The 58246-nt window shown below is 39.1% G+C and overlaps 2 protein-coding genes across 6 annotated transcripts; both read right to left on the bottom strand.

Annotated features, from left to right (window-relative positions):
• Positions 1–504: 504 nt before the first annotated feature.
• On the bottom strand, positions 505–16867 carry LOC136679408 (myelin basic protein-like). 4 transcript variants are annotated; one of them, XM_066657914.1, is made up of 7 exons: positions 16734–16867; positions 6787–6891; positions 6386–6412; positions 5823–5852; positions 3842–3928; positions 3145–3167; positions 505–1081 (listed from the first exon to the last, which is right to left on the bottom strand). In XM_066657914.1, the coding sequence occupies exons 1-6, from the start codon at positions 16851–16853 to the stop codon at positions 3165–3167; spliced, it is 372 nt and encodes a 123-aa protein (XP_066514011.1). In that variant the 5' UTR covers positions 16854–16867; the 3' UTR covers positions 505–1081; positions 3145–3164. The 4 variants fall into 4 exon arrangements, with proteins under 4 accessions (XP_066514011.1, XP_066514009.1, XP_066514012.1 ...); XM_066657912.1 differs by lacking the exon at positions 3145–3167; XM_066657915.1 differs by lacking the exon at positions 5823–5852.
• A 107-nt stretch (positions 16868–16974) lies between these two features.
• On the bottom strand, positions 16975–48588 carry LOC136679409 (myelin basic protein-like). 2 transcript variants are annotated; one of them, XM_066657916.1, is made up of 5 exons: positions 48526–48588; positions 35450–35508; positions 30567–30630; positions 22105–22122; positions 16975–17207 (listed from the first exon to the last, which is right to left on the bottom strand). In XM_066657916.1, exons 2-5 carry the CDS (start codon positions 35492–35494, stop codon positions 16975–16977), a joined length of 360 nt encoding a protein of 119 aa, XP_066514013.1. In that variant the 5' UTR covers positions 35495–35508; positions 48526–48588. The 2 variants fall into 2 exon arrangements, with proteins under 2 accessions (XP_066514013.1, XP_066514014.1); XM_066657917.1 differs by lacking the exon at positions 22105–22122.
• Positions 48589–58246: the final 9658 nt, after the last annotated feature.

Raw genomic sequence — 58246 nt, 5'->3', positions numbered from 1 at the left:
ATTTACATATTGTAACTTTCCTACTTTATGAGTGTCTTATGATGATTTATAAGGAGTTATAAGATGTTTTAATGGACAGGACACATCTCAGTCAGTTTTGGGAGGTAATACATGTCTTTTATAAAGCAAACACAGTAAAGTTTACAGCCAGTGGTGAAACATTTGAAATGCATTAAAACATTGGGGGGGAAAAGCATATTTCACACAAAACAAAGACCACAATACAGTTTTTGGGGAGAAGTATTAAAGTAATGTCTGATAACATGTATTATCATTGATTACTATGTGCAATAAGGAAGAATCTTGTGTGTGTGTGTGTGTGTGTATAAAGGCTGATTACAATAACAACAGAGGTGTACAGTAAATAACATTTCATGGGATAATAACATATTTAGCTTAGAAGGAGAGAGTGAAAAATGTCTGATGATCCTCTGTAGCAACATTTCTAAATCTGGGTTTGCATTGTGTCATAAAAATCATTGTAAGAATGACAGTGTTTTTGAATGATTAAAAAAAAAAACATATATATATCGATACAGCTTCATTGCATGAAGGCAGCTTTTATGTATTTTTTCACAACTTACACAGTGTTATGGCAAGTGATGCTCATTGGAGTAATCATTTATAGCTGTTTATGCAGGTTTACTGTTAAATGCTTGTGCATTATAACTACTGTTAATAAAAACAGACACAAATACGCAGACCACCACAGGACCTAGGCGTCCCAGACTGCACCAAAACCTTCAGACGCTTTGGGGGGCACTTCCCTCTTAAGTCTAGGAGAGTTACTGCTGAGTTATTTTAGTTAAAACACGTGGACTGAGACACAAGAGGGGCAGAGGTTAACAGATTTCACCATTCTGGCCAAACTATCTGTTTTACACAAAGCCAACATGTACGTTTCCATTAGTGCAGTAGACTTCGAAGACACACACAAAAGAAAAAAGCTTGTCCATTCTTTCTTGTTTTCTTTTCTTCTTACTCTCTTACACCTTCACTTCTTTAACTCTTCAAATGAGGAAAAATGGGAGGATAAAGTGGATGATCAGCGCTTGGCCGGTGAAGCAGTCCGGCTTCCTCCCTGAGAGAGACAGGGTTGGGCAAGAGAGAGAGAGAGAGAGAGAGAGAGAGAGAGAGAGAGAGAGAGAGAGAGAGAGAGTAGTAGAAGAAGGAGAAGAAGTTAGAAAATGAGGAGAGAAATAACAAATGAAATGAGAATAAAACAATAGAGAAATGAAATGAAAAAAAGAAAAACGAAAACATATCCTATGTCCAAAAGATTGTAGACACTCCTTATAATTGTATATATATATATATATAATTCACCCAGTGTTCACACTGTTTGTTTAATCTATAGGATCAAATCCTCACATCAGTGATCAAACATCAGTGTAAAGCTGTCTTAGAAGAAGATTGTTACTGCAATAAACAGGAAGAAGGTCCTGATTAACACTCATCATTTCAGAAAGAAATGTTAAAGGAGCTGGTGTCCACAAGCTTTTGGACAGAAGCTACCACTGTGAGTTGTGCAGAAAAGAAAGCAAAATCTGTTTAAATGTGAGCTAGAATTTGGGACTTTGGATAATCCTTGACACCCAAAGCTTTTCGTTTTTACACAAAGAAAGAAAAGCAGCCGTTAGAGCAACTCCCGTGACTGAGCTTGATGGAAACTAATCAAAATTCAGATGAAACTGCAGCAGAGAGAAGGAAGATGAAAAAAAAAACAACAGCTCAGACTAAAAGCTGATTAGCTCTTGAACAATGGAGGAGATTTACTCTGTGTAACATAAAACCACTTCAGGAGAAAAACACAGAAATGAATGAAAAACAGTTCCTTGGTTGAGTTTCCATTTTTCATCATAATGAAGTCTGCTGCCTGGGAACTTCCACTAATATCTGCTCAAGAGATATGTTCCGGTGCCACTTTGCCACAAGGGTACACTAATTAATGTCAGCATTACTGTGAAGCATGAAGTAATGTCTCAGATTATCATATAATGGTGATAGCAGTAACTAATTATATTATTATCCGTGGTAGTATTAGAATTAATGCTTCAGATTGTATTAAAGTTTTTTCATGATTGCACCCTGTACATATCATTTAACAGCTTCCAGGATCAAAAATAATGTTAAATATCATTAATATCATTGGTTTGTTAATTAACTGAGAAATTGCTTAACTGTTTAGCATGGCTTGCATTAAATGGGTGTTTTGGTTTTGTGTGTGTGTGTGTGTGTGGGGGGGGGGGGGGTATTTAATGGGGGCAGTATCCCCTCATGTAGGCTGTGCCCTGTTACACAAAAATATGTCTTTAGATTGTTCACATTTAGGCTTTAATCTTACTGAATTTCCACTTCTTATTACTGGGAAGAAACTGAGAAGTGTTTGTGGGATTTATAACTGAGCACAAAAAAAGTGTGTTCTACATAAATACGTTTCTTCTTTTTCTTCAAAAAGAGCAGAAAACTTAAGTGTGAGGTAGTGACTGAATGCACAAAAAAAGTAAGAGCGCTTTCGGCGATAAACATAATGTCTGTGACCATGGAGCCAAATCAGGGACAAAAGTTTTCCAGAACTCTTTTGAGTTATGATTTTGCACACAAGCTTCTCTGGCACCCCTCAGATGGAGCAATGCCATGGTGCCAGATGCAGCTCAGAAGTCTGAAACTGAAAAAAAATTATTTGAACCAACCCAGCAGAAAGATTTAAATAAAAAAATATTTGTATCTGAAAATGAAGCGAAAATAAAGAAAATCATCTTCATTATCAAAAGATTTATTAAAGTGAGAAATGAAAAAGTTGTTATTTAAAAATCCAGATTGTAATCAAAAGTATATATAAATGGAAAACATTAAGTTCCAAATTGAGGTTTTCTTTTACTATTCATTTATTTAAAGAACAACACGTTTAGCCTTGATGTGGCTCCACAGAGATTCAGTTTGTGAATGGGGGGTTTACACTGGGTTGATGTGATTCTAAATAATAATAATAATAATAATAATAATAATAATAATAATAATAAACAATTCCCTTCTACATGATTCTGTGGGCAATAAATAGCAAACCAGCAAAAAGCTGTTAGAAATTCTTGCTACTGCTGCTAGCATCCTGCTAACACAGCTAAGCAATATAAAATTACTCACTGAACAGGAGATGATGCATATCACTGAAGAAAAGCAGGAAGAAGTGTTTCTACACATTCTACACACTCCATAAACCACTCAAACACTATAAACATGTATCAACCAAGATAATGACTCAGCTGCACCCTTTTTGTAGTGCTATAAAATAAATGGCTTCTGTTTTTTCTATATTCTTTATCCATTTTACTTCTTTATTCCATTACTATGCATGTGCACTCCGTAGTTCCTACAGTTGCACACTTCAATCCTGTATCTGATGCAGAGCAGGAGTGGTGGATCATTTTCTGCACTACAGCGACACAGGTACGAGTGGATCAGACACAGCAGCGCTGCTGGAGTTTTTAAATACTGGGCCCAATCATTAGCCACTTTTTTAAACACAATTTGCAATTTGAGTCCAGTGGTCACACTAAAGTGTTTAAACTTCAGCAGCACTGTAGTAGAATTATAATGTGCACTTACATGAGCAGTGGAACTGATTTAAAGGAAAACAATAAAATAAAAACAATAACATATTGCACCAATCATATCCTAAATAATAAGATCAATAAGAAATCATTATGAAATGATTTGAGATTGTGTTATAAAATGATTCACTGCCATGATGTTTCATGATTCACTGAATCATTTCCTAATGAATAAATTAAAATCAGCTCAAGTCAGTCGTACACTGTTTGTATAATAAGTGTGTGTTTACCATTTTGAAGATTTTGGTGAGGGTTCCCTGGCCATCTGCTGCACGTCCTTTTTGACCCTTTGCAGAGCCATGAGCCTTATGATCTCCCTGCAGACCAGAAGACAACTTTAACATTAGCATTAGCATCCAGAGCATTTTTGTAGCCTGTAATATTTGCTCTGTGGAATTGAAAATGTATTAAATTACATTTAAATACAAAATACTAAATATAAGCAGTTAATAATTGAAGTTGAAATAAAAACAAATTATAAAACGCAACATAATGATATTTGCCTCAAAGCTGGTGCTTAAGCATTAGCTAGAAAACAATTGCTAAGTTAGCCTAATTAGATATAGTTGCTTTGAGCAAAGCTTCATTTATCTTTTTTTAACATGTTGCGATATAAATGGAGAAACTCTGGTAAATCAGCTGAACATGCTTGGAAACTTTCAACTTTCACAGCTCAACTGCTGGTTCTTGTACAACTATTCAACATGCATGGAGGAGAACACTATCTGCTAATTCTGCCACATAAGCGCTAAATGCTTGTAGGAGAATGCTAACTGATAATGCTGGCACAACAGCTCCAAGTGAATGGAGGTGAACCCTAATTTCCAGTTACATGACCCCTACAGGCTAGCTCTGTTATGAGTGACTGGGAGAGAGGAAGAGTCAAAGTTTAGGCAGCTTGAGTTGATCTTGATCCTTACAGGATTTAGCTTAAACTTTGTTCAGAAACTGATCTGCACTTTCCAAGATTAAAATCATTGCGGTTACAGAAGTTTAATTGATTTTTTAAACTTTAAGTGCACTGATGACCAATTGGCTACAGAACTCCACAGTGATTAATGATCAGGGAATAAATATCCGCTTCATTTCTCAGCAAAGTGTAACTCTGTCAGCAAAGAGCCAAAAGTTCCTTTTTGGAACATAGTTAGAGGAATAATATGAGGGATGAGGACACATTATTCAGTATTCATCGCACACTGTAAGCATTTAGGATTGAGTTCTGTCATTTTTTGAGGGATAAAAATGACTAAAAATCTCCAGATGAATCATTCATGAAGTTGAGTTCAATCCAAGAGATAATGATGTGAAAATGCATCTGTTTCCTAGGAGTTTCTGAGGAGAACATTAGCTTTTTCTGCACACTCTTCGTTCCCCAGGCTCCTCACTTCTTTTTTAATGGTTTAATTTAAATATTTTATAATGGAGTGAAGAAACAAGGGAGGGAGAGAATAGGAGGAGGAGGAAGAGGAGGGAGTTTCAATTAAAACCACAGGAAACAAATGAACAAATAAACACAGATTTAAACTGAAAATACACTAACAAAAAAAAGAACGGGTATGGATTAAAGGCCCTGAAAACAAGCAGCAGAAGAGCAGAATTGAAAACCGGTCTGGGATCAGCTTCAAAACTAAAGACAGCAGATCCGTTTGCACCAACCTTTACCAACAGAACAGAGGGGCGCTATACCTGAGACACTGGCAATGTGTATTATTGTGAAAAGAAAACAGATCCACTCTAGCACTAAAAAAATAATAGAAGTTTGCACTTTGTGAACATGTTTTCTTAATTTATAAACATGCAGAAAAAATGCAAATAGTTCCCTCAAAATAGTTTGTTATAATCTAAGCCCCATATTGCTTAATAAAAACAAATTAGTTAAAGTGGAACAGGGCCTTAAAGTTCCTGCTTTTCTTTGGAGATGTTACAAACTGATTAAGTGTCTCCAGACTTTTGAATATAAAGCATATCTTCTGAGATCTTTTTTTGTTGTTGTTGTACAACCAATTTACTTTGCAAACAATGGCCCAGGACTGGTGTATTTGCTTCAACGTAATGTGATTTATGTCATCACTTTTATCCTGAAGAGTAAATTGAATCTGACCCCAGATCAGCAGCAGCAACAAATAATAATAATAATAATAATAATAATAATAAATATAAGTTAATTTGAGCTTTCCATTCCTTTTTGTACATTTCACTATCAGCACCTACCAGGCCTAACTTTGCTGTGAGAGAATGCCACTGTACAGAGAGACAGACAGAAAGAGGGAGACAGAGAGATAAAGTAAGAGAGAGAGAGACGTGTAGAAGAGAGGAAAGTGGAGGATGAGTAAGGCATTTGCATGTGGCAGGGAGAGATGTGAAAGTCACTGACAAACACACAGTGCACACTCTATATCAGGACAAATGCATCCTTTTAATTAATAATGATAATTATTTCAATGAACGACTTTAGAAGCCCGGGTGGAATGGGAGGGCCACGTCAGGAAGGGCTTAAGGAAAAAAAAAAAACCCTGTGCCAGTTTGACTTTGTGTAACTGGTTGATGCACTTTGGCAACCCCTTACTGGAGCAGCTCAGAGTTAAACAACAACAACCAACAAAATTCTGGAAGATTTCTGTGAGGAACTGATGGCAATCAGCCACATAAATATTAGTGATGTCAGGCATAGATGAAATTGGATATAGTTGTGTATCTAAATAGTTATGGATAGTTCCCACTGCTGGGAGCTTTATGTTTAATTAATACATACATTCAGCTTAGATTGCACTTACCCTAGACTTGGGCGGAGCAGGAGACACCTGGAGGGAAACAGATACGAGAATTAAATGTATGTGTGGATTGTTTTCAGCTCTGTGGGGATTGACATATACATCGTTTACAGTCCATTCTGATTGTTTACAGTATGTGCATCTTGGAGAACAGAGAGAATATGAGAAAGGATGAGAAAGAGAGAGGGGTGGGAGAAAGAGAGGCAGAGAGAGAAAGAGATAAAGGTTCTTAAGATGAGAGAGAATGTGAAAGAAAGTGAGAAGGGAAGGAAAAGGAGGGAAATGAGGGCACTAAGAGTGAAAGAATAGGCAGAAGACAAAAAAAGACAGAGAGAGAGAGAGAGAGAGAGAGAGAGAGAGAGAGAGAGAGAGAGAGAGAGAGAGAGAGAGAGAGAGTTACTCACGATGGACCTGAAGAAGTGGACCATAGCATTCTGGTCTCCTTTGCGGCGAGGTGAGGAGTGTGTGGGCCGCTGGGGAGAGGCAGACAGGGCGCCACGGAAGGAGCCCTAAGAAAACACACACACACACACACACACACACACACACACACACACACACACACACACACACACACAAACCAGTGAAACACACACTAAATCAAATTATATCATAAACTGGAATCTGAAGCCAGGTGAGCCACAGGCTTTAATACATCAAACATTAAAGCTGAATATTTCACCCAGTGTTCCCTGGGACTTTATGCAAATTATGTTCATTGCAGTGATAACTAATGACATCATTAGAATGGCTGCTAAAGTTACTAAGACAAAGAAATGTATACTTTAATATGAGTGTTATTAGTGTGAGACGGGGGAACCACACACACACACACACACACACACGCGCACACACACGCACGCACACACGCACGCACACACGCACGCACACACACACACACACACACACACACACACACACACACAGACATTCACATACACACTGAATCACCATAATTATCAGACTCCACAATAACACACATTAAGCCTTAATCAGAAGTGGATTCTTGGAACGCTGAAAAAAGCTGTGCCAAAGCAATTTCACTTCAGGGAAATGCATAATTTTCACTGTGTGTGTGTGTGTGTGAATCCAGGGGGTTTTCAGAACCTTATTTTTCTCACTGTATATGTAATGTGCTCTGGTTTCCTCCCACGCTCCAAAAACACACGTTGGTAGGTGGATTGGAGACCCAAAAATGTCCGTAGGTGTGTGAGTGAATGTGTGAGTGTGTGTTGCCCTTTGAAGGTTTCCACCTTGCACCCAGTGATTCTGGGTAGGCTCCGGACCCACCCCCGCCCTGAACTGGATAAGGGTTACAGCCAATTAATGAATGAATAATATTTTGCTACATAAGAAAAAAGTTTACGAATACATTTGTATACATTTCTAAAAATAATCACAGTAAGTTCTACTCACTTATTATTAGGTAGTATTTATATTCCATTAACATACATTCAGTTTTGGCCAAAATATATGTGAAACCTTATTTTTAAATGTGAACAAGACATCATTTAAACTACATTGTTTAAATCCAGCAGCTTTCCTTCACACTGTGTGTAAATGTCATGATGAACTGACCAATAGAAATGTTCCAAAGTTACTCTGAATAAAATTTTTTACAATTAATTTCACTGAAGGTTAAGAAGTATTTTCCTTCTCCTGTAAAGTTACTATTATGGAAATGCTAATAGTTCATAGTATTTAACACTTTAATCATGTGAAGTAGATAGTACTGAATAGTTCACTCTGTGGAGCTCTGAATAAGCTGCCCGTGAGCCCGACCGCCATCACCACAATCAGTAACAGGACTAGGGGCTTTACGAGTGAAGAGTGAGAAGAGAGGATCTATTAGCATTGGTTTTGATATTTGACAGAGCTCAATGACCACAAAGAACAGTTTAATTCCTTTTTACCTCACCCCATGCCCAATGCCTAGAGGGGGCGAGAGAGGTATAAACATACTGTGAGCTTTGGAACTGTGGAGCTTTATTCAATCCCTTTGTATTATTCCAGATTCAGAACTAAAAACCCCAAATCAGTACCTGATATTACTAATGTTTATATGGCAGAATGCCTTAAAGGAACTCTAATATTTTTACATTTAAATTACATCTTCAAAGTCATTGTGATGCTTCACTGACCTGTAATAGAGAGAATAAATCTGCTGTTTTTTCTACTCTAGACTCAGCACTGCTGTAATTGCGCTATGTAACGTTTGGAGGAGGGCAGGACACCACTGCTTCTCCACTAGGGGGAGCCCCAGGAGCCAAAAACCCAAATCAGACATAGTGTTCCTTTAAACCCTCACAGATGTTCCAAAAACTACACTGAAAGTAAATTTATTTCACTTTATTTTTGATGTGAAAGGGTTGCATGAAATTAATTCTTTTACATTCAGATATATCAATATAATTTGAGAATGAGTACAGCTTGCTCAGTTTACATTTCTGGATGTAGATGACTTTGTTTCATGCAACCATTTGATTATTAAAATAAAGTCAATTCAAAAGAGCCATTTTTTCTGTGCAGAGGAATACCCCTCAGTTCAGTAGCAATATTGGATTAACAACTCTCCACCAACTTGTGACCATATAGTGCCCTTTTTTTTGCAGTGAATGATGCTTCAGCTCTGTACAAAACACCGCTCTCCATTCTACACTAATTTATCCTGAAGCTGGTGGAAGTTTCTAACAGACGATCTTGTTTACTGTGAAAGTATAGCTGTGTGTTTACGCCATCATCTGAGTGTTTATTTGTTTATTAACATATATTAAAGTTTGCCAGATATAGACTCCCAGACGGTTACTCAATTTCTGTAAACTCCCCTTTATCCATCAAGACAATCTTGTTTAAAAATTGGCATAAAAATCTAACCAGAGGTTCTTCTGAAAAGGAGAGCATTAATCAAAGAATTCTTCTTCTTTGCTGCAAGTAAGTCTCTGCTCCAATAGAAAGGCTTTATATAAGATTTTCGAACATTGCTTTGAGGATTTGATGGCAGTCACAAATGTGCCACCTCTCCATCACTCCAGAGAACGAGTTTCCACTGTTCCATTGTTTCACAGCCTCACGCTGGGTGCAGTGGCGGATCTAGGGGGTGGCCAAGGCCACCATGAATTAATCCCAGAGAGCGACACAGCAAAATAAAATGAATAAATACATAAATTAATTAAGAACATCTCTGAGTGCATTCAACACAAAGTGAGTTAACTCTGAATCAGCGAAAGCTCAATCACTCACTGCCAATTCCCTCTGAAATGTTCAGTTTGTGAAATAATGGATGAAATAAGCAATAACACTTGCTCTGGCAATCAGTGCAGTGACTCAGTATTCACAAATAAACTCTAGAGAAATCTGATTACACATAACTCTTTGGAAAGTCTTTACAAGGTAATTTGTACTGGTTTTTTCTCTCTGTTTTCCATCTACTACTTGCAGTGATATCAATGATATGCAAATGCTGAATGTAAATGATTCTCTTTTTCAAAGAAATATAAAGATTTGCAGTAGATATTAAATTGTTGCTGTGGAAATTTGATGGTACTGAGCCACATAAGCACCTGGACTTAGTAATATTTATATTGGATATTTAGATCAGGATCAGAAACACCAAACCAACTCAGCCTTCAGGTTTTGGCTGGAGCTACATCCTCTGGGCATGGTGCTTTAGGATATTCCAGAGTGTTCCATTTCATTTTTATGCTTTTCTATAAAATATACTCAGCCCATATCTGTGTCCACTGCTGCTTAAGTTAGTAGCAGAGTTTAAAGGTCATAAAGGGGTGTCCAAAAATTATGGACAAATCCTAAACATCCAACCAGCTTCAAATGAACAGGAAAATAGTGTTCTCTGCTGTTAGTTTTGTTAAAGAGCATTGTCTGCAATGGTTCAGAATAATCATTAATTCATTCATTCATTCTGTAACCCTTATCTAGTTCAGGGTGGCGGTGGGTCCAGATCCTACCCGAGGACACACCTTGGAGGGGGCGTCAGTCCTTCACAGGGCGACACACTCACACATTCACACCTACGGACACTTCTGAGTCTCCAATCCACCTACCAACGTGTGTTTTTGGAGCGTGGGAGGAAACCAGAGCACCCAGAGGAAACCCACGCAGACACAGAGAGAACACACCACACTCCTCACAGACAGTCACCCGGAGGAAACCCACACAGACACACAGAGAACACACCACACTCCTCACAGTCATCTGGAGAAAACCCACGCAGACACAGGGAGAACACACCACACTCCTCACAGACAGTCAGCCGGAAGAAACCCACACGGACACAGGGAGAACACACCACACTCCTCACAGACAGTTACCCTGAAGCTGTGTGACTGAGACACTACATGTACGCCCCATTGGTTCAGATTAAATGGAAATGAAATGTTACAGATGTGAACCAACTGACTGAGAGTGTTCTGGTTCTAAAGAGTTTAGAGAGCCAGAACAGTAGAGCGGTGATGTAGGGAACCAGACGTCTTCCTGTAAATGCGCCTCAAATTATTACAGTGAAAGTTTGTAAACACACTGCTCATGTCTGACACACTGTCTAACAAAGGCTTTGAGGCAAGAGGTTTACATCGTCTGTTCCATATGAGACTCTGTGGATTGGTGGAAGTCACTGATGGCTGTGAAGAGCGAACTCACATCTACAGCACAAACTCAGAATTGTGAGAAGACACCTGGTTCCATTCACCACCACTGGAAAAAAACCTGAATTTCGACAGTCAACTTCTCCACGCTTGATCACTTTATGTAGAAACGCTCAGTGGAAATTCTCCTTTGAGGACCATATCTTTCATACATTTTCTAACGGTCGTATTAAACAATCAACTTCTGTTTGGCTGAATAAATAAGCACATTATTGTGGTTATAAGGTGTGTCCAGGGACCCTAGCTCTCACTATAAATGTACAGAGTATTAAATATCCTTAGGACAACTTTCTAATGGGCAAAATGACTGACATACATATTAATATATTATTTACCTCTAAATGTATCTCTATCTTATTGAACCTTTGATTTACCTGTAGGTTTTCTTACACAGTCGCCTCTATACTCTTTTTTTTTTTACATGTTGATATAGGTCTACATTACAGTACCTGTAGATTTATGTCAACATTACTGTACTCACATTTTACCTGTTGATTTTGATCTACTGTACATGCCTCTTAACTGTCTGTTTAGGTCTACACTACTGCACCCACGTTTACCTGTAGATTTATAATACTGTACCTGCATTGTACCTGCTGATGAATGTCTATAATAAAGCACATTTAAATAAGACACTGCAATTCGAAACAAAAATCAAAGATAAAAAGCCACACACAGGTGTCAGAATCTTGTTATGCATTTTTAATCAAGCAACATAATCAAACGCTGAGTGTTTTAGAGCAATTTTAGTCAGACAAAAAGACAAAGCTCTGCATTAATATTTCACATAATTCCTTTCCGCGGTCCCGGCCTTAAATTTCTCTCAAAGACCTGAGGAGCTTGACTCTGCAATGAATTAAAGGAAAACACCAGCATTTTTCAGCTCTGTGTGTTGCTACTGGATCATTATGTTCAATTACAGCAGTTTGTTTTAAGATACTAAATATATGTCCAATTAAACTGAGCACATCACGGAAGCCAGTGAAGCTGGTAAATTCCATCAGTCCAGGAAAATCAGAAATACAAATGTAAACAAAGCTGCAAGTTGGGTATTTGAATCATGTTAAACACAGAGAGGTAAGACCTGAGGCAGTCTGCTCCCAGTGTAATTTGCTAAGTGAAAAATCTACAATAAATATCTGAATAAAAATAATGTACAATAAATATTTTCTGTTTTTTTTTTTAAATAATAATCGCTGTGAGAAAATGATGACTTTTGGCCTGAGTCAGCTACATTCAGTCTACATTTTTGGGTCTTTCTTTATTTAGAGCTAATGTTTTTACTCCATTGGAAATTTTACATTAATTTCAGAAAAATACAAGAGAAAAAAATGCTGGAGTTGTCTTTTAATCACACATTTTGAAAACAGCATATGAATTAGATTCTACTTTGGACTACTATTTAAATCAATAGTAAATATGAAATAATGCTTAACAACAAAGCACACATGGCCAAATGTATTTGGACGCCTTATCAAATGAAAGGTCTTAATCAGGAGGATTTTGTACTTTACTGCAGTAACTGTCTCTGTTCTTCTAGAAAGACTTTATATCCCTGTGGTGAACTAAGGAGGTGTGTCCAGATACTTTTGTACATGTAATGTACAAGGAATACAAACATAAAACTTGCATTAAAGGGTTATTAAAACAAAATAAACACAGAAAACATTTATGCCACTTTATTAATATATTTCCCACATTCACATCCCATGCTAATCTCGCTTTTTTTACATTCTTGTGTCATTGTTGTCATAATGAAACCTCATATCTCCAGAATGGCAACTTTGTGGGGAAAAACATTGGGGGGGGGGGCTACATTACACCTATATAAGCCTTTTACTAAACCGACATAAACCTGCCTTATTTCAGCTAAGCTTAGTTAGTCATAACCCTGCTTTAATCTCTTTCACCCTGGAAAAGTCTTATGAAAACTGATAGTAATTGAAAAATGTATTTATTTATTTTGTTTATATATGATATATAAGTTTATGTCAATTATTAAAGGCTTATGTAGGTGCTTAATAGGCTTATGAACATCTAAGAACAATTTTCATATATAATCAAATGTAAGGTAAAAAAAGGAGTTATGAGGTTTAAAGACTGCAATGATATGATGCAAAAGAAATGGACAATTGGAATACATGTAAATAGGGTGAAAAATAAACACGCTTGGCACCAAATTCCCTTTGAACAAAAAAATATTCCTTTATCTTAGAGGCATCTATGAGTGAGTACAGTTCCTGAGGTTTTGATTTTTCAATCTTTTCAATTGTTTTAGCACTTAGAAAGAATAGAACAGTGTCCAGTTAGATAAATGTGTCCATATAATACAAATACACCAGATTACACATCCACTGTCAGTTCTAAAAGCATTTAGCAGCTGATCTATCAATAGTATTCAGTAATACAGCTGTTCTGTAATGAGACCAGTGGAAAATGTGAAGCAAATAATGAGTTGCGTAGAATTCTTCTGTGTTTTAATTTCTCCCGAGAACAGAAAATAGGATAAAATTACAAATATTACATATAATAATGAGTATAAATCTGGTCTGTCCTGGAACATAAATCATACTTCCCATTCTTTTTAAATGCTTATTTCTGATATATTTCTTTTATTCTGTAATAGAAGCAAAGCTGCTTAATTTCAAGGAGAATAAAATAAAGGATTCAAATATCAGCTCATATTTCTACTGCCGTAAACTAATAATACACTTGCGATAAAAGGTTAGAATCTGCAATAAACTCTTCAATAACGCAGACATCTCTGATAAACCTGAAGGCATACGTTTGGTAATCACATGCTGATATTCATTAAAGTGTAAACGATAAACATAGTGATTTAGTGCAGAATATATATATATTCCCCCACTCTGTACTACAGCGCTTCTGTATTTAAAAGCTGTTTGTATACGGTGCCTTTTTCTTTGTACTTTGTATAGTGGATTAAATTAAATTAATTCAAGTGATTTTTCTATTAGTACATGAATACTATTATTATAATTTTATAAATGCATTTGTAAAAGTGTATAACACAATTATCTAAAAGTAATTTTCAAAACGCAAATTATAAAATATACGTATAACTTTCATAACTCTACATAACACACACATTAATATTTTATCACATTGGATAGAAACATAAACCAAAAACCCGCAAAGACCTGTGTTTGCAGGTGTTATGTAGCTTTATGAATAAGACCTATATAAGCCTTTAATTACAACTGCTGTAGACCTTCATAAACATCCACACTCTTTAAAAAGAGGCTTTTTTAAGGGTTCTTTACTAAAGACAATGGTTCTACTTAGAAACACAAGCTCCTTATAGAACCTGCTGCATGGTGAAATGGTTCTTCAGAGTCATAAGGTTCTTTACATCTTTAACTGGACTTTGTAACAAGAGTAGAACTCTTTTTGGTGCTAAACAGAACTATTTTCAAAAAGTGCTACTTAGAACCATATTAACACTTTTTTCCTCACTCTGAAGAACCATTTCAACAGGAATGGAACCTGCTCTATGTAAAACACGTGGTTCTAACTAGAATCACTGCCTTAGTTAAAGAACCATAGAAGAACCCTCTTTTTAAAGAATGTATAAAAACATTTTCCAAAAAGCATCACAGCAGCTGATTTACAGTTTTCTGACAACTGAGATGGAAACAAGGCTTAGGTCAGTGTTATGAGAGGTAGTGAGGTACGTAGTAAAGTGTTCCCTATATGTTTTCTATGTGATATTTTAGTTGTGTTCACATTTGAATCAGTTTAATTCAATCCACTATTCTTTTTTATTTTATTTTCGGATTAATACACAATCTTTCCCAAAAGTCACAGTAAAAGCCAATGCTAACCTTAGCTTTCTGCTTGGACGGAAGAGTAAGGCGAGGAAGTTGCATATTTATCAAGAAAAACATGTATCAGGAATACTGAAAAAAAAAAAAAAAAAAAAATAAGAAACTCTCTTGAAACCTAAACACATGTCCAGACCTTTTAATACTCAGTGTGGATACAGATTTACAGATTAAACTGCTAAATCTTGAAGTTTTAGAAATTAATTTGATCTTGGCTTTTAATATTGAGTTGGTGCAATATTTAAAATTAAAAGGGGGTCTAAAATTCTCTTCTGCATCTTCAGAATGAGTTTAAAGTGATAAAGCCTTTCTCTTTTAAAGGTATAACACACTGTCTGTGAGGCTCATTGTGTCTCTGAAGAATATTTTTAATCATAAATAAAAAAAAAAAAAAAAAATTGATATCAAGAGTTTTACATCTTCACACATCATCACTGTCCAGAGAAAATCATGTTTTTATTGTTACACTCCAAACATAATCTCTTATTAACCAAGATTACTTTAAATCTAGTGAATACATATTTAACATTTCCCATTATGAGTTCATTGCAATATTATTATAAGATTTTTCACCTTCTTTCAGTTTTTGACTAGTTTTAAGTGACTTTTATATCTTATTAAATTGGACTTTAATTTTACAAGGTCAAAGAAATAATGTCAATCGATTGAAAGACATCTTCTGTAAAGATAACATCCCTAAAAAAGTAAAGCTGTTAAGAGGCGTGTGAATAATCTACACACTGTGCACTTCACAGCAGGCAGAACAAGAGAAATGTTCCAAAAACGACTTGGAATAAAAAGTATTAAATAGACTTTCCTTAAAAAGTTAAGAATATTTTGGCTTTCTAACATCTAATCTTATTTGGACAGTGGCAACATGTGTTTGATTAAAACTTAATGCATTTGAACTAAAACTTTATCCTCAGTCACATAAATAAGAACAGAACAGAAACTAACCACAGCTTTGTGACAGAACAGAGAAACTCAGAAGTCTCTCTGGACTTTATGTCTGTTTTAAATCTTTTAAAGCCCATCTCTGCTCACCCTGCCCTCCCAAAAACGGCAATATGTCTTTAAACCCGATCCTTAAACCCATTCCGTCCCTAGATCTACAGGTATGTTTTCTCACTGTCAAACTGCAGAGATCAATGCAATACCTCCCATCTTTCTCATGTCTATGGCAGCTTTAGAAAAACTGTGAAAGTGTAAAGTAGCAACGCTATAAAAGCGCTCACAGAAAAAGGTAAATTCTTTACAACACAGTAACACTTTCTGAATTTAACAGCGTTTCATTTTTATACTGAAGCTATTTCATCCTTTCAAAAGTGTGGATAAAGCTGCCCTAGACACACATTCTTAGGAGTTATCGCTCCAGATTTGTTTGTTTTTAAAGATATATCATCACGGTTCAAAAAATAAAATACAGCAGAACAAAAATTAAAAACAGTAAAGAAACAAAATCAAGAAACTGAAACTTTTTTGCAACAAAAAAGAGAACAAGCCCCTTGTCTGAGACACGTACCTACGTCTTGGCAAGTGATTCATCTTAAATTTGATCTGTAGTTCTGAGGACATTGGAAGAGTATTATATGATAATTTGATTCTTTTCTAGACATGTTTTACTTGCTTTTACTAAATATATCAAGTGATAATTTAACTATCCTCTCAAAAAAACAAAAACAAAACAAAATAATAATAAAATAAAATCACCAGCAAACAGATGAAAATGAAGAAACGGAAAGATTCTTACAAGAAACATCTCAGAGACACAGAAGTTCAGAAAAAAGTGTCTCTAAAGGAGTCTTTATCTCTTTTTAAAATCTTTTAAAGCCCATCTCTCCTCACCTTGCCCTTCCTCTTCTTGTCAGCAGAAAAGAGCCGGCCGATCTGGTCGAGGACGCCAGGGTTTTTCTTGCTGCGACCGAGCCGGAAGCCAGACTGACCCGAGGAGCTTCCTGACGCCATCCTGTGTGGTTTCTCTCTGGTTTTCTCGGTGCAAAGTTTCTCTGAGAGGGTCTAGAACTGGTGTCTCGCGGCTGAGACCGGCAGGAGGGCAAGGGATTGTGGGAAATATGCAGCGGCGGGTCTACTCTGTGTCCAGTCCGGCTCCACACTCAGGGATTGTGTGCAGTTCGTCTGATTCTGAAGGCCGCTCTTTGAAGGTGTTGTCCTCTCGTCCTGGAGCATCTCGGGAGAAGAGGCGGGCTAGATGTCGGCGTGGCCCTGAGGGGTCTGCCTCATTGGCCAAATCCATGTCGGGTGTGTCCAAGGGGGCGTGGTCTCCTGACTTCTTGCTGTCTTTGTTCTGGTTCACGTCGCCTGTACAGAAACAAGGAGAGTTACACACCCCACACTTGTCAATACACACATACACACACACACACTGTTCATCCCTCTAAACCCAACTCACAAAACCCTCAACAAGCCCTCTTTGTCAGCAGCTCTGAGCCTCCTACTGCAGCATCCACACTAATGCACACTAACTTAGGCCTTTCACATGTACGGTACAGTTGATTGCAGCAGGCCTGCGTTAGTCACATTACTACAACCCCCTCATTACTAGATAATAACGGGTGTCGGATCACTAATGGCACATTAACCGAGGCCTTTCTGCAGTTTTGGATACGTTTGACTGATTTCTGCAGGTGCCTTATTTTTTTATTTTTATTTTTTTTGACTTTGTGGAGAAGCAGCAGTGTTAAGAAACTCTAGTATCCATGGTTACCACAATTTTATCTGTAAGTCTTTAACATCAATGATATCCATCCTTCAATGTGTGTTTAGAAGAATCAGATTAATTATATATATATATATATATATATATATATATATATATATATATATATATATATATATATATATATATATATATTATGTTAGATGACTACATTAAATCATTCACCTTATTCACCCTTACTGTAATTGACTTTATCAGGAGAAAGTGTTTTATTCCATTGGCAGATCAATCCTCTTGTTTTAAGCATCATTTCTTTAAAGCCACTTCATCAGACACATTCTCCGGATAAAAATCACTTTGAACAACAACAGAAAAAGCCTAGATATCACCTGAATAATCCTATAGTATTGTTATAACAATCCCACGCTCTCAGAAATAAAGATATATTAAAGGTACACTACTAAAGGTCACTGAAGCTACAAACAGTGTAGAGTATATTTAAAAAGGTACAGCAGTGGTGTTAAAGTCCAGTTGTGTTCCCTAAAGGTTCATTACATTCTCTTCTCCAGAAGGAAAGGGGGATCTCTGTAATCTTTCATTATACAACTGTGGAGAATAAAAGAACACAATAAAAGTCCTGGAGATGAAACGGGGCAAATGCCATCAACATTTAGAATAGAATACGGTTCATGTTCCCTAAAGGTACAGAATGTGCCCTCATGGGTGCCACCACAGTGACAGATTTTCTGACGATGCATAAGTAGAACTATTAGCTACATCAACTAGAATTAGCATGATTAGACTTAATAAGATTTAATTTTCTACAGTGTGTCCACTAAGGCCACTGGGTTTGCTCTCGGTGACACGGACTCGTCCAAAAACACAAAAGATGCAGTGTCCAGGGAGGAATGGTGCAGCAGAACACCAGAGAATCTGCATGCTAATAATTTCTCCACAGAGCCGCATTGTCTGGAGTGCAGCGTTATTCCAGCTGGACAAAGAGCCCAGTGTGGCCAGAATAACTCGGACACATTTAGATTTTCAACTCCTTCTATCGTGCCACTTATCTGATGTGGTGTCCACTGAAAAATGGGTGTGGCTGCAACTGCATTCAGATCAATGACTGTTACATTTATAACACGTCTAATTCAGAATATTATGGAAAAATTCAGACTGAAAACCACAGGCAGCTGAGGGAGAATTTAATAAGTCACAGGTGTAGGCTGTTCCTGTAAAGAATGCTCAGCTGTCTTCATCCTCACACACCCCTAAATATAAAGAGGATGTATAAAGAGGACATCACAACTAAATGATCACAGCCTTAAAGCTGTGGCTCTCGCTACAAATTCACAATAATATTCAATGATTTGTTCCATATCTATGAACTATGAATAATCACATTTATGTGGACACCTCTCGGCAAGATCTGAGCTTCATGTTGGATCTGCAGAAGACAGTCTGAGTAATTTCAGGTCTTTTTAGGTTTGCTACAGGTAAGTGACTGAATCCAGTTAAAAAAAAGGGCACTTTGTTAATCTCTGTCTAATAAACGCTGGTCAGATTCATTAACAGAGAAGCAACAATGAGCTTTTTTAATTCACTTATTCGTCTCACTCAGGAGAGAGAGGTCAGCCCTGAAGAAAAACTTCTTTAATTAGGGACCATCTTTTGTCTCTCTTTTTATGACTTGACAGGTCTTCTGAACTTCAACAATTAGGAAGACTTTACTCCGGCAAACACAAAGCAGACACACAGAGTCAGATCTCAAATCCCCGAAGTGCAGGTTTGACTGGTCTCGGACGTCAGATTTAATTCTGATTCACAACACTGAGGTAAGTTTGAGCTAAACCTCTAAGAGACTGAGAGGTGGGAGCATGAGGCCAGACTCTTGGGTGTGACTTGATCTTTATTCATTTTTATTAATCAAGTTGTAAACACATTAAAAATCAATAATCATTATTTATAACACAGAGATAGAAAGATAACAGTGACCTGTTATTTGCCAAATAGTGAACCCACATTCTTTTGCACAGTTAAACCTCAGATCTCGCCAAATACTCACATTACTTTATCTTTTCCATCAGTTGAAATGAACCCCGTCAGCTCCAGCACATATTTGTTACTACGTTTAATATTATACAAAGGTTTAATTATAAAATGTTTGTTTAGACACTGATGATGATGTTCTGCACCTTAACACATCACTATACGAGCAGATTCACATTCCCAGGTCATGTTTTACCTCTGATATTTCAGTAAGTTCTGAAGCTTTCAGTAGTAAACAAAAAAGGTCACTGTTGCCCCTTCTATCTGTGCAAAGAAGTTATTATTAACAGCTTTAAAGGCATTTACAACCTAATTAATAAACGTGTAATAAACAGATTTATAAGTCTTACAAAGTAGTACCGATACTAGTCTCTAATACTGGAAAAGTGCTCTGCCTAGATTTTATTTTATGAAATTCATGTCTTTAAATCTCATTTCCACACATTAACTTAATGAAATATCTGTGACATGCTTTCCTCAAAATACCAAAAGACCCACAGTCCTGTCCTCTCCCGTCCCCAGCTCATATCAGAGTGACTGGTTCCTTCGCCTGTTCCTTTAAATGTGAAGGAGCCACAGCTCCGATCAATGACTATGGGTTTTTAGTCATTTTCACTTTGTTGTCTTTCTACTCTGTACTTGTTATTGTCATTTATGATCAGTGATACATTTCCATGCATGTGTTCATTTTGCTCTGTTTAACCTTTCACGTGAAGTCAGGTTCAGTGCTGTGAGTGGAGATACTCTGAGGAGGAGGTGGGACAGCTCTAACTTAGAACAACTCGTTTTTCCCATGTTTTCTGACTTAGGGTGCCCATGGACAAATTGGATGGTCTTGTTTCACAGTGTGGGGGTTGGTAGGACTCCAGATTTTTTTTCCCCCCACTGGTTGTTTATTGAATAGTAAATCTCAATCACAATCTATTGTGAATTTGACACTGTGGCAAACCATGAAATTACTTTTCAGGGACAATATAAAACATTACTTTTAATCATAACTATAGGACATCACAGTCCTCTCAATAAAGCTATTTTTTCCAGATCACATACAGAAAAACAGCAGCCGTTAACTGCATCTCTTCGACTAGAGGAAGTTGAAAAGTGGAGATATTTGCAAGATGCCCACAGCAATGGAGCAACAACTAGGAGGGAATTCAGAGAGTGGGCTCCAGCATCTCGCTCGCTCTCTCTCTTTCCTTTTCTCTCATTCTGCAGTAACAATGCTGGTCAGTTTGGAGGGTGGTGGGCAGTAGGTATTGCAGGCATGTGTTTGAAAGGCCTGCAGATATTTGACCCCCCTCCTCCCCCCAAAGCCTCCCACCAGGTAAAGCCTTCAGCAGCTCCCACAGTTCAGAGCACAGTTCTTCTCTGTTCATCTGCCCTCAGTTGCATTCAGCAAACAACCCCCTGATAATAACCCCCCCCCCCCCACCACCACACCCCTGCAACCCCACTTCAATCAATACCCAATACAAACAAGGCTTAACCCAAATTCTGAGAGTTTTATTTTCACCACTGCCATAGAATATAAACATAATGCTTTTTTATTTAATTGTGTACACTTGTATGTGTGTGTGTGTGTGTGTGTGTACTCTTATGAATACTGCATTAAATATTGCATTCAGAAAATAACCCCCTGGTAGCCCCCACACCCCTCCAACAAAAAACACTAATAACCTCCTATCCATCAATATCCAGCACAAACCAGGCTTAGCAAACTGACTCTGAAAGACATGGACTATATTTAGTGATTTACATTAGGTGTATGTATGGTTTAAAATGTTTTATATAATGTATAATTCAATATTTCTAATATTTTAATTCTCCTTTGTCATTTTATGGTGACAGTTGTGTAATAAACATGACAATTGTTATTGCATTCAACAAAAAATTACCTAAAAATGAAGAGTGAATGAAGGAAAAAATTGCTGCAGAAACATGTGCATAGATTTGTTCAGTTCTTGGGGATAATATTGTATCCAAAAGTATATGATAGTTTTGGTTTAGAGGATGTAAAGATGGGGATTTCGATGTTAATGATCATGAACTGTAATACTTATCCATCCATCCATCCATTATCTGTAACCGCTTATCCAATTTAGGGTCGCGGGGGGTCCAGAGCCTACCTGGAATCATTGGGCGCAAGGCGGGAATACACCCTGGAGGGGACGCCAGTCCTTCACAGGGCAACACAGACACACACATTCACTCACACACTCACACCTACGGACACTTTCAAGTCGCCAATCCACCTGCAATGTGTGTTTTTGGACTGTGGGAGGAAACCGGAGCACCCGGAGGAAACCCACGCGGCCACGGGGAGAACACACCAACTCCTCACAGACAGTCACCCGGAGCGGGAATCGAACCCACAACCTCCAGGCCCCTGGAGCTGTGTGACTGCGACACTACCTGCCACCGTGCCGCCCTGTATTTTTTTAAATTGTCATTATTCAATTAAAGTATATATGAAAAAAGCGCTTTAAAACTTACCTAATATTTTTCTCTCGCCTTGGGACATGCATCCATCAGTATCCACCATAAAAAAATACAAATAAAACATTTTTTTTCAATAAAACAAATATCTAATAACCATCGCATCTGCATTTTACATTCTTTACATTATTACAACCCTATTTCAAACATTTTGTACAATGTGCAAAATACATTAAATCCAAGAATCTGGAATTTGTTAATTCACTTGTTCCATTATCCGTTCTAATTACACTTTGTGATTAATTTTTAAAGTTTTCTTGATAGAAAACCTATGTGCCCAGCACTTCAGCTTGGTCTGATACTTCTCTTCATGGTGTGCCATTCTGCACCATAGAAGTCTGATCTGGAGTGCAGGCAGACAAGTCAGTTTCTCATGCAATTCCATCTGAGGTCTGGAAGGTCACATATTCAACAGTAGTTTCTGGTTTTTGATCTGCATGGACCGTGATTTTTTCACAGTCCCTTAAACTTTCCTTAATATTATGTACAGAAGTTGATAAAGAACTAAACTCTTTTTTAACTTATTGTTGATTCAGTTTAACACAAAGTAGTGAGCTATGACCCTTTCTTGCTTGGAAACACTGAGCTGGTCGTGGATCCCCCTTTGATATATTTCGACATTCGCTATTTCATTTATTTATTCACTATCTGTAAGCACTTATCCGGTTCAGGGTGGCGGTGGGTCCAGGGCCTATCCGGAATCATTGGGCGCAAGACAGGAACACACCGTGGAGGGGGCTTCACTGGTAGTTGGTTTTTTAAATTGGTGGAGCTCAAACATTCTATACATATATGAATTTGCATATTGTTTTAAAAAATACAACCAAGTCTGTGGAGGAAACCATTGGAAATCTTTTCTTTTTTCTTTTTTCAGTTACATGATGCTTCAAGAGAATTTTTGATTTACTGCATTTCAAAAAAGCATTTGTGAAAATGGGACTGTAAAACGCTGTAATGTGTCACAGCCTCAAGACCAGAGCTTCTACCAGAGATAGTCTCATCCTGTTACAGATGAAAGTACATGTAGTGTTAAGAGTCTTACCCAAGGACTCCTACTGATATAGTATGGTGTGATTGCCTAAGCTGGGAATTGAACCGCAGTCAGAGTCACATGACGATACCCACTATTGATCTGACATTTTATTTTTTGGCATAAATACATGATTAGCCAATATTTTATAAAAAAAAAAGTATATCAAGTATATTTGATAAAAAATGTCATCATTGGTGCAGCATCTCACCCCCACCCCTTGAGTGTTATCAAGACCATTTATTAAAATTAGTAAAGATAACTATCGCAATAGCCTCCACAACGCTGATAGGAGGCTCATCGAGGGAACAAGAGTTCGCACGTTGGGTCAGAACTCACAGAATGCTTGCACTGATGCTAGCAGCTGTATCAGAACAATCACAGTTGGTGCCACAGTCACAGTTTGTGCTACAGTAGCTCTTCTGTGGAATGAGATAGCCTTAGATTGCCTCGCACATCAATGAGCCTCGGACGCCCATGACCCTGTGCTTCTCTCTATTGTAAACACAATTCATGCCTCTGCTGACTGAACTGCATGGTCCACTTTATTAAATCACATTCTTCTTTGCTTTAAATAAAAGTTCAGTTTACTTCATGACTTTTAATGTCCAGTTTTGTTCAATAAGTTTCAGATAAAATATTGAAAAAATGTTGGAGCTTTAAGAAACATCTGAAAAGGGTAGATACACACAAACACACACACACACACACGGTTGCTTGGGAAGCCATTTTAAAAAACATATTGCACAGCACTTGATGAATGCCTATTAATAAAAAGACACAGAGTATTTGTTGAAATATACTCACACTTTAAAATTTCTACATTCATCTACTTTCAAGACTGACATTTGTATTTCACATGAAACAAAAGCCTAGTACAACATAAAACAAAATGCCTTGCTCCAGAACAGCTGCATATCATCTTAAGTTCACAGTGCCCTGATTCCAAGAGTCAGGCAGAGGGTCCTTAAGCCCCCAGCACTGGGCTGTGAAGCAGGGAAACTGAATTCTCTGTGAAGAAATGAAGTGCACTCTGCTGCTTTTATTTCCTTTTCCTCTGAGAGAATGAGTGTAGCATCTTTAGTGTCTATGTGTTAGCCAACCCTGTGTGTGAGGAGTGTGTGCATGAGCTAATACACAGTGATGACACACACACACACATACACCCACAAACGTGCACATACTCTGATTGTCCTGCCAGATGGTCAACACCAGTGACGTGAGCCTAAATATTCAGTAACCTCCTAAACACACACAAGCACACACACACACACACACACACACACACACACACACACTATTTCTGTCTCTGAACAAATGAGTCCATGACACGTACTAGACCTCATTCACATTTGTAAGCTTTCAGTGTAGAGACCATGACACATGCAGCACTTAATGAACACACACACGGAGGACAACATATACACTACTAGTTGGATTTCATCAACTGGACACTACGCTTAGAGGTGAACATTTAAAGCAACAGTATTTTACAACTTAAAGTTTCAGCTTCAACATCACTTTAATGCTTCAATCACCTGTAATGGTAATTTATGGGTCAGCACTTCAGAAACTCTAATATGTAACTTTTGGAGGTGGGTAGGAAACCACACACCACCTCCTTCTCCTTCCACTTAGACTTCAGTTGAGTTCTGTAAAAATGAATTACACTCTGCAACTAAAGGGGAAGCCCAGGAGCAGAAAGACCAAATCTTACCTAGTGTTCCTTTAACTGATAGTACTTCTAGATCTTAGAGGAGTACACTAACCAAGAAACATCTCAGTACACTTCACAGATTTTATTATAACGTCCACAATCACCTCCAGAGAGAGAGAGAGAGAAAGAGCGAGAGAGAGAGAGAGCGAGTGTGTGAGAGAGAGAGAACAATAGTGTGGGAAGGAGGAGAATAGATGGGTTTACATCAACAATGGGAGCTTTACATGAGGGAGGCTATAAAAGGCTCTGTACCAGCTAGAGCCAGTCCAACACACACACACACTTACAATACATGACACCTCCTTATTATGAGTGAATTTCAAGGCGCTTCAAAGCCCCTCCACTCTTCCAACACGCTGTAACTGAGGACAGTTACTGATGTTGGATGATCATTTCTTGACCAAAGCTCCTCCCAAAGCTGTTAAGCATGACATGAAATGCTCTAGAGCAGCAGCACATGAGCCTAAGATCATCACCTTTCCAAGGGGCTGACAGAGGGTTATAAAGTCCCCTAGCAGTGAAAGTGTGTCCTCTAGAGTGATGGAGCTTGAGCTCCAAAAAATGCATTTGCAATGAGTTGGAGTGATGTTCACGATCCAGAACTAACTTTCCAACATCAGTACCTGACCGAGTGTCATCAAATCCAACATCTAGTGCAAAGCAAACCCTCACAAACCATTTTTTTTTCAGGGAGCGCAGGAGACTTTTTCTTCCAAAGACGATCACACGGTACAACTCCTCTCCAATATTTTGGGATATTATTTTGCAATGAACCACTACCGGCTCACTGAGCACCTGCTGGATATGGCCACCTCAATATGCACTGCCACTTTAAATTGACTCTTATACATTTGCACACATTGTAACAGGTTTATAACACTGTTGACAATGTACAGCAATTTTCTGCTCCAACCGAACTACTGAATAATCTATTTTTATTATTGGAATTAGTTCCTATGTAGCTTTGTATTTACTTATACTCAACCTCCCTTAAACATGTGTATTGATGCAGGCTATTTTATATTATTATCTGTGCTGCTGTAACCATAGTGTCTCTGTCACAGCTCCAGGGTCCTGGAGATTGTGGGTTCGAGTCCCGCTCAAGGTGACTGTCTGTGAGGAGTGTGGCGTGTTCTCCCTGTGTCTGCGTGGGTTTCCTCCGGGTGACTGTCTGTGAGGAGTGTGGTGTGTTCTCCCTGTGTCTGCGTGGGTTTCCTCCGGGTGACTGTCTGTGAGGAGTGTGGTGTGTTCTCCCTGTGTCTGCGTGGGTTTCCTCCGGGTGACTGTCTGTGAGGAGTGTGGTGTGTTCTCCCTGTGTCTGCGTGGGTTTCCTCCGGGTGACTGTCTGTGAGGAGTGTGGTGTGTTCTCCCTGTGTCTGTGTGGGTTTCCTCCAGGTGCTCCGGTTCCCTCCCACGGTCCAAAAACACACGTTGGTAGGTGGATTGGTGACTCAAATGTCGCTTTTCCACAGTATGTGTCTGGCTCTACACCACTCGACTCAGCTCGCTTAAAGCTTGGCGCTTTTCCATTGGCAGGGCCCCCTGGCACAACTCTATTGACGTGTCTCTCTGGCCAATCAGTGCTCTGCAGGGTTTACAGATCATCATTTATTGCCTACTCAACACGATTGGAACCCCGAGTGTGCTGGGACTGAAAACCTACCTGGTTCCAGGGAACAGGACCAGATTTGGCCAGTGGAAAAGTAAACTAGCCAGGCTTGAGTTGAGTAGAGTCATGTAGGTTCCATGCAGTGGAAAAGTGGCATAGGTGTGAGTGTGTTAGTGAATGTGTGTCGCCCTGTGAAGGACTGGCGCCCCCTCCAGGGTGTGTTCCTGCCTTGTGCCTAGTGATTCCGGGTAGGCTCCGGACACACCACCGCCCTGAACTGGATGAGGGTTAAACAACAATGAATGAATGAATGAACACTTGATTTGTTCCCTCTGTAATATATAAAATTATCTTTCTATCTATAAAGGAGTCCAAAAATGTCAACTTGCACATACAAACAACAGTGATGTTTAATTAACTACCAACAAATGATGTCCTTTCCATCCAGAAAAAAAGGAGTTTTATAAAACCTGTTTAGCACTGAGCTGGGAGCGATGGAGCAGTACATTTAGGAAGATCTGGGATCAGGAACTAATCATCCATCATTACCTGACCTCTCTAATATTCTGGCTGAATGCCATCAAGTCCCACAACAACGTTCCCACCTCTAGAATACCACACATTCCCACAAGTGTAGAATCTGTTACTGCAGTCAAAGAGAGATAACCCCCCCCCCCCCCCCCGATTAACTCTGAACTAGAGCTGTGCTTTGTTTACTTTAGTCGAGCACTAAATGAACTCTGATCCATTCAGAATCACTTTACCACTTTTTCCACTGTTTAAAAGCATTTCCAGTGTTTACTGTTCAAACCCAGAGGAGCTTGCTGCATTACACACTCAGACTTTACCTTCATCTCTCCACTCAGCCCTTATCTGCTGAAGTTTATCCACAAACAGCAGAAAAAGGACATTCTAGGAGATGGACAAGGGAACTGTGGAGTGTAAAAGCGCCCCCTAATGTTGGCCCAGTTTAACCGTCTTCGGAAAGGGATTTATTTTCATATTTCTGAAAATTTCACTCTGTTATTCAGTTACAATGCGAGTCTCGGCATCTTGTGTTTGTTTTATTAATTAAAAACATACAGTAATTAAGGGTAATTTGAACTGTATTAAATAATTTGCCTAAAAACAACAAGTGTAAAGAAGGCACTTTACTATTTTGTAAATATTATTGTAGCGTATGTATTTATTGGATATGCATGTATTTACTTCTTAATGTTTTGGAAGATAATGGAATATTTATGGAGCATTCCTGAGGTTTTTCCAAGTTATTTGGAACCATTTCTATTGGTTGCATTTATCAAAAAAAAAAAAAAAAAAAAAAATCACATAGCAACCTAAAGAGCACGTGCTGTTTTTAATGTTGTTAAAAACCGAAAAATTGGAAAGACAGGATTAATATACAAACAAAACAAAAACTGAACATAAATTCAAGTATTCTAGCATTTCAATATTTGAACGAGGTTCTTCTCTAAAATGAAAGTGCTGTTTTGGTATGAAACCTCACACCAGTTATGGATACCACATTTCTGTTTGACGTTCTTCCTTTGATTTTCCACTTTATCTTAAAATCTCTCATCTAAACTGACAAAGGAATGTACTGCACTAACAGGTCGGAGTGGAGATGAAGTAAATGAAGTGTGAGAGTACATGTATTTGATTAAATACAGAGATGAAATGCGTTAACAGTTACACAGTCAGCGTTTTCCTGATGAAACCTCCACTAGGTACGTGCTTGTTACACCAATTTAAAGCAGTTTAAACGCTTCCCTATTCTCTATGCCCGGAGACAGGTTTGTAATTGTATAAAACACACTCTCTCAGCTCCTGACGCAAACGAGGAGAGGGAACAAAGCGTGTGTTTCTCTAAAGCTCACCCACCTCTCACTCATCAGCAGAGCATGAACACACACTCTCACTGAGACAAACAAGAGAAAAGAGGATACAATGAAACACCAGAAACAAGACTAAACTTCACACACATCACACAGCAGCAAAACTCACTCTCACTTTACGATGTGAGTAACCTAAATTTTACAGAGACTTTTTACAGACACCTGCTCATTCATTTCCTTCATGTACAACACTGTTGAGGGTTAAACTGGAGTACAGCTGTATAACTGCCCCCAGTCTGAGAGAAGGTTCAGTTAAGGGTTATTAGATGGTCAGCGGTGTGGAGCTGCTTGCTGCAACCCACACCTCCCCCCACCTCTGCCCCCCCCCCCTCTCTCTAATGGGCTTTTAATAGTGTTTGAAATCAGCCTACCTGACGTCTGTGTTTGCTCTGAGCTTCCAAAACAGAAAAAAAACTGCAGGTAAAATGAAGAGGGCCTGGGCTTTTTAAGACAAATCAAACAAACCGGACACTAGCACAAAGCCCCACTTCCATTAACGCAAGCCTATATTCCACCAATTAAAATCACCTTTCAGCTACGTCAGGGTGAAGCACACAATGCAGTGTTTATGATCCCCACAGAGGGGCACCAAATTAAATAAGACATGCACATGAACCCTAGGTCACAATGCTCAATAACAAATGTGGGTTAGAGAGGCATAGAGCTCCCAGAAATGACAGTGGAGTAACAAAACTGGAGTGATGGCATTGGTTGATTTGGACGATTTGTGAGTGAGAACTTATCATCTATCATCAGCACCACACTTCTCTAATATTTATGAGGCTGATTAACTTCTAATTATTACATTGAATAATAATGCATTTTATTTGTAAGTAAGGAAGTAAGCATTTATTTATAAAGCACAATTTAACCCAAAGTGCTGTGTAAGAAAAATGCATTTTAAAGGACAATATAAAACAACATCTAATGTACAAACTGTACGTCAAATGGACAAAGCACTCACTTATAAATGTTCCAGCATCTTGTGTGTAAAGCCTTTCAGAAAAAGTAGATGTTGGACAAGTAGGTGTCTCTGTGGCTCAAGCTTAAATCTACTCAACATCTTTTTTTTATAAACATCTAACGCAAAACTTGGTTCAGCTGGTTGACATCACTAGGGTCGACTACAAAGTTCCCATCACCTCAGTGTCCACGTGTAGCACAGAAACCATTAGAAATCCCCCTGCAGGTTACTCAGACATTGTTCGCAAACCCAAGCTCAGTCTCAGCTTTGTCACATTTAATGAAGGAGCCAATCAAAATGCAGATAACAAACCATGGACTTTAAATTACGGAAAAGTAACTCTCCAAAATGAAGTGTGTCCAAAATTTTGCTCCTGTATTATCCACTGTCATTACTTCAGGCCTGGGCCTCAGAAGGGCATAGCGCCCTCATCTGCACACTCTTGGAACTGCAACATCAGTCTACAACGAATGTCTTTATATTGGAGCGTGCAGTGACTAGAAGGTGTGTAATAATATTTAAAAATATTATAATATTATGAAAACCAACATCAGTAGATAACTGACTGGTTTTAATTTGCAATATGGTAATATTTTGGCTTTTACAGTGAGGAAGGGATCTAATCTTTACTCGTATATAGTTCCTAATACATTTTTGTGTGTAATTCTATTAAACACTACATTTACCACACCATTTTCCCTGGAATCTTTGATTGTATCTTCAAGTACAGTTTGGGAAGGTAATGTTTCTTTTCCTGCAGCTTTGAGTGGGGATACTCCCACAGGAAATGTGATTAATGCAGCATAAAAACATACTGGTTTTAGTACCTAAACATATTCATAAACATTAAGGGTACTTTATTAGCTAATTATTACTAATGCCACACTAATCAGTTGGTTACTAATCAGATGTTACTAATCCAACACCAAAACCCTCCCCTCCAGGATATAAGTCTCATGTCTAAGGCCAACTGAGAGCCCTGAGCTTTCCTCCCATCTTCAGAATCTGACCAGTTTTAGTGCTGAGTGAAGAATGCAGTGTAAAAGCTTTTAAAGCAGTTGCTAGGCATCAGCTTCACTTTGTTCTCTGAGTTGAGAGTGAAGAAGGCTTTCAGATGAAATGCTGCCATTAGACATGCACTTTTCAACAACTCGCAGCTTCATAGGCAATGGATACCACCAAATGGCACAGAAATAAAGAAATATATGAATAAATATACAAAACAACTGCCAAGAGCTCTTTACCAAACACATCGTCCTGAGACTCCTGAGACTCTGCCATGGTTCTCGTGGCTGGGTCCGAGGCGTCCTGAAGGAGAAACAAAAACAAAACACAAACTTATTTAAAAAGTTAGTACTGTTTTTTAATTGTCCTCAAAGAGGGAAATCCCATTAGGAACATTGTACACACAGGTTACACACAGGGGTAAATATACCAAGATGCATTTTCCTTTGTGTTATGTTTGAGTGCCTTAAAGAAACATAAGTAAGAGTTGGTTTTTTGGATCCTGGGTCCCCCTACGTTTTCAAAATATAATTCACAAATCCAGCACACTCCTGAAATAAAAGGGAGAGTCAAGGAGGAGCCAGGACTGAACGGGCTATTTCCTATCATCCTCCAGAGGTTAAATAGTGCAGTTTCTGCAGTGCTGAGCCCGGAGGAGCAATGACTGATTCTTTATATTCTCTAATAAAGGTCTCTAATACATTGTCTTTTCCAGAAGGAGAGGTAAATATTTGTAAGCTTTTATTATGGAACTGTGTCAAATGAAACAACAAAATAAAAGTCCTGAGGCTGAAACGGAGCATATGAAAACAACACTATGTTATGTTCTCCAGAGAATACCACCACAGTGACAGTTATTCTGAGACATCATGTACACAAATACTGTACTAAAATATAGTGGAGATACAACACCTCTAGTTGATCGTATTTTACACTTGATTTACTAATAATTGAGCAGTTAAAGGCTGCTGGACTTTGCATTAACTAAAGACCTCTCATACAGCCTCCAAGGCTGCTCCTCCCTGCAGTTTTAAATTAAAGCATCTTTGTTTGACCAGAGGAGGCCCAGAACACATGTCCCTTGAGAAACAGCTCTGTGCTGAAGGACTTCAGTCTTGTTGGACTCTAGCCGCACAGCTGATCTACAACATGCCATTTTATTTCATTCTTTTTCTACATACCATTAGTGAACAGCTTTAAATTAACCTGAATTAATCCATTGTAAGCGACATCTACAAAACTTTGGACATCTTACACACACACACAGTAGACAGTTACACTGGGCAGAAGCGGCGTCTTGAGATGTGTATAGAGCTGATTGAACATGGAGATGTGCTGCTGTTATTTTTGACATTTCAATTTAAAATGAAGCGAGTGATTAACTTGTCTGGAAGTGAAAGTTAATTTCCCCCGTGTCAGATTTAAAACAAACAGTTTTCAACTCAGACATCTGGTGCCTTACAGTCCTGGTGATACACTACATATCCATGCATCTGTGGGTATTCCTACTAATGTGTGAATTTAGCTAATTAAATGTGCTCCCAGTGTGTAGAAGCAGATCATATAATCTCCACCAATGAGCATCTGTAGATGTAGATCACAACACTCAATGCCAAGCATTGACCAGAGGTGTATTAAGCCCAGTGTTGAGCAGTGGAGCAATGGGTTCTCTGGAGGAATTGGGCTATGTCCAGTACCTACGGGATGATCTGGGATACAGAATTAATAATTCAACATCAGCCTGATATAAATAATGCCATCAGAGCCTTTCAGCAATGTTCCAACATGTAGTTAATAGTCTTTCCATAAGAGTGCAGGCCTGTTACTGCAAAAAAACTTGGATAAGAACATGTCTACAAACATTTGGCCAAAAAAACAAACCGATCTACGTGTAACTGTCCACTGGCTTCAATAAAATGTTCCTTTCTAAGCACAGAGGAAACCTCTTGAAGTTATACAGATTATATTCTTTTAACGACAGCGAACCTCCTGAAACCTTTGACACATAAGGACAAGTGTTTATCAGCAGTTCTTACAGAGGTCACTAGCATCTTAACCTTTAAAACACTGAAGAAACCACCATCTTCAAGAATCTCTCACCCACTGAGAGTCTCAGGGAGTCTCTGAGTAAGAGGTGAATTACCCGTTTGACTAAAAGCAACCCACATCCCACTGTGTTTAACAGCGGAGTCAAAAAATAACACATGAAGAAAAGAAAAAAATAAATAAATCCCTCCCACTCCAGCTCAGTGACATTCAAAAACCTCCACAAACCTCCTCTGCAGCTTTAAAAAAAGAATTAACCCATAACTGTCTGAGTTAAATATGTCATTCATCTTAATCTTTCAAGACGACACACGCAAGACTTTTTCATCAAACCCCAATCATAAGGTTCACACTGCAGGTAAATGTTGTCCTGTACGTTGGTAGGATGACCTCTCCTTTAACACAAACGTAAGGTCGGCCTGTGCAGGTGTCTGTTAGCTGACCTGACAGTTGCAGGCAGTTAGTGTTCTCCTCCGAGTGTGTGGAGTACACACACTATTAGAAAATTCTCACTGTGGTGGTACCATCAAAGGGAACATTTTTGTACCGTAACTGAACATTTAAAATCGTGTTGATTTCATTCGCCCCAATTTCATCTCCAGGACTTTTATTGTGTTCTTTTATTCTCCACAGTTGTATAATGAAAGATTACAGAGATCCCCCTCTCCTTCTGGAGAAGAGATGTAATGCACCTTTAGGGAACACAACTGTACCTTTAAAGATACACTACACTGTTTGTAGCTTTAGTGACAGTAACGTTCCTGTACTGAACCTTTATTTTTGAAAGTACAACAATGGTTCTGTGTGTTTGCAGAAGTGTAAAAAAAAAAAAAAGCAAAAAGCAATGGAGCTTCATGTTTTGTTATTTTTCCTCGAAGGAGGCATTTTCTTCTACATACACCCAGGCTTATGGCATCTGTAACTGGGACAGCATTAAGCAAATGATTCTTCAGAACCGGTAATGGAGTGCTATTATGCACACAGTAGGGGGAAGTGGTGATGACTAAACTGGGTAAAAACTGGCAAGTTGTCATTTATAATGTATCACTGAAAACCAAAATCTCTCCACAGTCAAATCAAGCAGATCAAAATTCACATGCTTTTAAATCATTGTAACCCAGTTTTCATCACATCCGTTCATCATCAAAATGTCTGCTTTTTTGTTACTGTTTGTGTCTTTAACTGTGGAGAACAGGAAAGACAACATTCTCAAGTTAAACCACTCAGAACGATTAATACTTTGTAGATTTTATTTTGGAAAGTAGAATGAGATATTGACTATGGGTCTTGGGGAAGAAAAAGGGTTAAAAACCACCCTGCTTAAAAATAGATATAAAGATAGAAAGAACATAGATATAGATAGATAGAAAAATCAATGGAAAAAATGATCATGTATGTAATCGAGCAGAATTATTCCTGCATACGTGTGTGTGTGTGTGTCTGGGGATGCTGAACATGTTATTAGGATTAGTGTGGCACAGACATACACGCACATGCGCACCCACACACACACAGTCTCAGGCTGTCTGACTGTGTGATGTTTGATGAAGTGAATCATAAGCAGCTCATTTTCCTCCGTATTATGATTATGCAATGTGGGTTGTTTGTTTGTTTGTGTGTGTGAGTGTGTATGTGAGAGAGAGAGAGAGAGAGAGAGAGAGAGAGAGACACACACACACACAAAAGCCTCATAAAGCATCCTGGGTTTCCATGGTAATGAGGCAAATGGAATAGGACCTTACAGAGACATCCAACTCCATCTGTGCTGCAGTTTTTATGCAGTGTGTGGCGGAGGATAAGAAAAACAATCTATTTTAAGTAAGAAATTAGCAGTGTGTGTATGCATGTCTTAATTCATGGCCAAGCCATTTCAAGTCCCTTTGGATTTTGAAGTGATTTTTTGTACAATGTATTAATGCTGTTCTGTCGATTAATGCTGTTCTTTGCAGTTAAAGCTGATGGAGGTGTTGCAGTGTGTTTTAATGTGCTTTCATGTTCACTTTCAATGAGGTTCAGCTGGAGAAGAGTGAGCAGAGGCTGAGGGCAATTGAGCAGGACAACCTTCTCAGAAACAAGATAGAGAGGAGAGAGAGAGAGAGAGAGAGAGAGAGGAGAGAGAGATTGTTGAGTGTCTTTCTCCCCCTCACTCCCAGCTTAATAACAAAACACCTGGCAACCCAGGGGCTCAGTGAACAGCTGCGTCGATAAGACCCCCGAGAGAACTGAGAAAACCTGACAAAGAATCAGTTCAAGTGATAAAACTCCCGAGAACGAGAGGAAAAGTGCAGGAGAGAGAGAAAGAAATGAAAAGGGAAAGAGAAAAGAGTAAATGAACAAAACCTGACATTGAATCAGTTCAAATGATAAAACATAAGACAGACAGAGAAAGAGACAGAGAGACAGACAGAGAGAGAGAAGGTGAGAGGGAGCAGGAACAAAGAGAAAATAAGTGAAATAGGCAAAGAGAGCAATGTACAATGTATGCACAGAGAAAACAACAAAAGAGCAAATGGGAGGTATGAAGGAGAGAGAGAAGCAGTTTTATCTATTGATTGTTGCTACCATTGAGTTCAGAATGTATATGATTCACTCATTCAACTCCTGTTTCGTCTCATACCTCAATTAATCATATCTTGTTCCCCTTTCTAAGAAAATTCTTGCACATTCCACTTTCCCGTCACTTAAATGACTCACGTAACATACGCCATATTACAGGTAACTGTATGATGTCACAAGTCAAAAGACCACTATTATCACGATATAAAATTTTTATTTAATCATTATAAAAAGGATAGCAATGTTATTGCGAATGATGTGATAAAACCGCGGCCCTAGTGGTCATGTGTGGTTAAAGTATACGGGTTCAGGTAATATAAATCAAGCCACTTGCAGACCACCGATCTAAGAAAACAGTTACACGCGGCTCCACAGACCAGCTCTGGGTGATTTATATACCTCCTGGGGACTCGTGGCATTGTGCTGGGTGTTTTTTGACTCGTGTTTGATTGTTAAACTCATGTCTTACTGATTAGAAGCGTCTAAAAGATTTCTAGACTGTGTGCGTGTGGATGTGTACCTTGGTCTCAGACACAGGTTCTCGTTTCCCCAGGTGCTGTCCCATGCTGCCAACAGCAACTGTAATAAACACACACAAAACAAGTCATTGGAAACATGCTAAAAAAAAAAAAAAATCAGGACAGTTCAAGATGTGAACAGGAAGAGAGGTGTGTGTGTGTGTGTGTGTGTGTGGTGTGCTGGCAGCGGAAGTGTAGTCAAAAGCAAAGTTTTAACAAAGTGCAACAACCACATTACCACACACAGACAAAACACTCATTCACACACACGTGCACACACACACAAACCACTTAGGAAATCTGACATAATCAATTTTCTTGAGAAAGAGACAAGTTAATCAGCAGAAGCATCCAAAACCATAGTTTAAAAGATTAAATGTCTGAGAGAATGTGGGAACTCAAAACCAGCCCAAGACCTGGCGTTGCACCAAGATTAAAAACATAAGCGAAAAAGGGCAGAAATTGAGCTGTTGTATTTATTTTTATGATAAGGTATCACCAGTTGTTCAGTGTGACATTAAAGGCACTGTAAACCAATACACAATTTGTAAAATGCAGAAAAAGTTTCCTCACAATTCACTGGCTCTGAAAAACTCTGGTGTTTCATATTCAGCCATGAGATTTATTCATTCATTCATTGTCTGTAACCCTTATCCAGTTCAGGGCGGCGGTGAGTCCAGAGCTGACCCGGAATCATTGGGCACAAGGCAGGAACACTCCCTGGAGGGGGCGCCAGTCATTCACAGGGTGACACACACTCACAAATTCGCTCACACACTCACACCTACGGACACTTTTGAGTCTCCAATCCACCTACCAACGTGTGTTTTTGGAGCGTGGGAGGAAACCGGAGCACCCGGAGGAAACCCACGCAGACACAGGGAGAACACACCACACTCCTCACAGACAGTCACCCGGAGGAAACCCACGCAGACACAGGGAGAACACACCGCAGTCCTCACAGACAGTCACCCAGAGCAAACCCACGCAGACACAGGGAGAACACACCGCAGTCCTCACAGACAGTCACCCAGAGGAAACTCAAGTAGACACAGGGAGAACACAACGAAGTCCTCACAGACAATCACCCAGAGCGGGACTCGAACCCCCTACCTCCAGGACACTGGAGCTGTGACAGAGATACTATCTGGTGCCACCCTAATATTTAATCAAAAAGTGGTTATTTACTATCTTTACATATTTCTACAAACTGTAAATCACAAAAAAAATGAAGAACCAGACTGTTTCATAGTCCCCTAATGGACCAGTTTATGTAATGGACCCTGACCTGAGTGTATCCAGGTGTGTTTTCACTCTTATTTTAAACCACTCTTATTTAATGTCAGCTTTTGATATCTGCATTCTCCCTTGATTTTAAACAATGAATCATAAAAGATACAGCTGAGGCCCTTTCTGAAAAAATTCACTGGAAAAGCTTGTGGAAATAATCAGCTTTTCTGAAATTCCACCTTAAACCCAAACCTGTCAGTTAAGACTTGTACTGCGTGTGATGTTTGCCACTTTCTGTTTTGGAACGGTGGTTCCAGAGTAATGTTGTTAACAAGCAGCAAGGAAGAGCATGTTCTGGAGCAGCTTCACATCAGATCACAATCACCTCAAAGCCACTGGAGTGTGAGGCATCATCTATTCCTTTTGGGACTGTTTGGAGTCATCTAACATCCAGCTTCAGGACCTTCATTCACAAAGGTTTATATGCAATCAAATTCTCACTGAAATATTCAGAGGAAAAGCAGTAAATACTCTAGGACTATTGTGTCCATATGTTGTAGTGGTGCCATTTTATTTAATAGAAAGTAAAGGGAAAAGTGAACATTTTTTAATGCTTCAGATAAAGTTTCAAGTTGAAATACTGCCTCTCTCTCTCACACACACACGATTTATTCTCTTTTACTATTATGCAATGTTTGTGTCTTACATGTCTTGGCATGTTCCACTGGGCTATTGTGCAATATCAGTGTGTGTGTGTGTGTGTGTGTGTGAGTGTGAGTGAGTGAGTGAGTCTGGGAAATGACTTTGTTGAACAGATTGAAGGAATAAAGCTCTCTTAGCCTCCAGCAGATTTTTCTTCTGAGCAAAAGCTAACATTCCCTGACCTGTACAACATGGACAAAGTGTGGATCGTAGAAAATAAACTCTTCTTAATGTTTTAACAGAGATTTTAAAGGCCCTTCAAGAGACACACCAACTCTTGCATGTAAAATGTCCATAGTACGGTATCAAAGGAAAAGAAACACTGCACATGAGCTAAGGTCCACATGCCCATTGAAAAGAGATGTGTATCACCAGATGAGTATAAAGCACCCTATCATTGTCCTTAGGAGCAGTGGAGCTGTGTAGTTTGGAGTGACAGAGTTCCATCCAATAGCTTTGGTATGAACTCACCAATAGTAATATAGCTGATATAGCATCAAATCCTCACAACAATGTCCCAACACCTACTGCAAGGCCTCCCAGAAAAGTAGGGACTGTTACAAGAGTGAAGAGGATCAAACTTTTGATTTAAACTGCAATTTAACATTTTGAAATGTGCTTTTTATATCAGATGCGTGCATTGAAAAGTAATATAGACACTGACTGGAAAGAATAACTAGCTTTAATAATAAGGATAATAATAATAATAATAATAATAATAATAATAATAATAATAATAATAATAATAATAATAATATCATCCCCCACAGTTGTGTACTACAGGTAGAGAAAGGCTAAGAAAAGTGACGTGAGGATAAAGGAGGAGTCTGAATGAGTGATGGTGATACAAAAGAAGAATGAAATAAATGATGACACAAGTACGTGGTTTGTGTACTTCATCCACCACTGGGGATATTACTACATATGTTTGTTTTTTTTTTGTTTTTTTTTATAATAGATCCCTATATCATCACTGTCCAATTGAAAACATGCATCTCCCAAAATAGTAACTTTACAGGAGGCGGAGAAAACCTTCTTAACGTTCAATTGAAGTGAATTTTAAAAGGATTTGTTTGCTAGTAATTTTGCAGCATTTCTATTGGTTCGTTCATCATCAAATTTTAACACAGTGTGAAGGATGGCTGCTGTGTTCAAATGATGTAGAAAACTCAACATCCACAAACACAGAGATACATGTTTATAAGTGGACAGCGATGATGTATTACTATAAAACACATTTTTAGTATTAGCCCTGTTATGTCTTCTGTGATTGTGTGGAAATTCTGCATGTCATGGGATCTTTTAACATAATTGTATTCAGTATAATTATATTGTTTTTTTAAACACACACACACCCTTTAGTGGCAATGCACATCTACAGTACTTTATTTCTGAGAGTGTAGAATACATGGAGTTAAAGCGAGGTTTGATTAATTAATTACTAATCTATACATCCATTCATTCATCTACAGTAACTACTTCATCTTGTTCAGGATCACGGTGGGTCCTAAACCCATGAGGAATCACTGTCGCAGGGCTGGAACACAGGTCGCCCGTCCAGAAAAAGTGTTTTAAAAAATTAAATTAAAAAATTGAAATGTTCTAAATTCAATCTTTAACGCATCAAAATATTCAGCTGTTTTTAGTATTCCACTCCATTCCCTGTTCTTGCCGCGTCATTGAGTAGAACGCTAATCTCCACATTCTGCTGAAGAGATAAGGAGAAGTTCACAGCACAGAGCTGTAAAGTGCTGCTAAATCCCATAAACTACACTCTTTCTGACAGCTCTGAGTGCACCAAAAGTTTTATCACCTGCTCAACCAGCATTTCTTCAGAAATGACGAGCATTAATTAAGATTCTGTTCCAATAACATCCTCTAGTCTTCAGTCTCCTCTAGGCTTTAGACTCAGTGTAGAGGAACATTATTGCAAATAAAGCAATCTTCAAACCTACATTTATATCTTTTACATTTCTAATTTGTTCTAGGGTCAACTGGGCAACTTACTATCACCCTTTTGTCTGTTTTATAATCGTACTATTTAATTAATTCTAACTATTTATGCAAAAAGGCACTAGATCACAGGAACATTTTTCAGTTGAATCTTGTCCTTTCTTTTATTGCACAGTTTTATGTGTCTTTTATATTTTACCTGCTTTCTATTCTATTACTTTAATATTTCTATACTGTTTTGTAAAGCATATTGTACGAAACCCTTTGGCATTGAGTATGGTGACTTTGCAGATTATACAGCACACCTTAAAGTAGCGGAATTCATTCTTTATATGGGATGTCTATACATTTTTAGGCATAAAATAAACTGGAAGTCACATGTTCAAACAAAGGAAATGTAACACCCCTTAAAAATTGAACATTACAAGCTTCAAACAAACACAAAAAGGAAGGACAAGGATACTTACAGCAGCATGTTATCTGTCCTTTCTTTAATAACAGAGGACAAAATGCTTCAGAAAGCCTTTTACTTCCTTGCTTTCTCATAAAACAAAAGCGTCCAGGGCATGTCTCACACGCAGAAACGTGTTGAACATTGAGCGCTGTGTCCACTGCCAAACTCCACATCCAAAAATTAATCAAACCCAGATCAAATATACATCAAATCCAGTTGGAATTAATTCTCTGTTTCTCTATAGGGCTCAGAGATGGGGATTAAAGCTGAGGGAAACTTTGTCTAAGCCATTTGATGTGTGCTTTTCTAGGAACAGATTTAACTTTTTTTTTTTTTTTTTTTTTTTAAACGTAATCCCTCTGATCTACAGCCATTGCATAATAATCTATAGACTATACACACAGATTTCAAAACATGCTTTATATGTTCAGCAAGGAGGACACCCCTCCTTCACATACATGAATTCAGCTACTGTAATGTGACATTATAGTATACATCCAATTTGTATAATCTCCACAGAAAAGCATTTTACAAAATGGGGCACTCTGGCCTGGAGCACCACAGCCAATGCCAAGCTTGGGTTTGATGGGAATAAATGCCACAGCATTGGAATGTGGAGCAGTAGAACGCTGTTCTCTAGAGACTGGGATTACTCTGAGTGGTACTGGTGATACAGAATTAAACATCCACCCGTATTTATGTGGCTAAACACCATCAAGTCCTCACAGCCATGTTCCCACATCTTTCCAGAAAAGCAGGAGCTTTAACACTGCTCAGGGAAAAAGATTCCTTATTATTAACCATTCATTTCAGAAGAAATGCCAGGGGAATGCGTGTCCACACTGACTAGCTCATTGAAACTTTGAAAGGAGCTAAATTGTCATACAAGCATGCACGCACACGCACGGCTATAGTAAGCATTATAAGTGTGTGTGCGTACGCGTGTCTGTGCGTGTGGGTAAAGGAAGAGCAGCTGCTCTGGGCTGCATGAGGCTGAGTGGATTATATAACACTGTCACTCTCACTGCCACAAACACACACATACATACACACACATACACACACAGTGTAGCATCTGGCCAAAACAACTGTTCCACGGGCACAAAGACCGCTTGGTAAACACACACTCAGTAGGACGCTCATAAGCCTGAAGTTACCACGCCCAATGCCAAACGTGGGATAGAGGGGTACAGAGTCCCCAGCACCGAACTCTGATACAGTGGGACTGCACTCTCTGGAGTGAGGGAGCGCCGTCCAATACATTTTGTATAAACAGGAGTAGGGTTTGTGATTGAGAACTTCATCCAAAATGAGCACCTGACCTCACTGAAGTTTGTGACTGAATGTTATCAAACTCTCGCTGCAATGTATCTACACTGAATGTAAAGCCTCAACAGGACATTGTTCCAAAGGAGAGCAAACTCCCAATTTAACACCCTTCATTTCAGAAGAAACACTGGATAAGCACCTGTCCACAAGCTTTTAGTAATTTATCTCTAAAATCAACTCTGGCCTTGTCACAATTGTAGCTATGTGCAACATGTCCATCCCACATTCTGTGTGTGTGTGTGTGCCGGGTGTGGAACCATCTGCATAATGCTGATAAGAAATCTGTGTGTGTGTGTGTGTGCATATAATCTGGCAGTATCTCCCTCCGATCTGTTCTAAATACACTTTAGCCCATCACTGAAAACATTAACATTTGTGTGTGTGTGTGTGTGTGTTTTGTCTAAAAAAATGTGGCAGCTACTATTTTAAGATTAATTTCAGCTAATTATATGACATGAGATTAAACTGGTTGAACATTGCTATATTAGTTTGGTCAGAGATGCTTTTTTAAATGTTTCCATTTATGTTGCACACTGCGTTGCCAACAGAACATTGCATAAAAATATTCTACACTCTTTGACCATTTTAACAACTCCACTCACCACACAGGTGCATTTTGTTGTTCCACTATTAAAGACAACTGTTGGTGTTAAAGTCCAGTTGTGTTCCCTAAAGGTACATTACATTCTCCAGAATGAGAGGTGAATATTTCTTTAACTTTCTCTAAAGAACTTTGTAAAACTAAATAACAAAATACTTGTTCTGGAGATGAAATGGGGCTAAAATTAATACAGGATATGGTAAAGTTATGTTCCCTAATTAAAAGTACTGAATATGTTCCCTTGAGATTACCATCACTGTGAAAGTTTTTCTTCTCCTGTTTTAATCTTAAAATACACAGCAAATGGAAATGATTAATATTCTCCTTATGTGCTGACATGAGTCTTTTTCTAATAATCATCTTAAAATTGCTTAATCTTTTAAAGATAGATGAGAAAACTTAAAATATAAAAAAGGAATCAGAACTGAAACTGAAAGGAAAACTCACTGTAGTGAATACTTTGCTAGTCTGGTGTACTTATTACAAAATAAGTTAAATCTAAAGCTGGTGTCTCGCAAACTTATATGAACTCTCCATTCCCCCTTAAATGGTATAGCTGTTATGTTTATACACCTCCATGCTGCTGTCCCATAATAAAATACTATATAGAAAAAGACCATGACTTATAAAACAAGACTATATTTCATTTTTCTGGACTTTAGCACGTTAATTTGGGGATCTGGAGCCTACCAACCCACACATAGCAAAATCCTACAACCTACTCTGTCTGTTTATGTGGTCTGCCTACATCAGTGAATATGGAATAAAATCGGCCATTTTGATTTTGTGCTAGTGTGTTCTCCCAGTGTCCGCGTGGGTTTCCTCTGGGTGACTGTCTGTGAGGAGTGTGGTGTGTTCTCCCAGTGTCCGCGTGGGTTTCCTCTGGGTGACTGTCTGTGAGGAGTGTGGTGTGTTCTCCCAGTGTCTGCATGGGTTTCCTCCGGGTGACTGTCTGTGAGGAGTGTGGTGTGTTCTCCCTGTGTTTGCGTGGGTTTCCTCCGGGTGATTGTCTGTGAGGAGTGTGGTGTGTTCTCCCTGTGTCTGCGTGGGTTTCCTCCGGGTGACTGTCTGTGAGGAGTGTGGTGTGTTCTCTCTGTGTCTGTGTCTGTGTGTTCTCTCGCTCCAAAAACACATGTTGGTAGGTGAATTGGCGACTCAAAAGTGTCTGTAGGTGTGTGTGCGTGAATGTGAGCCCTGTGAAGGACTGGCGCCCCCTCCAGGGTGTGTTCCTGCCTTGCGCCCCATTGATTCCGGTTGGGCCCCAGACCCTGAATTGGAAAAGCGGTTACAGATAATGAATGAATGAAGGAATGAATGATTTTGTGTTACTTCTTATGTCAAATTTTAGAATGTGATATATATATATATTTTTGTTAGTTAATAATAGATAATAATATGTCTGGACATATAGGATGCAGACTAACAGATGCACTACAGTCTGTAATGGTATTAAAGCACAAATAAGGTAAGTTGAACTGATTGTGTCTGATTGTGTATTGGTGTTTTTTTTCTCCCTTAGCTTATATACATACAACACCTGGTATTTACAAGTGTGTGCATGTGAGATGAAGTTTTAAATAGTTGTTATGGTGTGCAGTTTCCCGACTTCTCACGCACCAAGCTTTCACATCTGCCTCTTAGTTTCCTGTTTATCAGATTCATAAAAACCCAGGTATCATTACACACCATCTCAGACAGTGTCAGGATCGAAGTGGTTTTGTGTTATCGTCTTGGGCATTAATATGAGACATGCTGAAATATTTCTGTGAGGATTTTATGGCAGTTGGACTCATTAATATCAGGTCTGTCCCAAAACTTAGTGAGCTGTCTACATTTTACGCCATGGTGTGTGCTCCCGACACGTGGGCTGTCCCAATTTGAAGACACCTTAAATACTCTGCCTACTGAGATACCATAATCAGGCCGAATTTTAAGGCAGCACTGAACCCTTCCACAGGCACGAAGGCAATTCCAGGATGCAAGGCAAGCACAATTACCATCTATTTCCCTCTTCGCCCAGAGGCAAAATAATTAAAATCACTAAAAAAAACAGAAGACAAAAATCTGTAGTATTGGCCCTACATCAGCTCAATAATCTGCCTCATGAGGACAGACATCTGTTAGAACGCTGCCTACTTAAACACCTGGCAACGTGGGCAGCTCACTAGGTTTTGGGACAGACTTATGTCACCTTAAATGCACTCGATATAGATGCATCAGGGCAGAGAACACAGTTCTGCTGTTCCTCAGCCCAAGGCATCAGGCTGGGGTGAATGTAGCTGCTGCAGAGCATCCCATTTAATTTGATGCTTTTCTATAAGGATTATTCATGAGCCACTTTCACATATGAATGGTCACACAGACATTCTCCAGACTTTACTCAGAGGAGATTTAAGTGTGAATGCAAGCAACCGTAACATTTGTCCTGGACTTTACCCTGACTTCATCCTGCTTGCCCCTAGTATAAACTGTGCATCTGTTAATAGAGCCACAAATGTTTCACAGTATCATGCTGTATCTACTGCACATGCTGCACAAGCTCCACCCCATTCCTAAAACATGCAGAACATGCAGCTCACACTGTTTGCTACAAGTGTGAATGCGTTATACGCAGCAACCTGCAATGCATTTTTTTTCATATACCTTGCTGTCAAAGCCAGCATTCATTTTTTATGCATTTTTTCTTACAGTAGTTTGTGTGTGGGACTGGCTAAAACAAGCCTTAGTTTCTTCACGCATCACGACATTTAGGTGTGGTTTCCCAGACAGGGATTAAGCGGGTCCTGGGTGGTATTCCACAAAGCAGGATTTCTCAGTTAGCCAGCTAACTTAAGCCCAAAGTTGAGGACTATCCAACAGGTATCGCCCTCAGTTATGGTCCTATCAGACAGGCTTGACTTTGGGCTTAAGTTAGCTGGCTAACTGAGAAATCCTTCGTTGTGGAATAGACCCCTTGAATAAATCCTTCTTTCAATGTAAAAATAACAATAAAAAAGCTGTGTAGTCCAGGACTAGGCTTAACCCCTGTCTGGGAAAGCAACCCTAAATGTTATTAGTTTTATTATCTGTGAAGTGCAGTATTTATTAGAATTACTAGTAAGCGTGCAACTGGGACACAGCTACTAATTTAAGAGCTGACTGTTCGTTTGCTGCCTATTATCCCTCCCCCTGGAAGATACTGCTGCAACCAAACAATCAACATTATCCACTTCATCTGTCAGTGGTGTACTTCCTCTGGCTGACTGGTGAATGTATAATGTATATCATTAAAGCGGTAGACCACTACATTAATAATTCCAGGAGAAGGGAGATTTCTCCTCATTTGTCAACCACACCCTTCTCAACACACATTCTTACACACACATGCTTAGTCATACCACATCAGGAAGTGTACCTGCACAGGTGTGAATTAGCCTAGCCTATGCTATCGTCCCTGATTAATGATTACAGGCTTTTTCACTCACTCACTCAACACACACACACAAACATAGAGAGAAAGATTACAAAAGCCAAACCCAGACATGCAAACACAACTCAATGAAAACCTCAGAGCTCCTGTTTAGCTGTAGAAGTACCACTCTAATCACATGTTGGAATTAATTGTAAAATATAATTACACATAAAACATAGTAACAAATTAAGCTCAAATATATTGTATTATTAAAAAAAAAAATCCTGTATGTAATTCCAATCAATCTTCTGTTGCAGATCCTCATTCTTACTGCCAGCTTAGTTGAGTGCATTATTTGGGTGGTTTGTATTTATTTTCTTTACAACTTGATAGTTTATTACTTGTTATTGTTATTGTTTGTTATTTGGAGCCATGCTTCAGGATGAATTTCCTTTCTAATAAAAGCCAACCTCATTCCAAATCTAAATTAGCTTCACACAGCTTTTCACAGGTTTGGGCAACATTTACCCATTCTCTGTTGCTGGGCCACATTTTATCTCAAGTGATCTGAAACATATCTGAAAAACGTGCTCAGATTACACGTCAGCTTTTATTCTGCATAGACAGACATCTAGTTCTGTGTGCCATACATGAAAGAGACAATACCAGAGCTATCATCGAAAGGAGCATGATGTATGACGTACATCGTTTCACACTGCATAGGTGACTTGCATTATGTGTGTGCACCACTGATGTGGAGGTATATATTGGTATGAAAATGCCACGAAAACATCAGGACATATGTGAAACAGCTAAATGTTGTCATCAAGACGACCACTCTTTCTGGGAAGTCCATGGTTATTTCAGCAAGAAAAAGCCCAGCCTCATTCTGTACATGCTACAACAGACTGGTTTCAAAGACACATGCATGTGATTTACTGGCCTGCTTGCTGTTCAGATCTGTCTCCTGTACTGAATCATGAAGAGGAGAATGAAACACTAGCTACACAGACTGTTGAACACCCTGAAGTCTTGTACCAGGTAAGAATTGGCAAAGAAATAACACTTCTCTTCAAAAAGAAACTTCAAACATTTGTTTTCTCAGTTCCCAAAAGACTACAGCTTGGAATTTAAAAGGAAAATGAAGCACACAATTATACATGCCTCTGTCCAAAACATACAAGTTTGTTTATATTTACAAAATAAAATCACGTTGGTGAGTGACAGCCTTTGGAAATATTTTCTGCACGTGTTTCATTTAAATATATGCGCAAGAGAATGACAAAAAAAATTGTTATGCCATTTTACTAAAAACAAGCTCGACTTCTTGGGCGAACAGGGTTTGTAGCTTCAGCAAGTAATTCAATCCATTCTCTTTTCCAATTTATTGATTTTTTTAAACACTTCTGGCTCAAACAGTTAAAGTTTTTTTTAAGTGAGTGCTGACTTAACAAGAGGGAGATAAATAGAAAAGACCTTTGGCATTAGTCCAAAGGTGGCCAGATTTTTCAATTTTCTTGCAACAGTTTTCTATTTACCACGTTTTCTGAAACATGTTTTGAAAGCAGTCATAGGGTTTATAACATTTGTATTAATATAAATGCAGACAACTGAATCAAGGACACACTGGTTCTATTTTATTTAAATAGAAAGTGTTACATTTTTATTTAAACATTGTGTCTATATACGATAGTGTACTCATCGCCTACTGTTTTGTATTTTCAATGGGCAACTACAGCCCTGAGATTCAACTATCCCACCTCTGACTGAACTATGCTATGAAGTAAAATGGTGTTACAGGGGGAAATTTAGATGAGGGGTGGGGCTCTGCTGCATTGTGTTTATCTCCAATAACCACAGTGCAGCGACCAATGCATCAAAAATTGCTAGTAGACACTATCCTCTGGTATGAGAGCAGCACTGGCTCGTTGATTTGTATACAGTAACTTGCTGTCATACTCTGGTATGGAGTGATGTCATCTGCGCTCATAGCAGAGTCGAAACTGAGGGAGGTGCTGATAACAATAACAATGTTTTTTTTTCACATTATAAAAGCTGGCTTAATTTACTATTAAAAGGCAAAAAAAAAATCAGACGTAAGTAGCTGCTCACTTCTATTTTAATTTGGCTCATAATTATCCTTTTTGAGTTTGATTTTTTTTTTCTTTTTTGCTGTGGCTTACAGCTCTTGTCCTGGACCCTTTTTATTTTGTTTATGTGATGTTTACTATTCTTTTCTTTGTGTGTGTGTGTGTGTGTGTGAGATGAGATGGTGTGTTTTTGCTCCATGACTGTGTCACACCACTCACTTTGGAGCATTAGCTAGCTTCTTATTTTAGTTCAGTGATCGATAGATGATAGAAGCTGGATGTTTTGAGAAGTTCCACTGACCTCACCATACGCAGTCTTTTATTGCAGTCAGTGTTTTACCACAATAAAGTGATGTTATTGAAGCATGGGGTTCTATGCACAGCTTGATATAGCACTGTGGAATCTTGTCTGCCACCATTACACACAACAACACACACACACAAAGAGACAAAGAGAGAGAGAGAGAGAGAGAGAGAGAAAACATATGTATGTTTTTGCAAATGCTGCCAAAAAGATTTTGTTTAAATAATTACCTTCATTCACTATGTTATATTTTTCTTGCTGGAATGCTTTGGCAATATTTTGTTCTTATAACAGTCATGTCAATAAAGCTATTCTACGTCTTGAAAGAGAGAGAGAGAGAGAGAGAGAGAGAGAGAGAGAGAGAGAGAGAGAGAGAGAGAGACATTTACTCAAGTCAAATAGTTCTACTTTCCTGAGTATTTTCACATCAACCTGCTGTTTTAACTCTCAGTATCACCCATGTGCGCTTCCCCAACACACACACACACACACACACACACAGAGAGAGATAGAGAGAACTGTGTGGATGTGGTCGAACCCCAAAGGCCTTGCAGCAGCCGGAAGTTGAGACACTGCTGCTGCACTGTTTGCGTGTGTTTTTGTTCTCGGTGAAAAGCAGAAGGATCCCGAAGCATCTCCAGCAAAACACAACCACAGCACGACCTAAAAAATCATCTAAACTAGGACTTAATGCCAAGCACGGGCTCAAGGCTGGTCTCGAGCTTCTGTTTGTTCCGGCCACGAGCCAATCAGCTGCATGCACCAACCAATCCGATCGATACCGTGGATATAACCGATAAATGGTTGTGAGAAACAAGAAATAAGAGCAAGAGAAAAACACAGTGCTCGGGATAGACCCCAGCAGCACTCTACAGCGCAGACCGTGTATTATTATTATTGTTATTAGTATTATTATTACCACTATGTTCACGTGCATCGTTCTGAGCGCGCTCTTTGCTCTACGTGTCAGTAAACAGTGATATATTAGTGATGAAGTATTATTGTTGTCTTTGTTTATACGTACCGTGAGCGCGCGGACGTTCCGCTCCTGATCCTTCTCACCGTCTCGTGCGTGCGTGTGTGTGTGTATACGACGTCTGTGTGAAATATGTGTTTTGCTTCCTGCTTTAGGTAGTAGATGTTTTTGAGGGGTGGGGCTCTCGAGCGCGAGTCAGAACACGCGCCGTCGTTATCAGCACTGTGTGTCTGTGTGTGTGTGTCTGTGAGAGACAGAGAGTGTGTGTGCCCTGTGACGTGCACGAGACGTTCTACATAAACATGGTAAACAGGTAAAGAACATCTGAGAAACACAACACACTCTAAACCATAGATACCATCCTCTAAAATCCTAACACTTACCCTAATCCTAATCTTTATTACTTTAACCATTACCACGACACTTAAACCTGATCCTAATTCTCACCCTGGTCTTTATCCTACCCCAATCCTGACCTTAATCATCACGAAACAAACTGAAGGAACCTAAAGGAACAAAAAAAAGGATGAAGTGAAGCTGCAGAGAAAAGACAGAACTGAGAGGTAAAATCAGAAGCACATATAGGATCACAGGAGACAGCTGGGACAGTGACTAGTCATGAGTTGGCATCTGTAAATAAATGAAACGCCTGTTTTTCCCCCAGGTTTGGATTCGTAAGGAGCTCCGCTAGATGCAGAGAGGAGCTGAAGACAGAGAGATGCCTGAGTAAGGGGTGGTATCTCAGTGGGACCGGTAGCTATAGATCTTCAGACAACTACACACAAAGCTGCTGGCCCTGACAAGATCATTTATTGTAAAGACATACATACATACGGAGAGTAAACGGCCCCGGTGTAGCAGCCCATTTTCCAGCAGTCATTAGACACACATACTGTCCCTACAGTCTGGAAAACTTCACACATCATTCCACTTCCCAAAAAAGGTGCCCTATGGATTGTGGTGACGTTGAAACTCTAGCACTAACCTCTGTTTGGATAAAGTCACTGGAGAAAACCTTCTTGACTTATCTTTGCTGTTACTTAAGGAGGAACTGATTCCACATTTGAGAGAAAGAAATCGCTGAGTGAAAGTGCTTCAGAACTAAACAGCTCGAGTTAGAAAGGAGTTTCTGTGGTAATTCAAGCAGTGAATAAACACATACAGATAATTTACACTTCTGTCACAAACTGCATATTAGTCAATCATACCAGTCCACCAAAGATGTAGAGCCCTGCTCTGGGGGGACCCACAGGACCCACACTCACACCTACGGACACTTTTGAGTCTCCAATCCTCCTACCAATGTGTGTTGGAGGGAAAACACACCACATTCCTCACAGACAGTCACCCGGAGGAAAGCCACGCAGACACAGGGAGAACACACCACATTCCTCATAGACAGTCACCCGGAGGAAACCCACGCAGACACAGGGAGAACACACCACACTCCTCACAGACAGTCACCCGGAGGAAACCCACGCAGACACAGGGAGAACACATCACACTCCTCACAGACAGTCACCCGGAGGAAACCCACGCAGACACAGGGAGAACACACCACACTCCTCACAGACAGTCACCCGGAGGAAACCCACGCAGACACAGGGAGAACACACCACACTCCTCACAGACAGTCACCCGGAGGAAACCCACACAGACACAGGGAGAACACACCACACTCATCACAGACAGTCACCCGGAGGAAACCCACGCAGACACAGGGAGAACACACCACACTCATCACAGACAGTCACCCGGAGGAAACCCACGCAGACACAGGGAGAACACACCGCATTCATCACAGACAGTCACCCGGAGGAAACCCACGCAGACACAGGGAGAACACACCACATTCATCACAGACAGTCACCCTAGAGCTGTGTGACAGAGACACTACCTGCTGCGCCACCGTTATATTCGTATATATTAGTATATTTTATATAATTTTATTGTAAATTATATTGGACACCGCAACCTTGAAATGGAAAAAGAAAAGAAAAGAAGATGTATGTATATATGTATGTATTATATTGGTACTGTAGATTAAATCTCTAAACATAATAACGATTGAAGTCATTATATAACAATGGCAACAGAGCCCAGTAAACCAGGCCTTACTGTCCACCGTGAGCAATTCCATCTCTCAGCTCAGCAGGAAAACTAGTGTCCTCTAGATGGAGAAAACACTAATTATAGAATCTGTGACTTTCCGTTGTGTGAATAATGCATGTGTAGTAAGAGGTAGAATTTACAGCAAGGCACTTATGATGAAAAACCCAGTGTGCACTTGGTGGGTAGGTGGATGCTGAGGAGTGGCTCATTACCAATTAAAGGATCAGGGCTTCCGAACAGGGCTGTTTTAAAAGGGGAGAACAGTGAGAACTGAGCCCTGAGAACTGTGTTCATTTGTAGAAAAAGGGGTATAGTACATCACCTTAAATCAAAGCTTTTTAAATCTGAAATCCAGTATAATTTTCACAAGAAAACTATATTTAGTTCATGAAGAAAGGGACACTCTGGAGGGAAGATCAGTACCAGACCTCAGTTAATTTCATGCCATCTAATCCTGAAAACAATGTTCCAACAGCTGTTGTAAACCCTTCACAGAAGAGCAGAGTCTGTGAATGCATTAATGTCCTATGTACCCCATAGGCATTTTTACCAATGAGTCAAGTCAGTGACGCAGTAAGAGACAGTGACTCTCAGAGTCAAAAGCACAACGAGACAAAGTGGTGCATACAAAAGTGAATCAGCAAACATTACACACCTAAACCCCCTACAGCTGCATTTCAACACAGACATAAATGAAGTAATAAAAACTGAAGTCGTGCTGAAACAAAATCTAGGAATCCAGGAAGAAATAGTTGTGAAATTATCTGACCTACACACTCAAAAATCTCTCTCTCTCTCTCTCTCTCTCTCTCTCTCTCTCTCTCTCTCTCTCTCTCTCTCTCTCTCTCTCTTATCTCACACACATATCTCTTAAACACACACACAACTCTACGTAATGTTCAGTAAATCCTGTTGTTGTTACACATACATATCTGCTCTATAAATGTCTGTAAGAATATCGTTAGAATATTCAACAATATTGAATATTGTTTCATGCAGGTAATGTGCAAATTGTGTGAAAAAATGATTGTGGAATTATCGAAATAAAAAAAAAAATAAAAAAAGAAAAGAAAAGACAGTCAAGTGTGGTGTAAATGTAAACCCAGAGGACTTACTCTGCAAATATATTCATTCATTTATTCACAAGCGCTTATTCAAATCAGGGTCCGGAGCCTACCCGAAGTCACAGGGCAAAAAAAAACTCCTCACAGACAGTCACCCGAAGCAGGGCTCGAGTCCACAACCCCAAGACACTGGAACGGTGTGACAGGTACACTACCTGCAGCACCACCCTGTCACCCCCTAACGGCAATATTATTTAATAAAATAATGCCCCGGCAAAAGATCATTCAGGAATGTTTTGAGGTCAATGACAACGTGAAGAAGTTGATTTACTGATTTAGCTCCAAAATCCCTAGATCTCAGTCCAGTGCAGCATCTATAGGATGTGCTGGAACAACAAGTCAGATCCAAGGAGGTTCCACCTCGCAATTTATAGGACTTGAAGTAACTGCTGCTAGCGAATTGGTTCCAGGCACCGCAGGACATCTTCAGAGGTCTTATGGAGGTCATGCCTGGACCGGTCAGATTGGTACTGTTAGTAAATAACAATTTATCAGTGACAAATTTAACTGAACTCTGAACTAAAGAATAATGTGCTGTGTTGAAACTCTAGATAATAAAATTTTAAACACACACACATATACACACACTATGGACATTAACAAAGCAGCGGTGGGCTGAAGTGGCATGGGGGAACTGTGGTAATGATTTTCTGCTGCAGAGATCAAGGATAATGGAGCAGATCAGGAACATACACGCTTTTAACAATGCTTTTAAAAGAATAACAATGTTTTATTCATATGAAAAAACAGCTCCACACAGTCTAGGTACTAAACAGTAGAGAAATACAATATCGGTATTATAAATATTGTGACCATATTAATGGTGAGATCATTTTGGGTATGAAATGAGAACCCAGAGGTTATTACATGATGTGATGTCAGCACTCAGCACACATTTCAGATATTTAAGGCACTTTTTTTTCTTGACTTTGGTCACCATCCTACTGGACACTACAAGCAAAACAAGATATATTCATTCATTCATTGTCTGTAAACCTTATCAAGTTGAGGGTCGCGGTGGGTCTGGAGCTTACCTGGAATCACTGGTTGCAAGGCAGGTACCCACCTTGTTGGCGGCACCAGTCCTTCACAGGGCGACATTCACTCACACACTCACACCTATGGACACTTTTGAGTCTCCAATCCACCTACCAACATGTGTTTTAGAGCGTGAGAGGAACCCACGCAGACACAGGGAGAACACACCACACTCCTCACAGACAGTCACCTGGAGGAATCCCACGCAGACACAGGGAGAACACACCACACTCCTCACAAACAGTCACCCGGAGGAAACCTAATAAACAGACAATAGTAGTAGTGCATTTTTTTCTGGTGTCTACTGCTGATGATTTTTTCACAACAAAACCTTCACAAAAAATATATATTTTTATAAAAATGTACTTAATTTTCTAGGTACACGTTGAGGTTTTTGCCTTACAGAGAAAACATGAAGGTCTGTGTTTGGTTAAAACTTTGCTGTGGAGACAAATATAAATAAAACGAAATGCTTTTGTATTGTTAGGGGCAGTGCCTGAGTTTAGTATGTGTTAAGTCTGTTCAATTACAGGAGATAGAGAGTGGTGTGTAACGTCATGATAAAGCTTGTTGTAATCCTGAGTTTGGCTTTAAAGATGTTTAAACATTAGTGGGGTATTGATTAGCAGAAAGTGAATAGAGTATACAAAACTGCTTTCATTTGTGTAAAATAAGCTGTGACTATGAACAAGAACAAGCCCGTCATTTCTACATAGGGATCGGGTCCTCTTCCAACAGAGAAGGGCTCCCATGTCGTGCCTCATGATTCTATAGCCCAGAACGACCAAACAAAACAATGGCTCTGGATAGAGCCTTTGATGTTTTTATGTTGCAGTGACAGCTTGGAAAGCAAGAGGTGAGGGAGGGCTACTAATTTGTTTGCAATATGCAACATCGTCACTAGATGTCACTAAAACTTACACATTGCACCTTTAAGTGTCTTCATTTCAAGTTAATCAAGAGCTTCCCTAAAGATTGATCTCACATAATCACTATGTTCTGCAAGAAAAATAGTGCCCTATCCAGTGTGTGTTTTTGCCTTGCACCCAGGATGCACTGTGGCCCTCATCATGATGAAGTGGTTAAAGAAGATGAATGAATGAATGAGTGAAGAACAAACATAAGATATGGGATCTATGAAAACAACTGTATGAAATGAGCGATAGCCAATTTAAAGGGAACGTCTATATTTGTGGGTAATCACAGTTCCCGCTGGCTGTTTACACTCAGAAGCTAATTGTCTTTTAAGGTGGAACCGTGTATTTGAGGGGTAAATTACAACCGTTCGTACAAGTTTAACTGAAGTTTTATTACCACAGAAACTCATTTGTAACTCGAGTTGTTTAGTTTTGTCTTCAGAGTTTGGAGACATTTCCACCGAAACAGCAAAAATGTCAATATTATCCACCCGTGGACCAGGAATAGAGCAACATTCTCATCTTGCTTTGTCTAGAAAGAGAGAGAGAGAGAGAGAGAGAGAGAGAGAGAGAGAGAGAGAGAGAGAGAGAGACTTTGACTGATTTACAGATACTGGTGCTTCGTAAACACATCAGACTGGTTTCGAGGGAAAACTGACTGGAGAACAGCATCTTCTAAATTTTATAAAAAGTGTTTTTTTTCTTACAATCACCTTTAATGCACACCTCGGTCCTTGTGAATTTATATATGAAAATAATTATTTTAGGACATTCTCCATTCACTTTAGTGAGAAAGAAACCCTTCTGCAAGTGAAACCCCATTATTGGAGCTCTATAAAGCATTACATTGTTAGAGCACATTATAAAATATTATAAAGCAATGAAGCATTATAAAACCAGAGGCTGTGTTTGGGTGCTTATAAATCTAAATGTGACAGAAGGGCATTGTAAGCAGGAACAAAAACATCAATTATGGAACATGACAAAGAGAAAAACCCTGATCTCTCTCTCTCTGATAAGCAGATGATACAGTTTCAAACTCCCTGGTTGCTATGGTGCCCAGAGTGCCCCCAAGGCTTTGTGGGTAGTTGAAATTAGGTTTACAAATTCTAAACCTATTAAAACACTATATGGCCAAATATATTTGGACACATGCTCGTCTAGCTTTCCAAATTGATGGCATTAATCAAGAGTTTGCTCTTCTGTGCTGCAGAAACACTCCCTGCTTATCTGGGAAGACATAACAAAAAATGTTGGAACATTTGCTGTGAGGATTTGATGGCATCAACAGGTGGAGAGCGGGGGGTTCTGGTGGATTTTAGGCTTTGGACAATGTGATTTTAGGCTCATGGACAGCAGAGAGTATCATGTCATGTTTAATACTAATTCCACTTCCAGTTCTCAGTGAATAATCTGCTTTGTTATCAACTTGCCCTTAGTCCTTCATGTTTAATTCCTAATTATGTTTTTGTGTTTACTATCTTGCTCTTCTGCTGAACTGAATCAAACTTTAGACACCAATCGTGTCTTGTCTGAATGAATGTGTTTGGACTAAGGGGATAATAGTCTTAATGTAAGAGGACTAAATGTCTGGAGATGTGTATTCATGGTTTGGGAAAGGACCCCTTAGTTAGAGTGAAGGTAAATGTAAATTACAGTTGTAGAGAACCAAGAGCTGTGGAACATTTTCTTTCAGTCTCATAATGTACTTTCAGCAACGTACGTTTGGCCTTCCAATACAGATGGATCAGATAGCCCTCCCTTTCCCTGTCTCTGTGCTCATGGTGCTCAGCTGGTGTGACAGATGTAGGCAGTTTGCATTCTGCTGTTCAGTGGCATTGTATTCAAAAATAAGTGGTGGGTTTGCCCCCATCCTCCTGAGGACGGTGGCACAGTGCGATCAAAGAGTATTTACTGATGGGAGGAACTGGTTATGATTCATTATTGGGGAGAAAATTCAGCAAAATTTTTGAATAAACATTATAAAAAAACAATTGAGATGAACCGAAGGAATCAAGACAAAACCAGAAAAACATAGTACTGTCCAAACACATATACGCTTCACTGTGTTCTGAGCTGAATCCCCAGCTCCTGCTGCTGCAAGGAGATGACATTACCTGCTTATCTGTTCCATCAGCTCCGTGATGCCAATCACACAGGTGCTCATTAAGTTGAGTGAAGCCTGTGGTCATTCAAGTGGACTCTGGGTAAAACAGGTGAAGGCAAAAAGACACAAATCTGACCTGTTTATACCTGGACAGGTGAGCCCAGGTGAAAGGTATGATCACAGTGTAAAAAGTGGTCTTTTAGCAAGCGAAATAATCTTAAATCCAGTCAATGGTTCTCATTAAAATATCGGATTAGATATGTATTTTCACGCACACACACACACACACACACACACACACTAAAACAAAGCTCTCTAGCAAACTACTGCAGCATATTTAAATAAAATGTCACATCAAATCATCCAATATTTTCTAGAATTTTTGTTGTGGTGTATTTTTAACAGACCAACTAAATAAAATATAATAAAATATAATGAAATAAAAACAGCACCAAAATAAGAGCTTTTCCTCTTCTCTGCTCAGGAACAGAACCCAATGTCCTACTCTGTGGGGGAAGTCTTTCCTCATCCAGATGTTTATCCTAAACCATGATGTTGCATTTCTCACCTGATATCATTGTGACAATTTATTTTCATAAAAACACTTCAAATAGATTAATAAGAGAAACAACACAGGGTCAGAATATTTATTTTTTTATTTATTTATCTCACAACTCATACACATCCACCTGCACGATTAAGAGCTTCGTATCAGAGCAGAGTAATTTTGTATGGAATGTGGTCATTTATAAGCTGCCGATGAAGACTTTGGAGAACAGCTATAATGTCATGATGTGAGCAGGTGTGAGTGAAGACTGAACTTAGAAATGAGTTTTGAATCATTTGCCGTTTATGTAAAATAGAGGAGCTCATGCCTGCTCGAAGACAGTTGCAGTAATAAAGAGAGCTAGTGTGTAAGAGTCTCATCAGCACAGAGAGTGAGAGATGTTCACATCTGAGTTCAGCCATGAATAGTTCAGTCTTGCCACTGTTTAGATTTATGTTGTGATTCATACAGTATGTGATTTCTGAGAGACACAATTCAAGATTACTAAGAGAAGGGTTAATGACAGATTTGGTCAGACAAGACCAGATTAAATGAGGGTATGATCTGACCACACAGAGGCATGTAAGTAATGAAACATATTAGGGCTGAGCACTGACATCTGTGGTACCCCTTGGGTGAGAGTGGAGGAGAAATGATGCAAAGAGAGACCGACAAATCGCTTACAATCTGTTAAATACGACTTAAACCAGTCTAGCACCGATCCAGCAGCACCTAGCTCACACAGTCTTGGTTGGAATATCAGAGGCAGCAAAACACGAATGCTTAGAGCACCAGCATGTGGTGATAATAAGAGAGCAGCACAAAACCTCACAAATGTTTTAGCACGAAATCTCCTAATGCTCCTTGTGGCCAAAAGGGTCTTCCTCAGAGTCATGTCTCAAATTATTTCAGAGTGAGGTTCCAAATCCATCCTGCTGCCCAGCAGCTCTGTTAAAAGTGAGAACAAGAGACAAAAAGTATAAGAGCCTTAACAGCAAGTAAACATCCATGTTTCAGAAAAAGGAAAAAGATGGACACTTTTTATTTGTATTTTTAAAGAATCTGGTTTTAGACTTTCAGTTAATTTCAGATCATTAACAAGAAAAACAATGAACTTACCTGCTTCTTTTATCTGGATTTTCATATCATAAGAGATATGGAGATACGAAACATGTATCTCCAGAAGAGGAAGTTTACAGGAGAAAAAACTTCTTAAATTTCAATAGAGTTGAATGTAAAAAGATTTTATTGTTAAGTCATTTTGAAGCTTTTCTATCAGTTCATACGACATTTTCACACAGTGTGAAGGACAGCTGCTGTGTTCAAATGCTGTGATTTGTTTTCATATTTATGAATCTGTATGATTTTAAGAACAGCTCGAATGGGGTCATATGGGGATCAGTGATTATTTTAAGAAAATAGACAGAAACTCTCCTTAGAAACGTATTTGTAACTTAGTTTTACAGAGCGCAATTCCACTGTTCTGACGTAAGAGAAACACACCACACTCCTCACATACTCTCATCTAACATGAGGTTTGAACCCAGGACGCCAGGATCCTGGAGCTGTGTGGCATCAACATTAGCTGTAGCACCATCTTTCCACCCAGGCTCCATCCTGTTTCACTTAAATCATCCACATGTCTATAAAAACAATTCTCTCTCTCCCTCTGAGTCTGTGTGTGTGTGTGTGTGTACGTGTGTGTGGATATATAATGAAGATAAAACCTGTGTATACACTAACATTACTCAAATTGTGGGGACGCGTCTTCCCTGTGAGGACAAGAAGATGGTTCCCACAACATTACATTTTAAGGTAAGCTTAAGCCCCCACATGCGTGTGTGTGTGTGTGTGTGTGTGTGTGTGTGTGTGTGTGTGGTGACGTGTCGCATTGGTGGGACTATAAGTAGGGTGCGGACTGATC

Source organism: Hoplias malabaricus, chromosome Y (assembly GCF_029633855.1).
Source record: "Hoplias malabaricus isolate fHopMal1 chromosome Y, fHopMal1.hap1, whole genome shotgun sequence".
NCBI classification, from domain to species: Eukaryota; Metazoa; Chordata; class Actinopteri; order Characiformes; family Erythrinidae; genus Hoplias; species Hoplias malabaricus.
Note: the sequence above shows the minus strand (reverse complement) of the source record. Positions and strands in the feature narration are given on the sequence as shown.

Coding starts and splice junctions, on each gene's coding strand:
- LOC136679408 (XM_066657912.1), bottom strand. CDS start 16,853: ATGGCGTCAGGAAGCTCCTCGGGTCAGTCTGGCTTCCGGCTCGGTCGC. Junction 6,413..6,786: donor TCCACTTCTTCAGGTCCATC/GTGAGTAACTCT, acceptor GTTTCCCTCCAG/GTGTCTCCTGCTCCGCCCAA. Junction 3,929..5,822: donor TCACAGCAAAGTTAGGCCTG/GTAGGTGCTGAT, acceptor TCTGGTCTGCAG/GGAGATCATAAGGCTCATGG.
- LOC136679409 (XM_066657916.1), bottom strand. CDS start 35,494: ATGGGACAGCACCTGGGGAAACGAGAACCTGTGTCTGAGACCAAG. Junction 30,631..35,449: donor AACCTGTGTCTGAGACCAAG/GTACACATCCAC, acceptor TTTCTCCTTCAG/GACGCCTCGGACCCAGCCAC.